Here is a 72,089-nt window from a genome sequence, read left to right as displayed (position 1 = left end):
ATTTACTCTTTTTGTTCCTTGCCCCCAAGACCCTCCCAATACACCCCACCCCGTTCAGACTCCCAACCCCCCACAAACCCCAAAGAACACCCAAACCCACCCATGTGAGGCAGAGGGACTGAAGAGTCCCTATGTGTGATGGCCAGAAAGGAATGAGTGCCATCCCGGATACCCCCCACCCACCCTTGCCTAGACAGTGAATTAAAAAAAACAAAAAAAAACTAATTAAAGAGGCACACTGTGTTAGTACTGGGTAAAAAAAAGGGAAGAACCAGAACTAGCAGAGGAGACAAACAGATAGACCAGCTGGGGCACTAATCCTTAAAGAGTCTCCAAGAATTCCTTTGCCTTTATTTCAGAAGAAAAAAATAAAGTTTTATCCTTGAAGATAACTTTAAGCTTTAAGGGGTTTAATAAAAAAAGCTTGTGCCCCTTTTCCTTGAAACGGCGAGATAAGTTGGCGCAAATGCCACCTTGATTAGACAGTAGCCTGACAGAAGTCACGGCGTACAATAATCTCACAGCCCTTAGCCTTACGCTTACGATCAGGGTGGGCCAAGTTGTAAAGCTGCTCACGAAGTAAGAAATTATTATGGCAGAGGAGTATTGCCTTGGTTTAACCTCCGTGCCCTTCTGGCCACCCCGAGCTTGGAAGGGGAATCTGTGTACCCTTTGGAGCTCACGCTCCCAGCTTCATTCTCCATACTCAGGAAATGCTTCCGAACACAAGTCAATACCAAATTGACGGATGTCTTTCCCCTCCAAACCTTCGGGGACCCCAAGTATGCGGAGACGATTTCTCCTCGCTCTATTTTCCATGTCAATCACCTTCAAGTTCGCATCGTCCCCGACTGAGTGTAGGGCAGCAACATCGGCCTTACATGCAGAGAAGTCATCTTCTATAACAGAAATTCTTCCTTCAGCCTCCCCCAATCTTACAGTGAGTTCAGAACATGTTTTCGCTACACGGCGCACAGTGTTCTGTAATTTGCGCACAGCTCCATAAATGCGTAAACCCTCAGCCTTTGTCTCCCCACGATGAAGCATAATAGCCTGGTATATCATGGACAAGGTAATGCTACTGTCAGATTCCTCACAGGGGGGTCTTTGAGTCTCTTCTTTACTGGCCTAGGATCCAATAGAGGTGAGCCATCGTTATTAGGTATATGCAGAGGCCTTGTATTGAGAGTCTCTTGTGGCTTTAACACCGTATTGTTTCCCCCTGACACTGGCGAAAAATGTTCCTCCTGCTCAATATTGGCAGAGCTGGCTAAACTTCGGTCATCTGTCCAATAAAGATCAGCACTGTCCTCCTCCTCTGATACCACCGAGACATCTGACATTGAGTAAAATTTCCCCCATGAGCCACAGGAGTCCAAATCATTCACAGTTTCTTTTTCTGACAGGGGGTTCAGCACGTTCAGCACGTCTCGTACGGGGCCACTATCAGCCCGTTCCGACCCCAGGGGCTCAGAAACAGCATTAGCCGGTAAGTTCTGGTTGTTTTCGGTGGGTAAGCTCGAAACCGCACCAAGTAACACAGGTACTGCCGCATCCGCGGTCTTAGTTACTGGGTTCACATCACAAGGGATCAGGGCTTGGTCAATTGTAACTTTAGGGGCTAAGTTTTTTTTTTAATTAAAAACTGCTGGAAATATTACTTTAGGACCTTGTATAGCAGCATTAGGGCCCATTGTCAAAAACACGGTGTTACTCTCATTACTTCTACTCTTAGGCTTACCAGCATTCCTCGCGCTTTGTGCCTTCACCACATTATCCGTACTGGTGCTGACCGTTTGTTCCTGTGAGGCGTGACCAGATGGTGCGGGGGCATTTGCAGCAGCAGCTGCCCTTGTGGTCGCCCCCTTAGATGCCGTGTTGATACTTGGATTCTTGGGAGCCATCCTAAACAAGTCGGCAATCCGCTCCGGTATTTGAGAGTGGCCCTCCAGCTGCTGCCTGGGAAATAGAGCCTCTTCCTTCTCCTGCTCCTCTTCGGCGACACAGCCCTGATTCTGCCCTCGCAATATCATTGCGAAACCTCCACAGCACTGCACCGCTGGCTCCGCTGCACTCCGTCCCACTCCGCAAAGGCTGCCAGCCAATGAAAATCCAGGATGAAAACACCAATTCCCGGCAGACGGTAAATAGTAAAATCGGCGTTTCTGATGGGACCCTCCGAGAAATTTTAGCAACGTCAGCATACCACAGCGTGCAGAGTTGTACTTGAGTCCTTTATATTTTTTATTGGATGAGACCGCTAGCACTGCATAGCCACACCGGACTGCCACTGCATTTAACAAACGGTGCAACAAACGGTGCAACCACCCGTGTTAATGGGACCAAGAGAGCCTGCACGGGTGTCAAACAGTCAATAATTCCGCCGTTTGTACCATTAGATGTGCCTCAAGATGGCAAGGGAGACTGGGAGGGAGATCGTAGGAGAGCACTTCAGCCTGGCTCACTCGGACACAGCCGTGTCCGCCATTTTGCCTCCACAACCTCCTATTTATCATCCTGATGGTGCTCCTAAAACAAGCATGGGCACCATTAACCATTTTTTGTAATATTGTGGAGAATTCCATGGAGAGCTGCTGCCCCCCGCCCCCCCCATCAACATTAAACAAAATTCATAGTAAGACTTCTTGGTCATTGAATTCTTGATCCAAGTAGAGCTTACCATATAGCTGGAGCTATATACTCTTCAGCTGCAGTACAGAGACCCCATTTGATGGGTTCTTGGGTTGCATTTTGTGCTCTGAGAAATGTTTAAAAAAGGCTCAATGGAGTGTTGATTTTTTTTCTTCAGAAACGCTTATTGAAAATATTGTATGATAATCACTTTGAATAAACATTGGAATTTGTACAATTATAAAATATGCATTTGATTATAATCATTGGTGACGTTTTGAGAAAGTCAATAGGTCTGCTTTATATTTGTTGATGTGCTGACTACTTGATATATCTAAAATGCTCGCTTTTTATCTGGTGGTCAGACCCTTTTTACTATTTGGTTGTACAATGCCATCAAAATCTAAACATTCATTTACACATTTCATAAATAAGTATATACATAATTGTTCACCTAAAAATAAATTCCATACAAAAGGAAGAAAAAGAAACATACAGCTGTTATCCTTCGCCAAGCCTAAAAACACTGGACGGAGTCCTTACACTGCCTATGGAAGGAAGTTCAAAAATCGACTGAGAAACTTTTTCAGCAAAAAGCAAGCAATGATATCCTATGGAAGGAAATGCAAGTTACTGGTAAGTATGGTTAGAATTACTTTTCAGGATAAGTACTGTGCTCAAAGATACAGCACTGAGGTCTCTCCTGATAACAGGTGAATACATTGGAATTTGTAGTTCAGCTGATTTTAGATGAATATTTTAAAGTTCCAAAACTCCACACTTAGAAGAATTTCCAAGTGAAACCAGTCAATGTTAGCCTATGGAAGTAAATTAAAGTTACTGGTAAGTACGGTTAGTATTAATTTTCAGGATCAGTACTGGGCTTAAAGATGCAGCACTGAGGTCTCTCCTGATAACGGGTAAGGAAATCGGAATTCGTACTTCACCACTGGTCAAACACACCCTGTGGCGCTTTTTAAGTTAGGGAAATAATTCCCCTTCAATCCTGAGGGTCCAACTAGCTCACTAGGTATATCCAGTAAGCATCACAGAGCTGCGTAGCAGAGAGATGTAAAAAGGGGCACAGCCTGCACCACCTCTCTGCAACACGGCTTTTGCCGATTTATTATTTTGGCCCTGGGGATCCTTGTGGGACCACCTGAGCAGGCCTTGGGGGTCAGGGTGTTTTTACCCTGCCCCCTTTTCACGTTTGAGATGACTGCCAACACTTCCTGATTTGGAGTGTTGACAGCCAATTAGAATACAGCTTATGCACGGCAGGGTGCGCTTATGGTGCGCGGATCCACCGAGGCCATAGATATATATGTACTTTTAAATGTCATTTTCTCAGGAACTACTGATCACAAAATGTATGCTAATTGGCTGTCAGTACTCCAAACCAGGAAGTGTTGGCAGCCATCATTTCCCTCTGTAGAACCGAGGCACAAGTAATCAACAAAACAAATGCGCCAAACATGAAAAGGGGGCAGGGTAGAAACACCCTGACCCCCTAGGCCTGCTTAGGGGGTTCCACAAGGACCCCCCCGGGGACCAGAAACAGCAAAATCCACAGAGGATCCGCGGATACAGACAAAAACAGAAAAAAAACAAAGCACGGACTCCCGCGCTTAGTTATTAATTGGCCCCCAGGTGGGGCCAAATCCTGGGGGAAATATATGTAATGTAATAAGGGGCCCATAGGGGGAAACCCTTCCCCGGGGATTGCCACCCCCGGGGCTTTTAAAATATATAGGTGGGGGGGCTCACAGCCCCCCTGCCCCGGTGACCACTACCCCCGGGGCTTATTAATTAGGTGTGGGGGCTCAAAGGCCCCCCAAGCCCAGGGGACCACGACCCACTGGGGCTTATCTAAAATATTTGCGGGGCTCACAGCCCCCCCTGCAGCCCCAGGGACCGCCACCTCCTGGGCTGTTTTTTTTTTTAAAACCTATGTGGGGGTCTTGAACCCCTCCACACGCCCCAGGGACTGCCACCTCCCTGGGCTCTAAACATTAAAGTTGGGGAGTCTGTGACAGACCCCCAAGCCCGTGGACCACCACCCCTTGGGGGTTGGTGAATGGTGGGAGGGGGGCAGTGCAACCTCCTCCTGGAGCCCTGTCATGGCCCTGGAGACTGCCACACCGCAGTCCCCAGGGCCGGCCCATGCAGTGTCCCATGGTGCCCGGGACACTACAGTTTGCTATGGCAGGGCAGGAGCCTCGCGGCTCCCGCCCTGCCATAGCAAACTCTGCTTTGGTATTTGGAAGAGAGAGCAGGAGACCTACTCTCTCCTCCAAATACCAAAGCAGATTGCTTTTCCACACAGGGAGCCGAATCTTAGCATCTTCCCATGTGGAAAAGCAATGCCAGCTCCCGCAGGAGGCAGGGAGCTGGCTGGGACCGTGGGGGCATTGGGGCTCCCCAATGACGTGGCCAGGCCCGGGGGATGGGGTCCCCGGGGCCAGAAATGGCCTGGGAGGGGTGTCACGTGGACCCCTCCCCAATAATAAATATTTTATTTTTTAAATAGGCAAAGGGCGGCCCCGGGGATGAGGTCCCCAGGGCCATAAATGGCCTTAGAAGGGGGGCCATGCATCCCCCCTCCAAATTAATATTTTTTTTTAATGGATGAGTCCCAGGGGACTGGAATTGGGCACGGGAGGGGGCACACGCTTCCCCCTTCCCAATAATATATATTTTTTTTACATTGGAGGTCAGGCCCTGGAGGATGGGGTCCCCAGGGCCCCCAAAAAGTAAAAATAAGGGGGCTACATAGCTCCCCTTCCAAAAAAGGCCCCACCCCTTCATGGGACCACTCTGTAAACACACCCTTTGGCGTGTTTTTAAATAAGGAATTAATTCCCCTTCAATACTGGGGGTCCCTGGGGGCCAACTAGCCCACCAGGAACCTTCAGTATGTGCACTGAGCTGCGTTGCAGAGAGGTGTTCTGAGACCACGCCCCTTTTTACACCTCTCTGCAATGCAGCTCTGTGGTGCTTAATGGAGGTACCTGGTGGGTTAGTTGCACCCCAGGGACCCCCAGTTTTGAAGGGGAATTAATTCCCTATTGCACCCCAGGGACTCTCCACAGTAAACTGCTTTGATTTTTGAAAGATAGAGCAGGAAACCTGCTCTCTCAAAAATCAAAGCGGATTGCTTTTCTGCATTGGGAGCAGCATGTTAGCTGCTCCCCATGCAGAAAAGCAATGCCGGCTCCCACAGGATGCAGGGAGCCGGCATGGACCGTGGGGGGCTTGGGGACCCCCCCACGGACCCCAACGAGGAGGTTCAGGCCCCGGGGGATGGGGTCCCCAGGGTCAGAAGTGGCCCGGAGGCACAAAAAAATAAAAAATAAATAAAAAAAAGTCAGGCCCCGGGGGATGGTGTCTATCAGACACCGCCAGCCATATTAGCATGGGCATTTTCAAATGCCTTTCCATGGCGGCAATGCCGCCATGGAAAGGCATGCGGAGACACCCTGCGGGGGCCCATTGTGGGGGTTGCACATGGGGGGTACCTATGGTACCCCCCAGCATTGCAAAGTACAATGTGGCAGGCACCGCACGGTGCCTGTCACGTTGTGCTTTGTAATGCATTACACGTATCTTAAGCATTGCGGCGGGCGGGGATTCAGCACCGCCCGCTGCAATGCTAAAGATACAGGATGCGTCCGCCACTGTGGCAGGTGCATCCTAATGCCCCCAACGGCACCCCCGACCTTATGGCGGGTGGTCCCTCCACACGACAGGATGACGGGCGGACAAAGTCCGCCCGTCATCCTAATGGGCCTCATAGTCTTTAGCAACCTGCAGACTCCAAAATACTGCAACTTTTGTGACAATACAAAATAAAGGAGACATATCCGACAAGCAAATATTCAAAAGGAAGCATGTTATTGTACCACACAATTGTGCATCTGTATTCTGGCACTGTCCATCTTGTGAGCAGAGCTCTCCTGCAGAGTAAAGTGTAATGGAGTTCAAGTTTTTTGCAAAATACCTGTTGAAGAAGGGCAAGAACTGAGAGGCAAGGGACATGTGAAGGTTTCAGAAGAATTAAAAAGATAACATGTTGATGAGCATTTGCTGGCATACTGTAAGCTTATGAGTCCCAAGCATCTAGTAGCATTTGTAACTCATAGATGGGTCTTATTCAGACTTCTCTAGTGGTGAGACACAATAGGTAGACTTTGGATCTCATTTAGAGAATGGTATGGAGGTCCTATACACTCTAAGTAAGACAGTTTTTTGTGAGAGACCTGTTGAAGGAGGAGCACAACATTTGAGAGGTAAGGTAAATGGAGATATTTCAGAGGAATCAAAGAGATAACAGATTGAGGGGAAATTGGTGGCATAGTTGTATGTCAGAATATTTTACAGAGAAATATCGTCTGACAAATATGTGTCCTAAATATTGTTGACAACAATATTGTTAGCTGATGTGTGGAATGTTCCTTGATGGGGGGATATTTTTGTGCACAATATTTAGGGCAACATATTTTGGTCATGCAATAACCTGACAATGATATTCTAGTAGCACACCTTACTTAAATTAAGGACAATCAAATACCACTCCCAGACAAATGGCAGCTCATTTTCTGCCCAAATATTAGAAAGGAAGTTTATCTAAACCCCTCATGCATCACACTAGCATTAATTACTTATTCAATATCACCTGCTTCCAAATACAGAGTGATGTGCATCTTTGTTTTCATGGTTTCCAGAAGATGTTTAAACTGGTCAGAGGACCTGATTACGAGTTTGACGGTCCCATTGCCGACATCGCGTTGGTATTGGATTCACCGCCGCAAACTAGACGATCCACCCGCCGTATTACGAAGTTGTCAGTTTTCAGAATGAAAGACCATTGTTGCACCACCAGCACAACAACCATTTAAAGACCATCTTGATGGCGATCGGGAAAAAAGCAGCTGTCATATATCAGTACAGAGAAGTTTCACCGAAGTCTGAATAACAAGTTGGCTTTCTGATGAGCCACATGTGACAGGGGAACAGCCTGCTTCGAGTCAGCGGAAATAAACGATTTGGGGTGCATACTCACCCATTTCCTTTTCTTCCCTTCAGTCTTCCACATGGATCCCTTCCTCCTCCAGGTCCCTACTTTACAGCAGCATCTTGACCCCCGAAGAAAACGACCCTTTTGCTACCAAAGTCCAGGTAAGTCCATTTTGCAGTATTTACCCATTAACTGGACTGGGCACATATGGTCCAGACTCCAACAATGGGAATTTACTGTTAGTAGGTATTTGTTCAAGTGCCATGAATATGTGTACACTGCATTCAAAAATATATTCATAAGCATCGACTTATATGAAAAATATACACCGCAATCAGAAAGACTGCACTGGGACCAGGGGGAACATTGTAATCTGCTACCACAGCAGTCTTCTTCAGACCGCACCATGGCGATACAGCAGTGGGACTGCTGAACTCGTAATCAGACCCTATGTTTTGTTACAAAAGACCTGTTGATGAGAAGGGCAAGTTTTGAAAGTCAAGGTAAGTGGGTAGGTTTCACAAGAACCAAAATGATAACAGATTTTTAAGTGTTTTCTGGCATACTGTTAATTAAAAGGCAAGTAACACTCTCAGACAAAGAGCAGGCTGTGCCCCAACCAAACATCAAAAATATGTTTAGCCAAGTCACTAGAAAGGAGCGCAAGAATTATTTTATATTTTATACCTATTGCAAATTACATGTTTACAAATTCAGAGTGGTGTGCCTCTGTTTTCCATGGCAGCCACGCATGCAGGTAAGCCATTGAAGACACCTCAGTCAGGCAATGCGATGACCAATCCTCTAGAAGCATCTTCTGATTAAGATGAAACTGGCACTGTACACTAGCAAAATGGATATTTTGAAAATGAAACCTTACAGAATGCTAACATGGTACCAGTCAAATTCCACTGTTTCGTGTCATTTGACACATCCATGTGTCGGGTGTGTTCTGTTTTTTACATTACTGCTGTACCCGCAGAAAAACAGGTGATAGAGAGGAGATCATATTTCACTCATAGGGTTGCATCATAATCACACATAGAGTGCACCCGTATATATCATTTCATGAATTAACATGAAGTGCTTGAATTGTGAAATGTACTAACATGGAGAAAACGGGATGTATTTTAGTCCATTGATAGTAACATGGAGAATCAACGTAGAAAATGAATGTAATTAGCAGAAAACAATAACATGAAGAACTTGTGTTGTGTAACTGACAATTATACATGTATTAGATGTGCATACTAATTGTTCCATTCAAAACGTAGGTAATTGCATTGGTTGGAATTGCCTTAATGTCATGTGAATTCGTAAAGCTTATATGGTGTTTCTTATATTAGCTGAAATTCATAGGCCTGAAAAATGTTAGTCCCTGAAAACTCTTGCTTTAGAATTAACAGCATAAATTTCATGTATGCCATGGAATGTGTTCTTTCTTATGTTTTGTGTTGCAGGTGAAAAAAGCGCTCTCAATAGATAGAATAATGGCTTTGTTTTACTAACTAGGCGTAGAGAGAAAAACTTACAATTGTGAGGCTTGAATCATAAATCAAAAATCATAAAAGGAAAGTCATTGTGCTTCACACAGGAGAGGGCCTAGGACCCGAGGACAAATTGTAACAAGGGAAGCTCACTATCGAAATCATGAAAAATTTCCTTCAGGACTGCACCCAGGGCAGATGGCATGACTCGTATGGCACCATGAGATATTACCTGTGGATATTTGGTCTTGAAATTAGGGATAGTGTGGCAATTCTTTCTTGCCTTTAAAGAGAGAGACAGCTATATCTTGGTAGCTTTATGCTACTTGACCCATTGCTTGTTGAGATACTTCTTTGGAAGACTCTTTTTAATCCTCATACGGGAAATGATTATTTAGGGATGTAATCTTAGTGCTAGAGCAGGGACAGATTTAATGCTTTTCACTCACCAACCCTTGATGCAGGGGAATTTAGACTCATGCTTCCTGATTTTCTGTATTTTACTTCTTGACATTCATGCTTATTCATGCTAATTCCTTTGTATTTCTACGCTCTCGTATTGAGGTGTCTTTATGTTCAGTATTTTCGGCTTTGTAATAAATGTAACTAATTTTTATTAGTTGCCCCTGGGTTATTATGCATTCAAATGAGTTATTGCCTCATTGATTGCTTCCTAATGACTATTATCCCCAGAACCCCAAAGCCCAAAACTGGAGTGCAATGATGGAGAACGGAAGGTAATAGAATCCGGTGGAGACTAACGGAGTTTGATGGTGCAGCAAGATCAGCAGCGGAAGGTGAGCGAGTATTAATAGGGCATATGTGGTATGTTAGATTGCGGGAATAATTTGATTGTGGAATGTCTTGCGGTGTTGGAGTGAGAGTCGAGTAAATGTGGTTTCGGCCCAGACGTGGTCATAAAATAGACATTTTTTCTGAGTTTTATACAGTGTGAAATTGACCCGAAGGTATCAGAGCGCTTTACATGAGCACCAGTTGCATAACAGGTGGACAAAGTTCATTTTGTTAGGCACGGGGAGATTAAGTGATTTGCCCAGAATCACAAGATGTTAAGGGTCCCTGCCGAGACAAGAACCCAGTTCCAAAGCTTTGACGTCAACCACTCTAGCCATTTAGACCACATCCTCTACCCTAATGATTTGAGTTGTAGGTCCCAAAGCGGCCTAAGATCCCGGGATATTAAAAGGTGCAGAAGAAACCAAGATTGTGATTGTCTGACCTAGGAACTGAGGAGTTGTCATGAGACGTCATCAGCAGTTCCTCCTAAGACAAGGAACTTTGTGCAAATGGGACGCATGGGAATGGTCTAGTGGACTTTGTATACAGGGATTCAATATACTGATACTGATTCGGGTGATCCAGGCTAGTTGAGGGTAACCGTATGTGAATGTTTTTGAGGGGTTGAACTCTATTGATCCATTAGATGGCAGACAATTACTGATTTAAGAAGACTGTGTGCGTGAATGTACACAAAGAAACTGTGAAAGAGGGTGAGGTGCTATGAGGAGTGAGAGTGACGTCAGAGTGTGTTGCGCTGCAATAGATTGGTTGATAGTCATCTGGAAGTTATGATTGGAAAAGAGTGTTCTGGCAAAATCTATTGAACAGTAAATTGCAATTGGAATCATGCGATGTTTTAGGGTATTGCTAGATCTCTTCAGGGGTGATGAAGGGGTTGTTACTCAAAGAGGCGCCACATGAGGATATTCCAGCACATTTTATGGTGACAAAAGTTGGGCTCCACAGTTTAAAAGAAGAAAGAATGTGATATGGAAAGAAGGCATCACGCTCCAGCCCTCTTGTACTTAAGAAAATAATAGTCCTTAACTGGTTCTGGGGCAGAGCTTCATCCTGTTGCTGTTCTGTTTTTCCAAGTTTCATCGCTAAGACAACTCTAGGCCTTCTTACGGGAATAAAGTGGGAGTGCAAGGTAATTCTGCATAAAAACCCAAATTGGACTATCCTCTTCTGGATTCTGAAGGATAATGTGGGAGGGCAAATAATCCTTCTCATCTTGTAAATCTGTATATTCATACTCATTTGATTCCTTCTTCCTCTCCAGCCACTGGTTCAATCCCGTTGCCTATGAGCCACAGAAAGTTGCCTTCCATCAAGTCCAGGGGCAACCATATCTACATCTCTGCACATGGTGCTGGTATTTGACACTGCAACTGCAGGGTGTTGGACTGTTCTGCCCTAACCACTGGATCAGAATTTTCAGTAACATAGCATGATGCAAGAAGAAATGCTAGTTCATAGAGGTAGTAGCAAGGTATACTCCCATAAGGTAATCAGAAAGAATGTCAGCTATTTTATCCTGCTTGTGGTGTCAGCCCTTTAACACACAGGGAATATGATTTCAAAGTAAATCAAAAACATGCTCAATGCACTGACTGTAAAAGATTATAGTGATCTCAAAAGTGCATGCAGTTAAGCAACATCACAGATTCTGCTCCCAAGTGACCACAAAGTGACCTGCAAGCCTGCTTCCTCAGAGACACTGTCTGCCAGCACAGAAGTGGCTTGAAACCTAAGGCATTATGGTATTATTTTTTTTAATCTAATTTCATTAACCTCCGTAGAATAAGTGTGACATGTGGAGGCTGGGTCCTATTTTCCCATATTCCAATATACTCATGAAAGAAATAGCAGGAACAAACTTGTGAAATTTGTTTTTAAAGGAGGGATGTCGCACCTAAAATTGTGAGGTATTATTTATAAAAAGATGCTTTGTTTGTGTTTGTGTGGGCGGGCTTGTGGATCTATATAATCATTACAGACATCCGCCTTGCTGAGAACAGCTGGCGCTGTGCAGTTCTAGTACAACACCGCTGCTGAGAACCGCTGGTTTTGTCCCACTAAAAGTATAACATTTGGCAAATCTATGAAAATAATGGTTGGAAAGATAACTTTTGAAAAATGTAATGTTGGATCCTGTGGCACAGAAACATTTCAAAATATTCTGATTTACATTTAAAAGCCATGGTGAGGCTAGGGTACTGGTCTAGATTAGGAACATGGTGACAGCGAGAGTTGAGACTACAGTCATGTTTAGGGCTAGTGTTTAGGGTTAGTGTTTGGAAGAGGCTTAGAGTTGGGATTGGTTTGATAATCAGGGCTTCACTACAAGTAGGGTTGCAGACATGGATAGGGTTGAGCGCACTTTTAGGGTTAGTTATAGAGTTTGAGGGTTCTTTGCAACAGTTTAGTAAGGGCAATCATACTGTGCACAGTGCAAAATCTAGGCCTTAGAGTTAGGGTTGGGGTTGCTGTTAGGGGAAGATTTGGGCTTGAGGTAAGAAGTAGAACGGGAAATGGAGTTAAGGTCAAGTTAAGTTTAGGATCAGGGCCATGATGGGGTTAGCTCTGATTTTACTGTGAACTTTTTAGCATTAATTTTAAAGTGTTTAAGGTTAAGGTTGAGTGTTTGGGTTAATGTAAGGTTGTATCTAGATGTAAATATATTGTCATATTTCGAACTTTACTTTTGGAAGTTTTAGTTAACGGAACATAAAGTATGTATACGATATTTCATTTGTCAGATACATTTTCTGAAAAAGGGCATTTTCAAAACCTTCTTTTTAGGTATCAGCCCTAGACTGCGCACATGCGCTGTCTTGAACTGAGACATGCTGTATCTACAGCTGTGTGCTTCAGCCCGCCCACAGGCTTCCCATTGGCTGGCACCATTGTCGCTCCATTTGTCTTTCTCCCTATTTGATAAAGGCATGCATGTGTCATACCTTTTACAGCGTTTAGCCGTCCCCAAGCGATTGACAGAACTTCTATTTGACAATATGCATGGCCATTTTAATGCATTGTTTCAGCACTACTTGCTTCTTGAAGCACGCTTAGTGAAGTTTCAAATGGTTGCCACTCTGTCCATATCCTGTTCCACAGTGAATCTTTGTTAATTTCAACACTTGTCATTGACTTACGCATGATCCCGTGCTCCAGTTTGCAGCCTGACAGCCGAAACAGCACGTCGGCGCACTTTGGCGGTGTGCAGCAGTTGCAGTGGAGTGTGCAGCAGTTGCAGTGGAGCTCAAGAGCAGCTCCTCCTTGCTATAGCTGCAGTGCACTGCCTCTGTTAAGTACAACAACAGTGGCTGTATAGAAGAGGCATGTGTGCAACATACGGTCACATGTGCTGCCGAGGGGGTGGAGGGAGTTTGAATATCTACCCATGTTAGAAGTCTGGCTCAATTAAAGTTGTTGTTGTTAGCTGCAATTAATATATTATGTGCAGTGTTTTACATACACTAAGTTACTGGCTAGTACAACCTTGTGGATCAAACAAAAACATGCTTATAGGTGTTATTATTTTACACTCCAACTTTTTAATGAAATGGAATTGTGGTGCACTTTTTACCACGGCACAGTGACATTTCAAAATGGCATCCACACCTGGGAGAGTCTTCTTTGATTTCAACATTTCTCATTGACTTACACATGACCCGGTGCTCCAGCTCATAGCCTGGCAGCATGGGGGCAAACTTTGGGGGTGTGAAGCAGTTGCAGTAGAGCCCAACAGCAGTTCCTCCTTGCTAATGTCACCACACACTGCCTCTGCTATGCAGGCTGCAACTTCTTCTGCAATAGAATCATGCTGGCCACCCTAAGCGGAATGCCTGTGAAGATTCACAGTATCACGGACAAAAAGGAGAGCCCAGGCATCCAAGGTACAACAGCAGTGGCTGTATAGCAGAGGCACGTGTGCAAGAGGCAGTAGCGTGTGCTGCCGATGACATGGAGGAGATTTAGGGGCATATTATCAAGGGCCATATCGCCGCTTTTTCGGCTTTAAATGCCAAGAAAACAGTGAGATTTCCATCGCACTGTAAACGAGCACACGCTTACTATTATTAGCGTTTGTGTTCATGCGATGCCTGCCGTTTTTTTATCGCCCTGCATGCCATCGCTAATGAAATGCAAAGTAGGCGTTCCTAGGTAAAACAGCATTGGTGAACTCACTAACACGGCTTCGCATGAATATTAAGCCGGCAGCAGACCTGCAAAGTGATGTTGACAATTGCGCTAGGCCCCCTTTATCGCAGGAATTGAACTCCTGCTTTAAAGTTGAAATAGCCATCTTAGTAATGGGAGATGGATTGCAAGGCTGAGACCACAGGGGCGTATTAGCAAGGTTTCCCTTGTCACCAAAAAATATTGCTGCATCTTCTGGCTATTCCCCCTTTTTGCAGCTATCGCTGGATTTCCTATCGCCTTTGAGATAAGTGTTGATAATAATGTGCTAACTCGGCGAGGAAATCCAGCGATAGAATAAAATGCGCTAAGCGCGCTCTGCGATATTTATCGCAGTTTGTTGATAATATGCCCCTTAATATCTACCCGTGTTAGAAGACTGGGCTGAGATAAGGTTGTTTTTATTAGTGGCAATAATTCATTGGCAGTGTTTTACATATCCTAAGTTTCTGGCTAGTACAAACCTCATGAAACAAACGAAAAACATGCTTATGCGTGTTATTAATAATTCACACTACAACTTTAAACGAAGCGAAATTGGGATGTTCGCATTGCTCTTCAGTTTCCTGTTTAAGTGTGTTGTTTCTGTATGTTTCTGACTCACATTACACTGTTTGACTGCCTCCAGGTGCATGTTCAGCTTCGGCGCCCATAGGTGCTTCCAAATTATTGCATGTTCCATGTTTCCCACTCGTGCTATAATGATTACCTGTCTTGTAAGTTTTATATTAAATATGTTTTTAATCATGGTGTGCCAAGAATCTGTATTTGTGGTGGAGCAGGTCTGATTTACTCCTCAAAATCTTAAACATTTTTGAGTGTTCACGCTTTGCATCATTCAACACATATTTTAAAAGCCCTTTCTTGTCTGTCTGTGTGCCAGATTTAACTGCATTGTTTTGGTAAAAAAAAAACTTTGCTCAGATTTCATTTTTTGACCGGAGCGGGCCTTAGGGTTTGTTGTGTCAAAATGTTTGTTTTGTATTGCCTAATACGGCTGCCTTGATTGTGTCTTTTTATCCCATTCTGCCCAATTTTCTTTGTTTTAAGAGTTGTCTAGATAAAAACGTCCAATAGCAACGCAATCTTTGTTGACCAGATATAAAAAAATATGTGATGCTTCTGTTCCAAATGGGGTAACGTTACACAAGTACACATCCCCAACTCCCTCAGGGTTGTGCTTCTCCTAGCCCTAGATAAATGCCCCAGCCTGCATAGTTCATATGTTGTTGAGCAGGGCAATAACTCATTATATGAATTATTCTGTTTCCATGCCAGGACATGTGCAAATTTGCTGGGGGGGCAGTGCACTGAGCTGTATTGTGGTTCAATTTAAAATTCATAATGCAGCTGCTGTCTCTGAGGGACCGGAACTCACAGCACGTTCATTTCTTTCATTTCCTTCAATGCAAAATAATTCAACTCCACACATTTGCATTCCACTCCACATATTTCAATAACAAACCACATAATTGAACTCAACAGAACAATTAAACAAGACACAACATGCATCCAGTCCACACCACCGAAATCCACATCATGCCACAAAATTGAACAGAAAAACAAAGGAAGGGAGATCCCCTGACTAATCCGATAAGGGACGGGGGGTAAATAAGCTAAAGGAAGACAAGCCCCAAAACACAAAGAACTGGATGTCCTTAAGCTAACAATAAAATGATACTCGTGCCATACTGTTCAAAAAACCACTGTGCAGAAAAAACAAATAACAAAGAGAGAACTTATTGTTGATTATATTAAAATTGTGTTGTTCATTTTATTGAGTACAATATACAGAAAATATTTTAGCTCCAACGTAATAACATACAGATAAAAATGTTATTGCTGATTAAAATCATATAATAAAAACCATCACATCGTAAAATACATTGCTTGAACAAGTTACAATATTCGAGAAAAGTAGTCGACGCAGCGTTTCGGTAGTTACAAATTCTTACACCTTCTTCAGGACAATTTCTAAACAACAGAAAACACAAAATTACTTCACTGGCCAAAGCATAAAAAAACATTAAAAAAAACATTTTGAACCATATTGTCCCAAGTGGTCAGTAGGCAAATTCTAAATTCGATCTTCATTTTATTTTGACACCTTTCTGAGTGTCATTACCTAATTGACATCGATAACTCATAGCTTTCTTTACAGAGTCTATGGGTTGCGATCATACAACTAAAGTTTACCCTTTGCTTACTCATTTGTACATTTTTGAGTAATCTATAGTTATTCTCATGGCACTCTGAACCTATATCTGTTATACTATAGATACACAGACTTATCATCGGATTTAAAGATACAAAGACTACACCAAAAGCCACCAGGAAATACCTAGGGGGTATATACAAATATATGGTCATTTGTCATCTAAATTGCCCCAAATCATTACATACCTCAAGGTAGACACCTAACAACGTGATCTTTAGGTTAGTTTCAAAGGATTTATATGATTGTGAACCATCAACTAGATGTGTGTTGGTTCTGCTATTCACTTCTGGTTTATATAACCTTGATAAAAACAGAAAGATATGCAATTATTAGAATTCTATATATCATGTAAACTTCCGCTCGTGTAAACAAGCACAAGTACCTCAGATTGTGATTATGTATCCTTTTCACATCTAGAGGAGCCACCGATAATCATGGGAGAGTGCAGAGTAAAATCTGGAAAAATAATAATATAGAAGGCAAAAATCTTAGCCCCTATTTGCTATATCAGTATAGCTGTGATTATATCCTAAGTCATACTGAATAACTTACCACATTTACATCAGACAATGGTTTCTATCGCCGCAGCCTTAAATGATATTGTGCTTATATCGACGGCATATAGTACCTGGATTATCCTCTAGTACTACAATTGAATATTGTTATCCAATCTAAAAGAGAGAGGAAAGAATACTCCGTTTAAAACACATTGTGGTCAAGTCTCTAATTGACCAATATTAAATATATTATAATAATAACCAGTCTTCATATTACTTTTTGTAGCTACTTCACTTCCTCACACTTAGGGGCTCATTAGGATGGCGGGCGGACTTTGTCCGCCCGCCACCCTAACGGAGAACGGGACCGCCCGCCATAAGGGCGGGGGTTCCATAGGGGGAATTAGGATGTGCCCGCCACTGTGGCGGGCACGTTCTCAATGTTTTGTATTGTGGCGGGCGGTGCACTCCGCAGCGCCCGCCACAATGCAAAACACTCATGAACGCATTTCGTTGTGCAAAGCGGCAGGCACCGCGCGGTGCCTGCCGGTTTGCATATGCAAATGTGGGGGGGTACCGTAGGTACCCTCCCTGTCCTCCCCCTAAACCGGCATCACCTGGGGGCCCCGCAGGGGGCCGCCACAGCAAACACCGCCTGCCTTTCCGTGGCGGCATTGCCACCGCAGAAAGGCACCTATATGTGGCCATTGTAATATGGCTGGCGGTGTCCATTGGACACCGCCACCATATTATTCCATTACCGCCCTTGCGACCGCGGCGGTAAAGCGGAGGACGGTCTTTCTGTCTGCCACGCTCCCCCCCCGCCATCCTAATACGGCAGGGGGGAATCCGGGCATAGGTGTCGGGCAGATTGACTCCGCCAGGCCGGCGGTGGCTACCGCCAGCCTGGCGGAGGCAATCCGCCCGACATCATTATGGGCCCTTAAGTCTTTTAATGGTGATCTAGAGTCCAATGTATAAATTTATAAAATGCCCATGTGTTTATTATAGTCGAGACATGTTACAAGGTTAATTATCCCTAATGCTAGCACCGTATCCTAGGGAATCGTTTAAGACCTCAGCATGGATTATGAATTTTTACTACTTCTTAAGGCAACAACTAATACAATCAAATTGCAGGCTGTAAGTATCAAAATGTTACCCGGAATTTATACCGGCTAGAACAGATACTATGCGCAGAAATCATTTGAGAGTTCGGCATGGATAATAACTGTTTCCTACTTCTTCAAACAGCCACTAATACAATCAAATTGCAAGCTGTAAAAATCAAAATGTTGCCCGGATTTCATACCGGCGAAAACAAATAAATAGTATGCGCATTTTTGTAGTATTTCCACTGTGCCTGTTCTTTTGTTTTACCCCCTCGGCCTGTCCGTTTTCCCGCTTGCACCGTCCCCCTCCTGCTGTTGCCCCCTGCGTCCCCGCCCCCTTCTCCTACTTCCCTTTGCCTTCCCCTGCAGCCTTGCCCCCGCGCCCATTGGCTGTTCCCCACCCTCCTCCCAGCTGATCCCCCCTCCCACCTCCCTACTTATGGAGGCCGCTGCGTGGCCGAGCCGCTGGCGCGTCGGAGGCTCACCAGAGGCAAGCCCATCTGCACCCGTCCATGCCTGGACCGTGCCGGGACCGCGGCCAGAGCCAGAACCCCTCGACCCTGCGAACGCTACGATGCCAGCAGCCTCCACACACTCAACGCCGTCCAAAACCACACCTGCTTCCATGCCACCCCGAAGCGGACCCACGGACCCTTCTCCTGCCGCACCTGCAGCTTCACCTGCGACAGAATCACCAAACCTCCAAGGACAAGACCCACCCACCTCCGCTGTATACTCCTCAACACCCGCTCCGCACGCAAACATGCCGTCGAGCTCTGGGATCTGCTCGACACCTCCACCCCAGACGTGGCCTTCCTGACCGAGACCTGGTGGAACGACTCCTTGGTGTCCGACATCGCCATAGCCATCCCGGAGGGATACAAGATCATCTTCAGGGATCACGCCAACGGAGGAGGAATAGCCATCATCCACAAGTCCACCCTCAAGGTCGCCACCCACGTAGATGACACCCTCAACACCGCCAAACACCTGCACTTCCGGATCCACACCGACTCCAACACCACTCTCAGAGGAACACTCAGACCCCCCGGACCCCGGGCTCAGTTCAGCGACTCCATCACCGACCTGACCAGCACCCACGCACTCTCCTCCACAGACTACATCCTCCTCGGGGACCTGAACTTCCACCTCGAGAACAGCTATGACGCCAACTCCACCACCCTGATCGACAACCTAGCCAACCTCTGCCTCAAACAACTCGTCACCGCACCCACCCACGCCGCCGGCCATACGCGGGACCCCATCTTCTCCACAGGCACCAACGTCACCTTCGACCAAACCACCGAACTCCACTGGACCGACCACCGCTGCATCCATTACTCCTTCAAGAAACCAACTACGCACAACCACACCCAACAGCTACCCCGCCGCTGCTGGATCAAAGTCACCAAAGACCAGCTGACCACCACCCTCACCCAGAACCCACCCACCGACCCCACCAACCCTGACGCTGCAGCCCGCAACCTCAGACAGTGGATCAACGACTGTGCCAACACCCTCGCTCCGCTCAAGAAACCCTCCAACAACCACGCCAGCAAGAGAGCCACCTGGTTCACCGACAAGCTCCAGACCTCCAAACGCAATGCAGGAAACTGGAGAAAATATGACTCCACAAATGCACACCGGACAACCACGCAGCCCACAAGGACGCCACCCACAGACACCACCACCTCATCAGATTAGCCAAGAGATCCTCCTTCAAAAACCGCCTGGATAACAACGCACACAACAGCAAAGAGCTCTTCAACATCGTAAAGGAACTCTCCACCCCCAGTGCCAACGCCAACGACATCCTGCCCTCACAAGAACAGTGCGGCTCACTAGCCATCTTCTTCCACTGCAAGATCGCTGACATCCACGACAGCTTCAACACCACAACCGCCCCAACCACGCCAGACTCCACCTCCCCTGCGAACACCACCAGTGCCATCTGCTTGACCTCCTGGTCCAACGTCAACGACGATGAGACATGCAAAGTAATGAACTCCATCCAATCAGGATCTCTGTCGGACCCGTGCCCGCACCACGTTTTCAACAAATCAGACGCAGCCATCGCATCCCCAACTATGGAAGGTCATCAACATCTCCTTGGAAACAGCGACATTCCCGGTAAGCTGGAAACAGGCTGAAATCAACGCCCTCCTCAAGAAGCCCAAAGCGGACCCTAAGGACCTCGAGAACTTGTGACCCATCTCCCTGCTCCTGTTCCCGGCAAAGGTCATCGAGAAAATTGTCATCGGACAATTGGCCCGCCACCTGGAAGACAACAACATCCTGGACTCGTCCCAGTCCGGATTCAGACGAAACCACAGCACCGAGACAGCCCTCATTGCAGCCACAGACGACATCAGGCGCCTACTAGACAATCGCGAAACATCAGCCCTCATCCTACTGGACCTGTCGGCCGCCTTCGACACGGTCTGTCATCGCACTCTAAAGACACGACTCATAGAAGCCGGAATCCAAGAGAAGGCCCTTGACTGGACCACGTCCTTCCTCTCTGGCAGAACCCAGAGCGTCCGCCTCCCACCCTTCTGATCCGAATCCACCGACATCATCTGCGGCATCCCCCAGGGCTCCCTCAGCCCGACGCTGTTCAACATCTACATGGCCCCCCTCGCATGAGTGGCCCACAATCACAACCTCAACATCATCTCCTACGCAGACGACACCCAGCTCATCCTCTCCCTCACCAAGGATGCACACACCGCCAAAACCAACCTCCAGGAGGGAATAAAGGACATTGCCGACTGGATGAAGAGTAGCCACCTAAAGCTGAACTCAGACAAGACGGAGATACTCATCCTCGGACCCACCCCCTCAGCCTGGGACGACTCCTGGTGGCCGACCACACTGGGAACGGCACCAACACCCACGACCATGCACGCAACATAGGATTCATTCTCGACTCCTCCCTATCCATGTCAAAACAGGTCAACGCCGTCTCCTCCTCCTGCTACCACACCCTCCGCATACTCCGCAGGATCTACAAATGTATTCCGACCAAAACAAGGAAAACGGTGACACAGGCCCTCGTCAGCAGCAGACTGGACTACGGCTACGCACTTTACGCAGGAATCCCAGCCAAACACCTACGACAACTTCAATGCATCCAAAACGCCTCTGTTTGACTGATCCTCAATGTCCCCCGCCACAGCCACATCACCCCCCACCTGAGAGACATACACTGGCTCCCCGTCGATAAGAGGATCACCTTCAAGCTCCTCACCCACGCACACAAAGCACTCCACAACGCCGGACCAGCCTACCTGAACAGCGGACTCAGCTTCTACACTCCCATCCGCCAGCTCCACTCCACCAGCATCGCCCTCGCCGCTGTCCCCTGCATCCAACGAACGACCTCCGGCGGCAGATCCTTCTCCTTCCTCGCCGCCAAGACCTGGAACACCCTCCCTACCCACATACACCAGACCCAAGACCTACTCGCCTTCAGAAGACTCCTCAAGACCTGGCTCTTCGAGCAGTAGCAGCACCCCCCTCAGCGCCTTGAGACCCTCACGGGTAAGTAGCGCGCTCTACAAGTATTCTGATTGATTGATTGAACCACATAATGAAACTACACTACATACCACTCCACAACACATAATGCCAAACCACATAATTACACTCCATAGCACACAATGCCACTTCATTGCATAATTGCTATCTACATGTCTCCACTGCAACCATGCCACATGATTGCACTACACATATCTCCACTCAACAGCACAAAATTCCACACCGAGAATTCTGAACCAGCCCACATAATTCCACTTCACACTACATACATCCACTCCATAACATATAGCTAAAGTACATTGTCATTGACAATGCCAATAGATCTCCGATTGCTGAGACTGATTGGCTTTGCCAATACTTGATTAAATGTATGTTGGTCATTTCTATTCTAGCAATAATAGCACTGTTGAGAAGTGAGTATTGTGTCTTTGAAAGTATGACAGCCGTGCTGAGGTTTTCATTGGCCAGAAATAGGTTTGAGATGTAGATTTGGCCACCGCAGTCTATTAGTGGTCTGTCACTGTTTCCTATTTGCCCCGGTCCTCTCTGGCCATTGAAGTCACCCACCTCATGGAAAGTTCCCGGAATATTTTTTTTATTTTCAAAATTGTCCCAGGTAGTGTGATTATTATGGTTCGTGTAACAGACAGCAACTTCTCTGCTCTCAAACAAGCTCTTCTCTGTGCAGTCTTTTCTTGTGCTAGAAATGTGGCAGGCGTAAGAAATACATTAGAAAAGGTTTTATCAGATCCTTTAGTGCATTTTCTCTGCACCTGTACAGAGGTTCGATGGGGCATTTAGGGGCAGATTTACGAGTCCCCTGTGCCGCCAGCACATCACTTTTTGTATAAGATGTGCATTTCAATTCTCCATATTTACAAGGAGAGGAAAAGCCACCCTGTGTGCTTTTTCTCTCCTTGTAAATATGGCCCCTTCACACGCAGCACTTAGCGTGGAAGGGGCGTTCTATGGGTGTTGCTGTGGGTTTTCCCACGCAACACCCATGGAAGGAGACACATTTCCAGATTTACGAGTAATCATAAATCTGGAAATGCGTGTCAATACTACACCTCCCCAGGGGAGATGTAGCGAGGTGCAACGTGGAGAAACTCTCATTTCTCCTTGTTTTTTCCTCTATCAAAGCATACTGCATTCTACAGCACGCAATGAAAGAGGATAATGGCTGTAGTGATTGTTTTTGTGCAGGAAGGTGCCCCTTCCTGATCAAAAACAATCTCCCATGACTCAGGCATCCTTGCACCATGGTGCAAAGGTGCCTGCGCCAGCGCATGGCTGCAGTTTGTGCCCCAGCGCAGGGGAGAGCACAGGAATGTGACATATTATTGTAAATACGTTGCATTCCTGTGCTTCGGAAGTGCCACAACGTGGTGCAAACAAAGGGTTTGCGTTGCCACGCTGCCGCACTTCCTTGTAGATCTGCACCTTAGAGTTTCCTTAGACAGTGAGCTGCTTCTCAAATGTATTTCAGGTACAAGTATTAGTAATGCATTCCTGTATCTAGTTTAAATTAAAGAAAACATAAATTTATTTAGAGCACTTTTCCTTCTGTCAAAAGGAGAACTGTTGAACTTTCGTGCTGGTAGAGTAATAAAAAAACAATAGAGAAATGTAACAGTACAATGCAGTTCTTTTCTATCATGGTCACAACTATGTTCCTCTTTACGATGTCGGTTGGAAAGCATTCCGACATTTCGGAACACCGTTCGGTCGGACTCCCATTGACTACTTGGGAGCCTGTTTTATACAAACAAAATGGTATCAGAGGAAACAATACTCAATACTTTTTTGAGAAGAGTACATTTTAAATACCCTCTCAATAAAAATCATAATTCAAAACGAATATATCTGCATCAGTCTATCGCACACATAGGACAGTGACGCCTATTCAAGGCGAAACAGTTAACATGAATCAGAATGTGTTTTTACAGTACAATACTCAAACAACATGACATAATAATGAAACAAAGAACACTAACCCTACAAAAATTGTTATTTACACAAATGTCTCCCTATACTTCTAGGAGAACCACTAGGAGGAAATCTCTGAAGTGCCACACTAAATGGCTATTCTCCCAGTTAACCTAACTATAGTGTGACACAACACAGTTCAAATTAATCACTATTATTCCAAGATTCCTCCACAGAAGTGTTGATGTGACCACGTTTCAGCCTGGTCTTCTTTGGCCTCTTCAGGACAGGGTTAAATACAATAATCTCGAGATCACACAGAGATGATCTCTCTGGTGCTGGAGAATCTCACAGCGACCCGGGTTCAATATCTCCTCTCAATCGTTAGCTACACCCGCTTGTAAACTTGCATCATGCCACAGTCCATGCCCAAGATTAAATCCACTGGATCAAAAAAGCTATAGAAGCTGCCCAAATCAGTCGTCAAATCCTCGAACCACAGGCGTCTCGGCCTCTGTTAGAGTGCGATGTAACAGTACAATGCAGTTCTTTTCTAACATGGTCACAACTATGGGCCTCATTACGATGTCGGTCGGAAAGCATTCCGACATTTCGGAACACTGTTCGGTCGGACTCCCATGGACTACTTGGGAGCCTGTGTCTCGACCGACAACACAGACTCCAACTGAAAAAAGGGGTGGTTGAGGAAAATCTTTAACCCTGTTGCACGCTCCCCCTGGTACCTAGCACCCTGTGCACGGTTGTAAGAAGGGGTCTCCTGGGAATCCACACAGGCCCCAACAAGAGGCCTTAGGGTGAAGGGGGGTGTGCTAGAGGCCCCAAAGTCAGTTTCCGACAACCGTTCCGTGTCAGACAAACCGATTTGGAAAAGCTGCCCGAATCTGCCATCGTACTAAGTCGGTCCAAAACGCGGTCCATAGAGCTGTATGATTCGTCTCCAACCGACTTGGAGTCTCCGAATGCCGGTCAGTAGAAAGTCAGAAAGACCGAACGGTTACCTTCTATCATAATAGGTTGGTCGGAAACACAGGTTTGGAATATCCGAATGCCGTGCGGAAGCCCTATGTACTGTACTTCCCCACTTTTACTGCACTATTGCTTATAACAACATTATGTAATTTCGAGTTACTCCAGTAACATTGCTTTATGAAGACATTCCTAATTTTCCCCAAGGGATTTCTCCGCTGGTGTCTAATGTTGGTGTGGTTTCGTTTCCAGTGTGCGACTGTGTGTGTATTTTTCAGAAAGTTCAAAAAACGTCAGATAATCCAATTTTCAGACCGTATGATTCCACAGTTCCCAAGAAAAACGGAGAAGCGTAATAACTTCAAGGTAGAAACGTAATGGCTTCTTCAAGTGGCATTATTTCCTGGAAGCAAAGTTGTTACGTTTGTCTCAACTTAAAGTAGGTTTTATTTTCGCCAATACATTCGAAGAACGAAGACTACGTTTTGAAAGCCTTCTTTGGACGATCCTGGAGCGCTCTCTAGTGCTAGTTAATGGAACAGCGCCTCAACGGAAAGCACTCAGTTGGATAAACGATTTAAAAACAGAATGTAATGAAAATCTGATTTAAATATAGTCAACGAAGATTAGAAGATGCTTAGTTCCGTTTCCAATCGGGGTGAAAACGGTTCAATGGATTGTGCAGATTGCGGAAAACACCCTAATAATGTTTTCACTACCAACAATCCAATGCTGTACCAAAATTACGTAATCTTCCTTTTATGATAAATTATAATGCCATAAAAGTGTACTGCGTGCAAGTTTTAATAGAGAACTGTTCTCACTTACTTTCTAAATATTTATCAGGAAGGATAACAATGAGGATAAAAGTTGTGACATTAATTACAAATGCACGGCTTTGCACTTGAAATGTTATTTGTGCTGGACCCCCTATCAGGTCACCCAAAGAAAGTCAACCAGAAGGGCATCCTGCCTGGTCTCAAGCATGAAGAGGCCTCAGATTTACACACGTGTACACTCTCCGGCTCATAGATATGCTCAAAGGGGTCATCCAAAGCTGGATGAGTTCATGAACTTTTTGGATTGCAAACGATGATATCTGCACTTACCGTCCAGGGTTGTAAGCAATATTTATTTATAGTATATTTTTCTCTAATTCCCTCCCCTACTGACTAAATGGTGTAGGAGGGCTAAACAAACCATGTATAACTGGGCCTAGTAGAAATAGCAGCTCTTCCGAGCCCGCGCTGTGCCTAGCGATCTATTGATCGCCTGAAAAATGAGTGGCCTTGGCAACAGGTCTCTCTCTGCCAGAATGCCTTGCACCATTACAGTTTCATAGTACTGCTATGATTAAAAAAAAACATTTCAAGCTTTAGAAGTCACAATAGAGAGCGCCGATCAGCTTGTAACAGATAGCGATCAAAATATCCTAGCCGCGCGTGTTAAGCAAGAAAGAAATCACACATACATTTTCCGATTTGATGTATTCCTTGGAAGATTAGTTGGAATCCTGGCAAAGTTTCCAGGAATCTCAGACTGGCAACTATGGGGCAGATTTACAAGCCCCTTGCGCCACTTTTGCGTCACTTTTCCCATCTTAAAAGTGACGCAAAAGTGGCGCAAGGGGCTTGTAAATCTGCCCCTATAAGCGCGCTACACAACCTCAGCCCCAGTCCACGAGGCCAGTAATTGCCACACCCGAAATGACAGCGCACACATGAGACCTGCTTTTACTGGGTGCAGTAACTCACCTGATAAAATCACCAGCGGGTGATTGCAGAGAGCAAATAATGAAAGCGGCCCGCACTGGACGCACACCGTCAGCAGGAAGGAGCATGAGCACCTACCCCAGCTGCTCCTGCTCTTGATCTGCATGCTCAAGCCCTCCTGACCCAACCCCCAGCCCGGACAGCCTGCCGTTGCGAAGGCACCACTCACATTGCTTAGAGTAGTTGTTATATACAAACAAGATCGTTCCTACAAGGAGGATATCCTGGAGGTTTTGACCCAGTACTTCGGCATTCACAATTAGCATATCTAGTAAAACAAAGCGTTTTTGCACGTCCAAATTACCACGAGCACCTAATCTGTCCTGTACTCCCAGAATGTTATAATCCTTCTACCAGTTCGTCATTGTATTTGTTAGAAAACCTGCAAGTGACACCAGCACGTCCTTACGTGCTGGTTGTGGTGATGGAAAATGGGCTTCTGCTTGAGTGGAGGGTTCAAATATTAACCCATCCACCTCGTTGTGTTTAATCAGAAACGGCACAATTGACACCAGTGGAAGGTTAAATTGTTAACACAACCACCTCGTTTAAAAAATATATATATATAAAAAAGACCCAGTTGACACCCGACTGGAGGGTTTAATTGTTAACCCATCCACCTTGTTTTCATCTGAAAGAACAAAACATGAGGACACATCAGGGGATTACACCCTCATCAGCTATATAAACCTTTTACTTTATGCAGAGGTGAAAAAGGAGGGGTTGTATGACGGAACAACGAGCCCCTCAACCCCTCATATCTAACCAATGCCGTCTGAATAACGGCTGCATCCTAACCACACATTGCTTTACCACGTATGCCTTTACCACAATTATTAGTGGTAAAGGGGTATGCGTGGCTAAGGTTACCACCCCCTTCCCCTGAGCCCTTAAAACGACCCTGCCCTCCCCTAATCCCTAAAAACGACCCCATCCCCCTCCCTGAGCCCTAAAAACAACCCCTAAAAAAATACTCTGAACTCCCCCGAAAACTACCTCGAACCCCGCCCGTAAAATGTACCCCAAACCCCCACCCCTAAAAACAACCCCGAACCTCCTCCCCTAAAAACTACACCGATTCCCAACCACCCCTGAAAACTTTCCCAAACCCCCACCCTAAAAACAACCCCAATCCCCCACCCCTGAAAACCACCCCAAACCCCCTGAAAACTACCCGAACCCCCACCACTCCTGAAAACTACCCCACACCCCCCTCCATCCCTGAAAACTACCCGGAACCCTCATCCCTAACAACTACCCCAAACCCCATCCCTGAAAATGACCCCAAACCCCATCCCTGAAAATGACCCCAAACCCGCACCACACCTTAAAACTACCCTGAGCCCCCACACCCCATAAAACTATCTCAAACCCCACCACCCTGGAAAACTACCACTAACCACACCCCCAGACCTGGCCCAGACAATCTTACCTGTACGTGTCCGCTTCCCTGACACTCCTCTTTCCCTGCCCATTCCGAACACTAGAGCGCATTTACCTTAACCACGCATGTGCATGGTTACGGCAAAGTCGTTATTCGGGCAAGCGTAGTCACGCTTGCGGGCTTCCGGAACTCGTGGCTCTGACATTGTTCCGGATGTTTCCCAAAAGGAGGTAATAAAGTCAATGGCATAACATAGGCATCCGCAGACCCTGCGGAGCAGGGGGTGGGCTCCAAGGGGCCACTCACCAAAGTACTCTGGCCAGAGAGTTTCTAACTGAGTCTGGAGGGGGGCCCTCCATGTAGTTTGGAGGGGGGCCCCCTGAAGTTTCATTACGCTAGTGAATAAAGTATGAATTCAGAACTGCCACATTTTCTCGATAAACTGCTTACACCATTACACAGTTTGGGGATGCAAAGAGCACGGAGGAGTGGGCTCTAAAATTCCTAAATTCTCCCAATGTAGTTATGAACCCTCGCTGTCAGTGCTAAGAGCACACACATGCCTTCATCAGTTGAGCTGAATTTCATCTGTTTGACCTCACCCTCCAGTCTCTGTGAGGATGTGGAAAATGTATATAGCCACCTTTTTTCTTTCTCTAGACGATTTCTACAGCTTTTTAGACCAGTGTCTGCAGTTGTCAGGTGCTCCATCTCTGTCCAGCAAAAGGCATCTGCTGTGAGTCCATTAATGAAACTGGGAGCCATTTTCATAGTTGCTTTTTTACATCTCAAGTTGCTACGGTGTTCCTCTACACAGAGTTTAACCTTCCTACTTGTCATCTGTAAGTATCTTAAACCGCACAAATCATGTTTCCATGTATATTGCATTTGAGGAATTGCAATTGATATGTTTACATTGTGTCCACGTCTTATCTAATCCCAAATCTGGAGTCTTTGTTGTCTTTGTCAAGTGACATACATTACACTTCCCAGATCGATAATAGGCTTTTATTGTATGGAGGCCCCATAGTTTAATCTAATGCTGGTGGCTGCATTCTGTTGGGGAGTCCTCTTATGCACTAGCCTATCTTTATTACTGCATGCTCCTTTCTTGGCAAAGAGGGTTTTTTAAAACTCCAAACTACCAGTGTTCAGGATGCGCCAGTGTTGTTTTTTTATTTTGCTTAATTGACTATTACAGAAAAAGTTTTTTCACACACCATCCTCTCATTCTGACCTGGTTAAGGATTGTCTTCCATAAGAGCCTCTCTAATATTATTTGTGGCTCTTTTTTAGACTTCTGGATGATCTCCTTGGGCTTGTCTATTTATTAACAGGCTCGTCTATTAAAAATGCTACCTTAATGCAATTATGAGCAATCAAAATAATTGTCCCACCAGCAGCTTTTCTCGTTATGGTCCAGAATGGAAGCTATCCAACCTTAATAGGCCATTCTTGTCATCGAGTTTTGATGAGTGTCTCTCAGGAGGGTCCCCTTTTCATGGAAATATCTAGCATCAAGAAAGGTTAGGGTATTAGGGCTCATGGAATAGGTGAACGTTCTCTGATCAATGATACTGTCCAGGAACTATGTTGCGCTATGCAGGTCACTCTTCCATAGTACGGAAATATAATTTATAAACATTTTCCGAAGGCTAATATGATTCCTAAACAGATTAGGTTCCGTCATAATGTTAGATTTCTCAAATTGGTGAACATACAGGCAGGCTATGCTGGGCACAAAAGTGCTTCCCATTGAAGTTCTGCGTACCTGTCGGTACACAATACCTTCAAAGTTAAAGAAGTTCTTAGTCAAAACAACCCATATGTGTTGCAGTACAAAATGTCTTGGTGTGTTATAGGGTCACTCTTCCCAGAATAAGAGGTCCTCCGTAACCCTCAATGTTTACTCCTGGGGTAGGCTGGTATACAGACTTTCAAGGTTCAGACTGACAAATAAATGCTCTGTCAAGTTGTACTGAATATCCTTGATCAGTGCCAATAAGCCTTTTATGTCTCACACATATGATGGGATGCTTTCAACAATTGGACAGAAGAAATGAGCACTAAATTTGGAAAGGAGTTTATCTATCATTTTGTAATTCCGCTGGTCACCAATGATATGAATGCACTTCTTTCTATAGTCAATAATATTTTGTATGAATATTACCCCTACATTGGCAGCTGGTTTTATTATCATCTCTTTGTCTGATTGCAAATTTCTTAATACCTCTTTTACCCCCTGTATCATGTTCTGGTAGCTATGCTCATTCCTAAAATCAATTGCTTCCATAGCCTTGACCAACGCTTGTTTAAAAGCCAGTTTTTCTACTGGCACAGCACATACTGGGGCAACAAAAGTGGATTTTCTCTTTAAACTTAAATCAGTATTTCTATCATGTTCTTTGTCTTCAAAAAAGGCCTTCAGTCTTGGTACAATTTATGGCAGAGGTTCCAAAATACCTTGCAAGCTTCCACAATGGCTACATTCTATATTATGAATCTATGACAAAATATCGAATACAAAAATATCTACCTACAAAAATATCGCAACAAAAATATCGATTACAATAATATCGACATCCTATCTCTAACAAGGTAAGTAAAAATATATCGGAAAAAAAATATAGATGTCACAAATATCGGTTTTTTAAAAATATCGTTTTTTTATATTAAATTTTTTTAATGTTAACAAAATAATACCTATAAATGTAGTTAAAATATATATTATAATATTTAAAATTAATAAATAATGTAATAAAACAAATAATAATAAAGATATAATACATAGTATATACTTCATTAATAATAACTCAAAAAAATATATTAATAACTTATAAATAAATGAAAATATAATAAATTTGCAAATACATTTATATACATAAAATAATAATATAAATACCAATCAATAAAAATGTAAAACAAATTAAAACAAGCATTTACAATGCAACGGTTTCGCCTTTGGAAAAGTTAGAGCTATTGGCAATGTAAAGGACAATGCCATTTATTTATCTGTTTTCAAAACAAACACATAAATACAAATGTTGTCATTTACAATGCCAATAGCTCAAACTTTTCCAAAGGCGAAACCGTTGCATTGTAAATGCTTGTTGCACACTGTAAACCATTTATTTTAACATACCGAACTTGTCTTTCCTTAATGTACGAGGCCCATAATTTCCCACCCATACACTTTGTATTAGTCAGCGACTGCCAGGCAGGGTGTCCCCTCGTGCGATGCGCTCGCCGCAGGCCTTGCAGACGGAGATCCAAAAGCCTTTAAAGTCTGGGTAATAAAAAAAGGTCAACACTTAAAGGAAAACCATAAAAGCACGCATGTCAGAGCATAAAAATAGAAATTTGGGAAACGAGAGCAGGTCATGGGATGAACAGGAGCGAAATGCAGCTGGAGGAGAGCAAGGGAAGGAGGGACGAAAGGAGGGGGAGAGGGTGAAAGGAGAAGGAGGAGAGGGTGAAAGGAGGAGGGGAAGAGAGGGTGAAAGGAGGAGTGGAAGAGAGGGTGAAAGGAAGAAGGAAGGTGGGACGAAAGGAAGAGGGGAGGGACGAAAGGAGGAGAGGGCTAAAGGAAGAGAGAAGGAGCGGGCAAAAGGAGGAGGGAAAGTGGGCGAAAGGAGGGGAGGAGAGGGCGCAAGAAAGAGGGTGAAAGGAAGAGGGGCGGGGAGGGACGAAAGGAGGAGGAGAGGGCAAAAGGAAGAGGGAAAATGAGGACGAAAGGAAGAGGGAAAGCAGAAGGATAGGTGCAGGCCTGTTTGACATCTGAGCTGCCAAAATCCAGATGTAGAAATGACCCGTCCAAGGGCTTACGTCAGAGGGCAGCTAGGATTTGAATTTACGAAGTGCCTTTCCAGTACCTAGGGTCTGACACATGCCTCTAGCCTGCTTCTGCTTAGAAGCGGGTAGCAGATTGGTTGTATTGGAGGCGAAGGGGGGGCGGGTGAGGCCCCCGTGTGTACACTGTACACGGAAAGCAGTAGAGCGCCGGCAGGGTGTCCCCTCGTGCGATGCGCTCGCCGCAGGCCTTGCAGACGGAGATCCAAAAGCCTTTAAAGTCTGGGTAATAAAAAAGGTCAACACTTAAAGGAAAACCATAAAAGCACGCATGTCAGAGCATAAAAATAGAAATTTGGGAAACGAGAGCAGGTCATGGGATGAACAGGAGCGAAATGCAGCTGGAGGAGAGCAAGGGAAGGAGGGACGAAAGGAGGAGGAGAGGGTGAAAGGAGAAGGAGGAGAGGGTGAAAGGAGGAGGGGAAGAGAGGGTGAAAGGAAGAAGGAAGGTGGGACGAAAGGAAGAGGGGAGGAGAGGACGAAAGGAAGAGGGGAGGGACGAAAGGAGGAGAGGGCCAAAGGAAGAGAGAAGGAGCGGGCAAAAGGAGGAGGGAAAGTGGGCGAAAGGAGGGGAGGAGAGGGCGCAAGAAAGAGGGTGAAAGGAGGAGGGGAAGAGGGCGAAAGGAGGAGGGGCGGGGAGGGACGAAAGGAGGAGGAGAGGGCAAAAGGAAGAGGGAAAATGAGGACGAAAGGAAGAGGGAAAGAGGGCGAAAGGAGGAGGGTGAAAGGAGGAGGGGAGGAGAGGGCAAAAGGAGGAGGGTAGGAGAGGAAGAGGGAAGGAGAGAAAAAGAGAAGAGGGCGAAAGGAGGGGGGAGGGTGAGAGGAAGCGAGAGGAGAGGAGAAGAAGGGACACAGCGTCCAGCAGCGGGGTGTGTTTAGTCCGAGCAGAGAAGACCCTGGATTGTCCCGAAGCTTATTCTCCGCTTGCACAACCAGCCTGAGGAGTTTGCTGGGTACAGTTGGCGGTTTGATGTGGCACCGTCAGGGAGAAGCTGGCACTGGCGGGCAGTGTGGAAAGAGTGGGGCTGGCAGGCAGAGGCACTCTGAGGAAGGAGAGCCGCTGAGGGCAGAGGGAGAAGCCCGCAGCGCTTCGTTTGTGAAATAACAAGTGCTGGGGACTAAAGCGCTGCTCAGACACCTGCGTTTGGCGCTATAAAATGTCAGCCTGTCGAATACCAAGGGTGCGGAGCCTTAAATCCACCGCTGCCCTCTTTAATTCGCTGCCAGTCACTCCCTGCCCCCTTATCTCAGTTTTACAGGTTCCTGCTTTCTCCGTTTATGGCGGGGTTTCCGTCTTTCTCTTCCCCCGTCTTTCTGTTTTGTGTTCGTTTCCTTCTCTTGCTCTCGGAAAAAGTCTAATGAGGAGAATTAATTGTTGGTGCCCACACAGGCTCAAATTAAGAACTAGAAGCATGTACCAGTGATCAGTGCTTTAAGTGGCACCAGCGGACAGTGTAAGAAGCATCTACTAGTGAACAAGCGCATAACTACCGAGCGGGGGTGGGGGGGGAAGGCTTCCTCCGTTGGCGGTGGGGGGGGGGGGGGGGGGGGGGGGGGAGGGGGGTCGGGAAGGCTTCCTCCGTTGGCGGTGGAGGGGGGGGGGAGCGGGATGTAAACAAAAGCAGACAGAAAAAATACATGAAGAGCGAAAACGTGCGGGAGCGGGATGTAAATTCCTCCGTTACCTTCTTCATGTTCTGTGCCATGTCATCGTATCTCTCGGCCTGTTCTGCCAGTTGGCTTTCTGCACCAGCTTGTTTTTATCCATTACTGCACATTGTTGGTGCCCACACAGGCTCAAATTAAGCACTAGAAGCATACAAACGCCCCGTCAGGGGTAGTAAGAGTTATATAAAAATGTAATCTAAACAAAATATACAAAACTATTAAAAAAAAAAAACACACACACAACATAAAACGCCGTGACGGCCAATGCAAACGATATGTCTGCTAATTATGTTCTGAATCTCTGCAATGACGTAGCCGGTGTACCATAGGGTTCAAACAAACACGTTAAACACAAGTATAATTGGAGGTACGGGGGGGGGGGGGCTATTGCACCCTGGACCACTGCAACTGATACATTGTTATTAGCTTCGCCCTTATTTCCCAAGTCAACATATAAATACGTAGGAACTGACTGTAGAACGCTCAAGTTACTAGCACAGTGCATGCGTAACTTCAGTGCAGGAATTAAAACTGAATTCTGGGATTGGAAGTCCTGGTTGTATAATGGGTTTTACAAGACTACAGATCAAAACGTGCTACTAAAAAACTTGAACTGGATGAGCTACTCACGCATGGAACTGGACACTCTGACAGCCTACAGCTGCCGGTAATGCCTTCTTATCCGTATCCTTGCCGCATATCTTCTGAAAAGACAGCGACATCAACGCTTCACATACCCAAACGCTTGCCTTGATTTCAAAGGCTTCTGATTTCCAGAGCCTCTCGTTTTTTTCCCTCGCGAAATTGTGTGAAGTTGCTTATGTGCACGTTATGCATGGGAGAAAGCTGAACAAAGAGACTTCTGTGTTGTGGAGGAAAATAAGAAAAGCAAACAAACTGTGACTGCATGAAATGGAATTAGCATCCCCAATTCCACTGCTGATGCCTGTGAAATCTCAGTGACACGCACAGTCAGCTTCAATGAACCGAGTAGCACGAGCCCCTGAAGCACGAAACCCACCTGCGTCTCGTCGAGTCCTGCTCTGGAAGACGGGGGCGGCTGCTCTGCAGAGGAGGTGAACAGCCCCGCACAGCAGCAGGAAGAGGCCGAAGGCGCGTAGGGGCGTAGCTAGAGCTTGTGGCGCCCGGGGCTACCCCTCAGATTGCCGCCCCTGGGGGGGGTGGGGGGAACGGGGAAAGGACGGTGAGCACTTGAAAGATGTCTTTAAGAAATTCATGACAATGCATGTGTTTTCCAGGTCTCCAAATCCCCACCCTACCACGCTCTGTGTTTCTCTTAGCTCGCTTTCTGCTCTCTCCTATATAATTCCCCCACGCTCAGTTTTGCTCTCTCACGCCTATGCTAATCATTCCCAATGTTATCCCTTCTCCCCCCACTCAACCCTGGGGGGGGGGGGGTGCTGGGGAAAAAGGACGGGAAGCACTTGAAAGATGTCTTTAAGAAATCCATGACAGTGCATGTGTTTTCCAGGTCTCCAAATCCCCACCCTCCCACGCTCTGTGTTTCTCGTAGCTCGCTTTCTGCTCTCTCCTGTATGCTTCTCTCCTATCAAATTCCCCCACGCTCAGTTTTGCTCTCTCACGCCTATGCTAATCATTCCCAATGTTATCCCTTCTCCCCCCACTCAACCCTAGTTTCATTTTTATTAGTTCATTCCCGTGACATCCTCTCGTACGCCTCTGTTGCTTGGCCGACCCTCGCAGTTCTTCAACTTGTAATTTTTCTAAATATGTCTTGAAGGGGACGGCAGCTTTGCATTTTTGCCAGCCTGCACCATTTGCTGAAATGTGGTTTAGCACAATCCAAAATGTATTGTTTTATTTATTATACCAAGTGACGTCCTCCATCTTGGATCAGAAAAAAAAGTGTTGCTCCTAACAAGAATTTTGATCCCCAGCACTTATTGATTTATTTATTTCTTTTTACAATTTCAGTATTGTGTAAACCATTCTTGCAGTTCCCTCCCTTCATCGCATTAGTATTCCTTCCTGCCCTCCTCTCTTGTACTGTTAAGATAAGCCAAACTGTCACATTATGAGTGCGGATTCGACGCCCCCCTTGGCTCAGCCCGACTACCATTTTCAATCCGATTCCGATTTTTTAAAATCGCTATTCTATTCTTACTCTTTGACCTAGAAATTGCCCTTTAACTGCCTACCCCCTGAGCATCTCAGATATCCCCAACAGGTACACTACTTTGATGATGATCAGGCCAGCAATCATCCTAGTCAGTCTTTCTTACATTAGGCCTCATGTATGACCCTATCACATTAGCTTCTTAGCACCAGCACATCGAGGCATGCAAATGTGCTCAGCTCAGACCCTCTTATTCCAATGTACAAGCTGACATAGCTGCCCCTGCGTGACTATTAGTCATTTGAAAGACTTCACGTCATCAGATAACGGCTTCTGCTAAAAGATTAGGGAAACTGTCTGCTTTCACCGAAACCCTCGCGGAGACCCCTTAAAACCTCGCTGCTTCACAGAGAGAGCCTGATTTCACTTTATTGACAAGTTTCCCTGAAGAATGAGCATCCTCACTGAATTCACAGAAGGCCAGCCGCCAGGCCTAGAATGAGATGGATCTAACGGTTACGGGCCGGCAGAGTGCAAAACGAAACGAGTCTGGGTGCGCCGGTGCGTGCGTGCTTGTTGTTGGAATTTATTATGGAAATAAGACTCTGACTAAGAGTGTAACTTGGTGCCCTCGTGCAAATCATTGTAATTGGGCCACCACCACGGACGGATTCTTTCTTTCTCTGTCTGTCTCACCTTGAATTAAGCTGCACACTGCCAGCGAGTCACACTACAGAATGGTGGTCTCCGAGTCCACGTCCACGCACTTCGACTCCGGCGAGGGGCGAGGCCGGGGCGTCACACTGCTTAGGTGCGGCGAGGGGGCTGAGCAAAAATGTCCTACAGCAGGGCTGTCATTGGGCGCCGCGCATGCAACCACTGATTGACGGCCCTGGAACTAGTGTGAGCGAGGCTGGGGAGGGGGGCCAACAACGGTCGGGTCGTTCACTTAAGATTATTTGTGATGTTAACCGATTGTTATACTATTTATTCCATTGCGCCTTCAATCGATGTAGATTGATATAACGCTAGAAATTGTCTACTCTGTGCTGACTCACTTGTAACGGCCGGCCGGGTTTATTATCAAAGTGAATGCCGGCCCGTGCGGCCGCGGCCGCCTCAAAAAAGGTGCCGCCTGGGGCGGACCGCCCCCCCCCTAGCTACGCGGCTGGCGTAGGCCCAGAAACCTGCTGCGCAAGGGGCGAGCGGGGCTCATGGCTTCTCCTGGTCCTCGGTGAAAGAGTAGCGGCTAGCGCACACACCTTTTCTCTTTCGTAAGATGGCTGCCTGAGAGCGAAGCCCGGCCACACCCTCCTATCTCGTTTGCTGCGGGAACGTTGAGAGAGTAAAGAAAAGCCGCATCATGTGAGGAGCTTTTGACCTCCCTCACGCCCAAATTAAAGAATGAATGTGTCCTTCCCAGTGTGTAGTTGAGGCATTTTTTTTCACGGAATTCCTCTGGGGGCAAAAAGAGAACAAGTCAGGTCCCGGGCCGCGCTGTGATTGGCTGACGTCACGGGGGTGTCCCGGGCCGGCAGCCAATCACAGCGCGGCCCGGGAATGACGTCACGGGGGTGTCCCGGGCCGGCAGCCAATCGCAGCGCGGCCCGGGACAAAGGGGCGGGGCTTAAAAAAAGCACCAGAAACGCCCCCGAATCGCGTTTTCGTGAGAAAGCGCGATTGACAGCCTCTGCCTCCCAATGGCTAGCCTCCATTTATGGAGCTAGCCAATTGGAAACAGAGGCTGTCCTAACCTCACTATTAGAAACAACAGATTTCGATCTGGGAGTGGCTTCGCCCCTCGCCAGGTTACGAAACCTAAAAAGTAAGTAAATGTTGGCTAGCCTACGGGTAAAAATTACTATTCCCACTCCAGAGAGAGCAACAGTAGGGAAAGTGTTGGATAGCGTAGGTGTAAAAATTACTATTCCAACTCCAAAGAGTGCAACAGTAGGGAAAGTGTTGGATAGCATAGGTGTAAAAATTACTATTCCCACTCCAGAGAGTGCAACAGTAGGGAAAGTGTTGGATAGCGTAGAGGTAAAAATTACTATTCCAAATCCAGAGAGTGCAACAGTAGGGAAAGTGTTGGATAGCGTACGGGTATAAATTACTATTCCCACTCCTGAGAGTGCAACAGTAGAGAAAGTGTTGGATAGCGTAGGGGTAAAAATTACTATTCCCACTCCAGAGAGTGCAACAGTAGGGAAAGTGTTGGATAGCGTAGGTGTAAAAATTACTATTCCAACTCCAGAGAGTGCAACAGTAGGGAAAGTGTTGGATAGCGTAGGGGTAACAATTACTATTCCAACACCAGAGAGTGCAATAGTAGGGAAAGTGTTGGATAGCGTAGGGGTAACAATTACTAGTCCAAATGAAGGGAGTGCAACAGTAGGGAAAGTGTTGGATAGCGTAGGGGTAAAAATTACTATTCCAACTCCAGAGAGTGCAACAGTAGGGAAAGTGTTGGATAGCGTAGGGGTAAAAATTACTATTCCCACTCCAGAGAGTGCAACAGTAGGGAAAGTGTTGGATAGCATAGGGGTAAAAATTACTATTCCCACTCCAGAGAGTGCAACCGTAGGGAAAGTGTTGGATAGCGTAGGGGTAAAAATAAACATACTTATGAATACATTTATTTTTTAAATAATAAAAAACTTAACTATTAAATAAATATAAACCATTTACAAATACCAATACATAATTATTAAAAACATAATAAGCAATAAATAATTAACTAAAAAAAATACCATTTAATAATATTTAATTAGCAATTAATAATTAATTGACAATTATATAATTAACAAAACAATTAATTAAAAAACTTAATTACTTAATTAAATTTAAATTCCCACCCTATTCCCCTATAAACCTACAACTTGCTACAGAACATAATTATCAATTAATCAATTAATAAAAATTAATGACCAATTAATTTAAATTAATAACCAATTATTTAAAATTAATTTATAATTCCTACTAATTAATAATTAATTTAGTATAATTAAATTACTTCCCATCCTATTCCCCTATAAACCCACAACCCGCTACAGAACATATTTATCAATTATTCAATTAATACAAATTAATTACCAATTAATTAAAATTAATTACCAATTAATTACAATTAATTTATAATTCCTACTAATTAATAATTAATTTAGTATAATTAAATTACTTCCCACCCTATTCCCCTATAAACCCACAACCCGCTACAGAACATAATTATCAATTATTCAATTAATACAAATTAATTACCAATTAATTAAAATTAATTACCAATTAATTACAATTAATTTATAGTTCATACTAATTAATAATTAAGTTAGTATAATTAAATTACTTCCCACCCTATTCCTCTATAAACCCACAACCCGCTACAGTACTAAAATACAAAATTTAATTAAATTACATAAAAATAAATTAAAAACATAATGAATACATAATAATATACAAAAAATTAATTGAAAAATCGATATTAGTAACATCGAAATTATTAACATCGATATTACTAACATCGATATTTAAAACATCGATATTACTAATATCGATATTAAAATCTATCAATATTACTTCCCTTCTATATTATGGCCCTTCGATATTTAAACTTCGATATTATTGTATATCGATATTAAAATATCGATATTTTGTCTGCATACCCTATATTATAGTAAGGAGGATGAGGATTCTGGGACCCCACCCAAGGGGGAGGAGAGAAAGGATATTCAGACAGAGGGTGACTTAGTTTGAACACACTAATGAAGAGGTTTATGTCAGAGACAGGTTTACAAAACAAATATTTTTTTCTTTAAATAACGCGAAAGGTCCTGTATTAACCAGGCCTACTCAATGCAGTGTAGCAATACATACACCCATACAGGTTTTGTGCAGTTTTCATCAATTAGCTTCTAGTAGCTACCAATGCACTGTGGCAGGTGGAATTTCACAAAGTGCATTATGTACGGGTTTCTATAATTTTATATGGGCAATGTAGGCTAGAATAAATTCCCAAATTATATACATGGGACAGGGCCACATGGACCACTGTCAGGCATAAGCACTTTTAGAACTAGAACTTGGTAGAATTAGCACTTGTAGGAATAATAATTAGCACATAGGACATATAACTGTAGCATAAAATAGAAAATAGAGCACACAACCAGTAACCACTGGTAAGAGGTAAGTACCACCTACGCAATCCTAACTGCCTTAGGAAAATATCACGCAGGGAACCATGAACACACTAGTATAGCCCATACTAGTTAAAACAACCTCCTAAGCACCACAATACATTCAGAGGTATAGGCACAAAGACATTATACATGATGCAGAAATCATATTAGGCAGGTAAATCACAATTGCGCAAAAGATCACATAGGGCATAAACACGTACCCCACGCAAGGGCACAACACATGAAACTGTCCCCAGGCCAACTGGCCTCTCAGGGGCTGGAACACCCTGTGTCCAAAATGTCAGGGCCGGCTGCGCAGGCAGCCAAAGGAGAAATGCGCAAAAGAACCAGGCCTAAACGTAGCAGCTGCCCACTAAGTGCTGGGCAGCTGGGGATCTCCTCTGGGGCTTAAAACAAACAGCTGTGCCCCCAGGAACCTCGTTGGCTCTAAATGATCACTGGGGCCTTAGGAGCCCCGCAGGCTCTAAATAAACAACTGCCACTACACTGGGGGGAGCGGCCCGCTGCCAACCGGGGCCGCTCTGCCCTCCAAAATGCCCCGTGGATGTTGGAGCCTCTCGAGCCTGAAATATAAATGCTCCCAATGTGTAGGAGTCCCGCTCGGGAGACTCGGAAGACACTGGCCCTCAGACGTGGGCTCTTACTTCAAAAATGCCCCAGGAGCCTTCTAGGCTCCAAACATAATGCCCCCAATGCGCGTGGGAGTTCCGTGGGAGCCTCGCAGGCTCTAACTAACCTAAAGGCCCCCGGCACTTGTAGAAATGGAGCCCCACTCACCGGGACTCCTGTACGCTGCCGGTCTTCCTCTGGTGCCGCCTTTGGTCTCCGCGCAACGTTGTGGAGCCCCCCCTTCACAGGGGCTCCTCTTCCTGTGCCGCAGGCAGGGCGCTGGTCCGGTCCACGGGCGGGGCTTGCTGAAGTCGGTTGCCTCACCCGGGAGAGGACTCGAACTCGCGGAGGCGGGGTGGGCTCCCGTCCTCTCCGCACGGCAATCTTCCTCTCATGGGGCTTCCTTCTTCTGTCTTGAGAGCCCCGCCTCCCCGCACACCACCTCGCCTGCCTTCCGGGTCGAGCTACGGAGGGCAGCCAATGGCAGTGCGGCCCCTTGGATGAGCCTCTAGACTCCGGGGCTCTCTTGGCAAGAGTACGGGGTAGGCTCTCGTTTTAGAATGAGATAAGCGGTGTGGCACCCGTGTAGGGTACAAATCACTACAAATTGCGGCAACTCTGCAGGGTGGGCACCTGCTTTGGAAAGACAGCAACAAAGGGGGGATCCCCACGCCGGGAAATCCCTCGAGGTCGGGATCTCCGCGCCAGCGCCGCAACGCGCTCTTTTGGAGGGGGAGGTCAGCACTCCCCAGGCGCCGCAGGTCAAAGGAGTCCCAAAAGCCCCGGGACAAGGTCTAGAAAGGAAATGGAGGCGGGGGGGGGCAAAGGCTGGGCCCAGGGGCCAGCTCACAGGACCCTCCAGGCAGGGAGGCAGTCCCCAGTGACGGTCCTCCTGGCGCCCAGCAGCAGCAGGCCCCCCTCAAGTTAGGATCAGGTAGAGAACATTTTGTAAGGGGTCACAGCCCCTTTTTATACACTAAATCCCTTTGTCTGTGTCTGAATGGGTGGGGGAAAAACCAGTCACAGGTGGTTTTGGAGCACTCTGATGTCCTCCCATTCACCACCGGGGCAGACCTATCCTGACTCCTGGAGCCAGGCTCACCAGCCAGCTCCAGACAATCATAAGCAAGACAGCCATTTCACATAAATTACACAGACATGCCAAATTCTAGAAATGGCATTTCCACACTAGACACATTTATGCCGCACACATCATCGCGCAGCATTCAATCACACGAGTCCACACACATACCAAACTCGAGCCTGCACTTCCCACACATCAGGAACAAAATGGACACATACATTCTCCATGCATTCCCATGGGAGGGCAGGCAAACCTTACCACACACACGCACTTTACGCTGGGACACAGTGGTAAAGTGCACAGAAACCAAAAATCACCATCACCAGGTCACAATTATAAAGCAGAAAGTTTAGGGGTGAACCTGCCAGAAGGGCGAAGTCCAACATGCACGATACCCTGGGAGTGCTCATGACTTCTACATATTTAAACACTGTGGACCGTTTGAGCAGATATCCAGAGGAGATTTTGGAGATGGCTTCCTCTTGGGTAATTACTATTCTCAAAGTCTACATACATTCTTCAATTTAATACAGCATAAACACTAAACCATCCTTGTTCCAGTACTTGGTACCAGTATTTGGTCATATATTAGAACGTAGGGTGGCCCTTCCTTGTCCTTCCTCACTCTGGCCTCTGTTGCACCTAGGCGTAGCAGGCACACCAACTGGTATACTTCTCACACTTGAGCCCTACTCAGTTTCCCCTACTGATCTAGGTGACCTATTTACTTTATTAGCAGTTTGCATTTTCACAAGCATATCAGTCATCTGTGCAAGGGTCTTTGCCACACCACCTCTGTGGTGTACTCATTTAACATGCATGTTAGTTGCTCTCCTCCACATATTTGATGTCACTGTAGCCAACCTTTCCAAAGAATGTCCAAAGGTTTGCAGCCGAGTGTTCTTGTATATGTTGGTGCCTGTATGATGCTGCATCCTGGGCCATTTGTGTGGCCAGATCTTTAATAGTCAGTGGTTAAGTCCTCAAAGCCTGGTTTCATAACCTCATTGCCTTTATGAATTGTTCTCTCTTCAATCTTTCTACCCTTCTACCTAATTCGGTTTGTGCACTGTGCTGCTTGCATTGTATTCTGAGCATGGATTTCACCAATACATGAAATTGTGCAGGAACAGGTGGTGACTCAAGGATATTTCACATCACATTTCTTCCAGCCTGGCTTAAAGGCCTTCTCACTCTATGCACAACAGGTACTGATGGAATGCCTAGATCTTCATTTTCAGCTGAAGTGTCAATATGTGTAGCCTGATTAAAGGATTAGTGCTGACTGCTTGTTCCACTTTCTGAGTCTGTTAAAATGCTTCTGCGTGTTAAACTTCAGTTTGACATGATATCTCACCCATATTGTCAGTTTCAGGTTGTGTATTATTAGCAGGATAAGCTGAAGCAAGTAAAATGATGTTTATTTATGATGGTTTAAACGTGTAAAAAAGTAGCAATGGGCATAAAGCATTACTATATGTTTTCTTTTAAATGTTAGGCGGAACTTAAACAATTGTATTCTATTTAATAATGTAAATAGTAAACAACTAACCTTGATGAACTGATGAAGGGGCATAAGTATCAATAGTAGATGCTCCCGAGTTGGCTTCTGACTGCATAGTGGATTCGATCATCTCATCCATAGGGGTGTGTGGTGATTAATTAATTTAGACTCTTCAAGTAGCTGGTGCCTCTTCCTTATGCTTGCTAACTTGTCCTTCATACAGGATTGCAGGTCACCTCTTGAGGATTTATTTTTGTCACTCCTATGGTATTTATTTGTTGCTGTATTCTGGTCCATATCTGTTATTTGGTGGACCCCGGATCAGAAATGGAAGTCTTTTCAAATAGGTGATCATACTCACCCACAAACTCTTTAACCAGAATTTGCAGCTCAGCATCAGAAACTGTTATTTTCTGCTTTATCTCCACCTCCTTCTGTGGCTTCTGGCTTGTATGTATGTATGTATGTATGTATAGCATACTTATATAGCGCGTACTGTCACCCAGAGGGTATCCTGGCGCTTGACTCCAAATTACGGCACATACAGGGGAGGATCACACAGCCCTGGGAAAAAGGTTGGACTTTAGACCCTTTTTAAAAAGAGACAAATCATTCAGCTTCCTTAAAGAAAGTGGGAGAGCATTCCATAACTTAGCAGCAGTAAAACTGAAGGAACGACCACCCATCCGTGTCCGTAGAATTCGAGGAACTGCCACCAGAAAAGCAGAGGAAGAACGTAGGGGTCTAGCTGCTGAGTACCATATAAACAAATTCTGAAGTGCAATGGGCCCCAGTCCATGAAGTGCTCTGAAAACAATGCAGGAGGCCTTAAAGAAAATCCGCTGATTTATAGGCAGCCAATGAAGGTCCCTGAGTGCCAAGGATGAGGAAGCGGAGCGCACGCGTGACAGGGCCAACTTGGCTGCCATATTCTGGATCCGCTGCGGTTGTTTAATCAGAGAGCTGGGGCCACCTAGAAGCAGTGCGTTACAGTAGTCAAGTCTACTTAGTATGATACTACGCACTACCTCAGGTCTGGCTGGAGCAGGCCACATGGGGAGGATTTTGCGCAGCATTCTTAGCAGCAGCATGCATGTGCTAATGGTCTTGTTCACATAGGCGTCCAGTTGTAAATGAGGACCAAAAATAACTCCCAAATTGCGAGCAGCGTCCGCCGCCTCCACAGTAGCCGTGGTGGTAGGGGGCCAGAAATCAATCGGCAAAGGGCGCGGAATTTTATCAAGTGAACAGTGCAGTACCTCTGTCTTTGACCCATTAAACTGAAGGGAATTATCCCTCAGCCAGCCCACCGTGGCTATCATACAACGATGGAAGGTCTCTGTAGGGACAGCATCCTTACCCTCAAAGGAGAAGATAAGTTGCGTGTCATCAGCATAGTTTATTGCTGTAATGCCAAAGGATTTATTCAACTTGATCAGGGGGCTGAGATAAAGGTTGAACAGAATGGGGCTAATTACTGACCCCTGGGGGACACTTGGCCCCACCAATCTAGTATTGGACATGAAAGGAGGCAAAGTCACTACTTGATGTCTATTGTGGAGATAGGATACTAGCCAGTCCCGGGCCAGACTGGTCACCCCATTATCTTCCAGTCTCCTGATCAGTGTAGAATGGTTCACAGTATCGAACGCGGCCGACATGTCGAGCAGCACCAAAACTGCTGCTCGCCCACTGTCGACACGCAACCGTAAGTTGTCCAAGACAACTACCAATGCTGATTCTGTGCCATGAGCTGGCCGAAAACCGAACTGGGCCACATCTAAGCAGGCATTCGCCTCTATAATGTGTGATATCGATTTGGTGACAAATTTTTCCAAGATTTTAATTGGAAAAGGCAGTAAAGAAATGGGCCTATAGTTCGCAGGGCAAAGGGGATCCAGTGTGGCTTTCTTTAACAAAGGGGATACTACCGCCAGTTTCCAACTGTCAGGGACAGTGGCAGTACTAAGAGACTGACAGCAAATCGAATATAAAAAAGTGAAGAGCTTAGTTTGGAACAACTTCCAGAACATGTGTGGCAATAGGTCCAATGGAGAACCCGATGATACACTATTGGCCAAGATACAAAAGTCCTCATATGAAGGAGGGGTGAAACTGGACAACACCGCATGAACCATACAGTCCCTTGTGACAGCTGGAGTCTGTGTCGGTAGCGGCTCGACTGTATTGTAGGTATTGAGGTCATTTGAAAAAGAAAGTCCAGTCAAAATGGCAGCAATCTTGTCCTCAAAAGCAGAGGCTAAAGAGTCGCATAGTGCCTGAGAGGCCGGAATGCTATTGGTGGCGCAGGCAGGGTTAGAAAGATTATTAATTTTAAAGAGGGTTTGTGATTTATTGGCTGTGTGTGCCAACACATCCTCTAAATATTTGGCTTTAGCACTTTTTATCTGTGCTTTGTAGCCCTGGAGTAACTGCTTTAGAAGGATTGTATCAGACTCCATATAATACTGCTTCCTCCAAGTTCTCTCAGCTTGTCTACAACGCTGTTTCAGCTGACAGAGGTCTTTGGAGTACCAACGGGCGGCGCGTTTAGATCTATCCTTTACTTTCCTTAAAGGAATCGCTACATCCAAAGATTCTGTTATCCGTGAACAAAGGCTCTGATAGTGCTCTTCTACTCCTTTCTCCAGCGCGAAACCGCTTGGCAACAGACTGGGTAGTGCAGAAGAGTTCAAGAACTTAGACCACTGCCGACTAGATTTGATATTAACTAAACTATTTTCGGTATGAAGGCCATTAGGGAGCTGCAGCGAGAACTGAATGAGGGCATGGTCTGTCCAGCATTGTGCGGTTATGTCCTTAATTTTAACCCGGGTTTCGTCTCCAAAGACAGGATCAAGGACATGACCCCTCGAATGGGTTGAGGAAAGCACCAACAGCTGGAGATGATGGTTGCTACAGGCCTGACATAGTTCTTTATAAGCTGAGTCTAGAGGTCCATTCAGCCAGAGATTAAAGTCCCCTAAAATCACAAGCCTAGCATGAGTATTCGATTCGATAGATCATAAATAAGATCCACCAGGTCTTGCTATCTTCAAAGGAGAAGCCGCTAGACTTGGAGGCAAACTCTTTCCGTGCTCTGTTGCTGTATGTAAATGCAAGCCATAAAATGAGTTTGGTCCAAATTAGCTCCCGGTGGAAGAATTGCCCATTGTCATTCATACCAAATTGCAATTTGCGATTCTGTATTTAAATTCTGCAGATAGTTTCAAATCACGTCAACCTTGATTCGATATGAATCGCAATTTAGGAATTGAAAAATGTGTTTTTTGTAGATCATGCCCCCTGTCTTAAAACTGCTTGAGCCAGTGGAGTGATAGTAGTAGGAAAATCAATAATTCTAGTGTTAATATCTGCCTGAGCAGTTTCCAAACAACATGTGATTGGGCCTATGTACTGCTTGACAGAAGCTTGGGTTGGGATGGACTGCAGACGTTCACTTGGGTGTGCACTTTAAGTAACACCAATCATATACTTTCATAATATATCTTAGTACTATTGCTAAACGTTCTTTCAAATATAAAGATTTTCTTTAAATCTAATCATGGGCTGGCTTGTCCAGGAATAAGGTTAAAAAACACAGTGCCAACCAAGGAGGAAAGGATGAGATAAGCAAAAAACGAACATGGATTTGCTCTCACCGCCTTTTTCTCCTGGGTCTCTGTGGGTCATATTTATGTTCAGGTTGCGTTGCTTTTGCCCCATGCAATGGGGTGCATGCACAACGCAACACTAAAATGTGATTTATCAAGCCACACAAGGCCACCTTGCTTAACGTTAAGTGGATTGAAAACTTAAGAGTAACACAACATAGCACAAATAGCTGAGTTGCATACTCTGTCCAAGCAGGTCTTCCATGCATGGTGCCTGGGTGCTCCCACACAAACCCATGGATTATGATGCATTCCCAGACTTACCATCACTGGTACACCATGGAATACTCCAAAATGCTATGCCTTCCCAGGGGAAGCGTAACTGAGGAGCAATATCTTTATTTCTCCTTGTGTTTTCCTCTTTCTATGTGTGTTGCATTTTGCAGCACACTAAAAAGAGGAAAATGCCTCAGTGGATTGTTTTTGTGCAGGAAAGTGTTCCTTCTTGCACAAAATCAACCCTGCTCACAATGCAGGTGCTTTTTCACCATGGTGCAGGAGTGCCTGCATTGGCAATAGGCAGCACATTGTGCACCAGCACCGGGAAAAGGCAGGAATGCACTGTATTGTGTTAAATATGGCGCATTCCTGCCCTTTCCCTGTCATGCAGTGCAGCACAGCAAGGGGACTTGCTGCTCTGCCTGGCTTATACATAAATGTGCCACTATGTTCTGAAACAATATGTAAGGGCGTTAAATATGGAGATTTACCAGCTAAAGATTGCCAAGAAATCACAAATATGACTGCTTTTTAAAGCTTTCTCCGTAACCATTTTCTTTGCATCAACACCAAAGGATCATCTTATAACACACAAAATGGTGACATTTTCCATTTAAAGTGTTGCAACCAGGTTCAATGTAGTGATGCCATAATAATGTAGCGATTAGAAACAAGTAAACTTTATAGTTTTATCATTCTATGAGGGCACCATCCCAATGGTCAGTAGACTCTTTTCCTTTAGTGAATAGTTACACAGCAGGAGACAAGATATTCCAGAACAAGGAAGAAAGTGTCAAAGCTAACACATGTATATGTAAATGTAGGTGTACTTATATAGCGCAAACCTGTCACCCAAAGGGCATCCTGGCGCTTGCTTAGGGAACCCGTCCTGGTATTCCCCTGTGAGAAACCCCGGCAGGGTGTCCACAAGGTGAAAGCCAGGCATCCCGCCGCAAGGGGCCGTAGTGGAGATTAAGCAAGCTATTGCCCAGAGTTGCAGAGTGTGACCCCGTGATTCGAGTAGGCACCGGAGCGAGAAGTGTCGAGTCCGTGGAATTTTTGAGCCCGAGACCCGCCGAGGCGGGGAATCGAACCCTGGTCCACGGTCGATCTCAGCTTCCGGGTCTGCCGCCTCTAACCACTGAGCCACGCTTCATGTATAGCACTCTTGAAGTCAGCAAAGTGCGCTAATAAAAATATAGCATGATCATAATCTTCGGAGATGCCTGGATGGGAAACTACTCTCATATGTGCTTACACAGTTTCTTTAATGCATGACAAATATGTATAATTAATCTGATATGTCAACTCTGATATGACCTTGATGATTTTCAAACATGAAGAATAACATCATATTAGTGCATAATGTCTTAAAGCTAACTTGAAATATATATATATAATGGAGAATTGACAAGCCGGATGTGTGAGTGGAGGCCCATTGGTGGGCTTGAAATATCTCAGACAGCGGCACATAACTGAGGCACACACTACAGGACCCACAAACCAACGAGGACTCATTCAAGTCGCCCATTGGAGGGCTCATATTTTTGAGTGGGAGGTGTGGCCTCTATGCTAAAATTACTGTCGCGCCGCTGAAGAGTGCAATGAGCACGAAACACGTCCGGCGTGAATCGATAGGCATGGTGTAAACTGGATCCGCCCGCCGATCCGGCTTTTACCTCATGAAGGTTGCTGCAGTGGATGTCAGAGTGCATCTCCAACAGGGGGGAGCCTTGGAGCTTTGATCTATATATATATATTCCAAAGGTCTGCAAAGTAAAGCGCGCTCTCAGAAGTTGTTGAAAAGCAGTTTTATTTTCTCAATGTTACACGTTTGGAAAGATAGATCTACAAGTTTGGGGATCCAGAACTGGGGCACGTTAATCATGAAGGAATGACAGGAATTCAAGAATTGTTTTTTTACCTTTACTTTTTCTTCTGTCCTTTTTCCTGTGTAACAAACAACGTTACTTAACTCATGTATAAGGTATTGGAAATGGTATTATTTGTTTATTTATTTATTATCCTTGGGATTGTGCTTATCGAAATACAATGTGTATTGCAATATTGTATGAGCTAGCCATGCAATCATTTACAACCCAGCATTAGTGTATGAACTTTGCGGTATGTATTACAATGACACTCCAATGTGGCCACCAAAAATGTAAGGCAGTGAACATTGACCTTTATTGTAAGTCCAATTTCTATATCGAGTACTCAGAGTATGTATTGCACCGTGTCACAACGCTCAGTGTGTGATCAAGAAAGTTTATCTTTCCAAAAGCTTACGTAACATTGAGAAAATAAAGCTGCTTTTCAACAACTTCTGAGAGCGTGCTTTACTTTGCGGACCTTTGGAACATTAAATCGCCGGTCTTGAACTCTGCCTGCTCAGCGCGCCAGCAAACAATGGGCGGATTTCCCGTGAGGGGCTTTCCAGTTTCAAGTATACATATATATTCACTTAAAAAACACAGGTTTCAGGGGTGTTATAGTTAGTTGGACATTTCAGTCGTACAAAACCATTGAAATTCACCCATTATAGTAAATTGTACTAACTATAACTCACGCACCCGCAATCCACTGCTGATGATGTCACATATTACATCATTCATGACATGGTCAGTGACATCACTGATGACATCACTAATGACATCTCAAATGACATCACTGATGACATCACTGATGACATCATCCAGTGAATGTGGTTTGCTTTGTTATTTAAATAAGTATTATATATATATAGCAATCTGCCTTGAAGTCTGAGTTGATGTATAAGTGTCTGAATGGAGGATTTAGTAGCAGAGTGAATGACTATCAAAGTGACCAATTTAAAGTGTCTCACTAAATATTTGAGATAGTGATTAAACTTTGTGAATAACTGTATCACTCTATCTCTTGATGTGTAAAGTACTACATAAGTTGGTTACTAGCTATGTGAGAGTGCATATTAGTTATTAATTAGTTAAGTGAGTATTTGTATGTGATAGTTAATGAATGTGTGTGTGGTTGGCTGGAAGGTGTGTGACGGTCCAAAGATGTGTAAATAGTTGATTTAGTAGGTATATGAGGTTAAGTCTGTATGTGGAAACAGTTGTTTGGGTGAGTGAATCTCTTTATAGGTGTGATGATGAGTAAATATATTTCTCAATGATACATGTCAAACAAACAAGAAATACAAAAGGCAGTGTATGTGACAGTTGTTGTATGTAAATAAGTATACATAAGAGTCAGTGATTGTATGAGTGAATGTATAGATAACTGTATTCTTGTAATAGTGTTTTTATAACACACCAAGTATGAGTTACTATCTACATGAATAAATAAAGTGGTCTTTGTGTAAGTGTGATCAATTGTTTGCATAAGTGAGTAGGATGACTGCATAAGTGTATATGATGTGAGCTGGTGTGTAATGTTGATGTAGGTGTATAAGTATATTTAATAGTGTTGTATTGATTTTTGTTAGCATGTATAAGTGAATCTATAGGTAAGTGTTTAGATGTGTGTGTACATCTAGGAATTACTAGGTGGCTTTTTAGAAACTTGTATTGGTGTATCAATGCTTTCAAGTATGGTACTTCATATTTTATAATGAGTGTTAAAAAGTTATATTAGTGAATGATAAGATGTATCAGATTGTCACGTGGATGATGTTTTCAGTGATGTCATCAGTGATGTCATTTGAGATGTCATCAAAGATGAAATCAGTGATGTCACTGACCATGTCATGAATAATGTAATATGTGACATCATCAGCAGTGGATTGCGGGTGCGTGAGTTATAGTTAGTACAACTAACTATAACGGGGGAATTTCAATGGTTTTGTATGAGTGAAATGTCCAACTAACTATAACACCCCTGAAACCTGTGTTTTTTTCTGTGAATTTCTGAGGTTTTTTAAATGCTAATTCCTAACTATAAAATGTCTGAAACCTATGGTTTTTTTCAGTGAATTTCAAAGGTTTTTTAAATGCTAATTCCTAACTATAACATGTCTGAAACCTATGGTTTTTTCAATGAATTTTAAAGGTTTTGCTAATGACTATTTTTAAATATATTTATTCTTATATATTTTTTTATACTGATTTACTAATTTTTTTTTAAACTATTTATTTTTAGATATTTTATTTTTTAAATTACATTACATTGTGTGGCCCCCCTTCCTTTTACTTTTTTTGGGCCCTGGGGACCCCATCCCCTAGAGCCTGACCCGCAAATCTAACTTTATTCATTTTTTTTTATTGGAAGGGGATTTCTATAGAAAGAAATACAAGTTACTTGTATAAATATGCTTAGAACTACTTTTCAGGGTCAGTGTTGGGCTAAAAGATGCAGCACTGGGTTATCTCCTGATAACAGGTGAGTAAATCGGGTTTTCTTAGTTCGGCTGATTTTAGGTGAATATTTTAAAGTTCCAAAACTCCACACTTAGAAGAATTTGAAAGTGAAACCACTCAATGTTAGTCTATGAAAGAAAATTCACTTAGCCGGTAATTAGCGTTATCATTACCTTTTCTTACTCAGGGGTAGATCCTGGATCCAGCACTTGTGCATCTCCTCTAAACAGTTGAAAGAATGCAAATTACCAAAGATGCGCGGAAGCCCACGTTTCTTTTTTTAAAAAAATATCGCTAGAATGCGCGAATCATATGCGTACCCCGTGATTTTACCAACAAAAAAAGAACAATTGGGGCTCTGGGGGTCCTTGTGGGAGCCCCTGAGCAGACCTAGAGGATCAGGGTGTGTTTACCCTCCCCCTTTTCATGTTTTAAACACACATTTCACACACTTCTTCAGCCTTCCTTCTACCGAGGCATAAAATGGCTGCCAACAGTTTCTAGTTTTGAATGTTGGCAACCGCTTGTCAGCCAATTAGCATTCAGCGCATGATCGAAAGTTTACCCTTATGGTACGATGACAATAAACAGAGTAAATGCATTAATTTTTTTTATGGGAAGGGGCCACATGGCCCCTCTCACGTAGCCAATTCCGGGCACCGGGGTCCCCATCCCCCGGGGCATGGCTAATTATACATTTTTACTTTATGGAGGAGGGCTACATAGCTCCCGTCCTGAAGCCATTTCAAGGTCCCGAGAACACATTCCCCGGAAACTGCCTTTTTAAAAAATGTCTTTTGGCTGTCAACGTTGAGGACCGTGGGAGGGTCTCCAATTCCCCCACTGTCCCGCCGGCTCCCCGCCTCTTGCAGGAGCCGGTGTTCAAATGACATTCAAACTCCATCTGTGTATTTACCCCCTAGGAGTTACCTTCACTTTACGCATGCATGTTTGTGGTAGCGTATGCGTGTTAATGTTACGCATGCGCACAATACGTCCTACCGTCTGGCTAACTACCCCTAACGTATTTCATTTTATTTGTGCATGCTCAATTACAACATGCCCAATCACAGCTCTCACATCCAGTGACATCATGCTCAACCGATTATCGTTCTGCAAAGCATTTATAACCTGCCTACCTTCTCGAACTTTTACTATTCCGCAATCACAGCCATTGATACTGTTCGTATTCACTTCTTCGTAGGTGAGCACTTTTTTTAAGAGTAATTAAACTAATTAATCTGAATGATCTTTAAATACCACGTAAATGCAAATTTTTGTTCAATTTGACAATGTTGTTTTTAAGCACGCTTTCCTGCTTTTTTTATATCATTAAAGTAGACTTCGTAACTTTTGTTTCTTTGCAAATCACTTAATCCTGCTGCTTTTCTTTAATTTGCCAAGCGCCACGTGACCGTTCCCGCACTAGTGTGCTACGTGCTGGTAAACTTAATGCGATGTACTTTTTCTCGTGTAAGTAGTGCGTCACGAGCCCCATGCATTGCAAAAGTAATGTTTTCGGCAATAGTGTATTTTAGCACGGTTTTCAGCTCTTGTATATCGAATAATTTACCTTGGTAGCCGTTGTTTCTGGGCAAATAACTTAATCCTGCCGCCTTTAATTTTTTAAGTAGTGAGCCACGTGCTGCTTCCTCCCCATGCACTGAACATGTAATCGATTGACCAATGTTGTATTTTAGCATGCTCTCCATGTTTTTTAATAACGTTAAACTTGATTTCTTATCCTTTCTTCTGTGCAAATCACTTAATCCTACCACGTTTCTTTAATTTGCCAAGTGCCACGTGGCCATTCCCGCAGCAGTGTGCTACATGCTGTTCAAGGTAATGCGATGTAGTTTTTCTCATGTAATGCACATGTAATCGATTGGCCAATATTTTATTTTAGCACGCTCTCCATGTTTTTTAATAACGTTAAACTTGATTTGCCCCCTGTTCTAGCTCATTATACAGATGTCTCAACCATGGGACGTATTGGTCGCCACAAACTGTTTATTCCTGCCCATGCACTATCCCAGGTTGTGGTCAACAACCCGACACACCAGATCCACTGACAACTCTCCATATGCTATCAGCCAAAAATTGCAATGGACCTAATGGAATTATCAGGTTAGACTTAAACATTTCATGATAGAAAAGCATTCTGAGATGAGCATTTGTGTATTTCATGTGTTTGCAGACAGATAACTACAATTGTGGTGTCTTTTGCATGCTGGTAATGATACTTCTAAAAACATAAATTTGTGGAAGATACATTACTTTATGTTATTTTATGTTAATAACTGTTTTTGTTAGAATAGTAGTAAAGAGGAAAGAGGGCTCTTGGAGATGACACTGACGAACGCCTATGGAGCGCGTCCATAGTGCCCCTTGAAAGCATATTGGTATTCGCATATGATTTTGTCTAACCACTCGTAGGGTCCTAACGTGGTTGGTTTGAAACCTCTGATGATTGCTTTTCAACCCCAATCGTATTGAGAACAATTGTTTTTATGTACATTAAAATTAAGCTTGAACATATGTACAACATAAACATTTTTAACTCTTCTTTTCATTTTTCAGAATATCCTCCTGTTCTAGTTCCTTACACCGATGTCACAAATAGGGCATGAACTGTTTGTGAGAAGCCAAAAACATTAACACATTTTTAACAGATAACGTTATGGTAAATACTCTCAATATGACTAGTCGACAAAGTTAAAAAGTAAAGGATATAAGTACTTGAGGGGTTTTTGGTGGCAGATAATCTCCAATTCACCCTTGTATGGATGGGTCTGATACAGGGTGGATCTCTGTATAACTAATGGATGATTAGGTATTAGGAAGGCATACAGAGCTCCCAACCTTCTTACTTTTTCTCTTAAAGGGTTCCAAATTTGGGTGAATATTAGGCTGTGCAGTAGAGGTTGACGGTATTGCTCCACTGGTTCTTGGGCCTTTTCATGAAGCAGGAGGAGCCTCTCTCAATCTTCTTAACTCTTCCCTTGCAAAGTTGACTTGATGCTTGATCTGCAAGTACTTCCACATACTTGCAGTTCCACACCAGTACTTTTTATTGGGGTCTCCTCTTGAAAGCAGTCTTGCATATGCGGCAAGGAACTTTTTTTGCATTCGCCTTTTTTAAGACTTATGGAAATTCATTTCGAAACATTCATTTTGGTGGACCAAAGTCTGTATGTACAATGGCCAGTGGAAGCATTTTGAGAGCCGGTACACCCAAGATCAAGTGAAGAGATTTGATTGATAAGGCATAGCAAAGGAGGTGGCAACAACGGGGAGAAAGGTCCATGGGTGGTGGAGACTGGGTTTGTAAATCTGCCCCATCTATAACTTTCTCTCTCTCACAGTTTTAATGTCATTTTCTATATCTTTCTCTCTCTCTCACTCTCTCTCACATCGTTTCTCTTTCTCTTTTAAAGTTATGGACGCTGCTGTCAACTCTGACGTGTAGAACCAAAGCTCAGTTGAAGTTGTGAACTCTGTTGGTCACTGTGTTTACACAAAGTAAGCAGAATGGCCTAGGTATACAATACCTCCGATTAAATGTATTAGAAACAAAGGAGCTTATTTACAAACCCCTTGCGACACCTTTGCGTCACTTTCAACATGAGAAAAGCAACACAAAACTGGTGCAAGAGTCTTGTAAATAAGCCCTAAAGAAAATTGTCCTGCATAATGACTGGATCTCTCATCTAATTCTGTCTCATCTCTGAATCATTTTAAAGACCTGTTGATCTGTAATGTAAATATGACGCAGTAGGCAATTCTATAAAGACACCGCTTGAACACAAGCCTATAAGACAAGTGAAATGTATTAGGCACGCTACACACATGAAAAAAAACGTAAATATCGTCAAGTGTTACTTTGACTTGTAATGTTTCACCTCATTTAGTCACATTGATCTAATTTTAAACACTAATTTTCTTTTTTGTTTTTCAGATTACCTACCGCACTACTATTGGAGTCCTTATCACATGTTGTTTATTATATTGTTTTGTTAAAGTTATGGTTGTAGTTATTTATTGTATTGTTATCTTTTAGTTATGTTTCTAGTTATTTACTGTTTTAATAAAAGATCATTTAAAAAAAGTATACACATCTCTTTTTTTGTGGGGGTAGCAGTCCCCAATAGAAATGATATTTACAATTTGAAATATAATTCTGAGGCTAACTCTTTACCAGATCTTTACCAGAGTCTATTGCTACAACTAACGGTTCCTATGAAAAAGTTTTAAAACTGCAACACCATTAGCAACATAGTGTGGTGAACTTCTAACTTCTGTGCTCACTTAAGTGTTCCATGAACTGTTACTATAGTAACAGGCAGTAAGCAGTTTGGGAGTAGGGTTGAAAGGTTCTGGCTGTACAGAAACCATTATATTTACCCAGGATCCTCTACATGACAGAAAGGAAAGCAAACAAAACAAAACACTCTGTACCAGATTTACAACCCCCTTGCACCACTTTCGCGTCCATCCCCCCTAGAAGATTAGGAGTGTGTGTGCCTCACCGACTCCCCTCAAGTCCCAGGAACCACCAACCCCGGGAATTTGTGTATTACGGGAGGCACACTGCGCGACCCTCCGGCTGGTGCCCTCGAGGGCGCTGGGTACCGCCACGCCCGATGGCCGGCTCCTGCAGTGTCCCAGGGTGCCTACCTATGACTCCCGCCCTCCCATAGAAAAACTTAGTTTGCATTTTAACAGACAGAGCAGTGAACTTTGTTCTAACTTTCAAAATCCAAAGCAGATTGCATTTCCAAATACAAATTAGCATCTCCCCATGTGAAAAAGCAATGCCGGCTCACGAACAATGCAAAAGTTCATCACACAATGTTGCTAAATAAAACAGCAAGTGTGCTTGACTTGTCATAATAATAAGCATAATGAAGGGAGGTGGGATGCACTCAGATGGTCTCTGTAAATGAAGTGGCAGTTTGAAAACTAAGATTTTTCTAAAATGTGGATAAGGTGCAGTGTTGAAAAAAGAAAAGAAATGATTGGTTGTTTGACAACATTCTACTCTGAAAACTAGCAAGATGCTTAGAGTGTGGATTGTAGGACACAGCTTTATTTTCTGGAGCCAAAGGTACGCAGAACACAAAGGAATTCACAAACACCTAGGTTTAACAAATGTAGTCATTAAATGGATTGGACAGAGAGGGTTTAAGTGGCACCAATTGATGCCATTGGGTAAATCCTTTTGCATCTCCAACACCCTGACCTCATAATTGTGCACTGTGGTGGCAATGACCTAGGCACTTTCACTGGGGTAGGTCTGGAAATGCTTATGAAGGACACTTTTGGAGAACTGATGTCACTTTTCCCACAAACTGCCTTTGTTTATTCTAACATATGCCAAAGGAAGAAATGGATCTGGTCCAATCAATTTTGTCCACAGATTGAGAAAGCTAGGAAACATTTGAAGAAATCTGATTCTGCTTTTCTCCGAGACTATAGAATGGGGTCCATATACCACAACAATCTGCGTTTCAATATGCATGGCAATTATAGGAGAGATGGTGTACATTTTACAGATGAAGGGAACTGAGTCTTCCTCATGAACTTTAGACTCTGCATCGGTACGTACTTGTAGGTACTAAAATCTCTCAATAAACACAAGAGCTCTTTTTAGAGCCACCCAAGATCTAAACACATAAGCTTTATGTATATCTCAAAAATACATGCTTTGGTCTTTTCGGGGGCGAAATGGGCAGATCCTACGCGCACCCCATGACTTTTTTTTTTCCATCCTTTTTTTGCCCTACGGGTCCTTATGTGACCCCCTGAGCAGGCACTGGGGGGTCAGGGTGTGTCTACCCTGTCCCTTTTTCATGTTTTGCACACATATTTTACAGACTTCTTCACCCTCGCTTCTACCGAGGCACAAAATGGCTGCCAACAGTTCCTGGTTTTGAATGTTTACACCCTTTTTTCTCAGCCACTGCTGAACCAATCACCCCCAAACTTCCAGGGAAGGAGCGGAACTGAGCTGGCCAACAGTTTGGCAAATTTCAAGAAGATTAATTAATTAACGCCAAAGTTATTGCCAATAGAATGTTGTGGATTTCCTATGGATCATAGGTCCTAAATATAACTATCTACTGGCGACCGCCAGTATATAATATATATATATATATATATATATATATATATATATTCACTGAAAAAACCATAGGTTATAGACCATATATAGTTAGGAATTAGCATTTAAAAAACCTTATTTTACTCACACAAAACCATTGAAATTCCATATATAGTTAGTTGTACTAACTATATATCGCGCACCCGCAATCCACTGCTGATCATGTCACATATTACATCATTCATGACATGGTCAGTGACATCACTGATGACATCACTGATGACATCTCAAATGACATCACTGATGACATCACTGATGACATCACTGATGACATCTCAAATGACATCACTGATGACATCACTGATGACATCATCCAGTGACTGTGTGTTTCTGTAAAGTTTAAATATGTTTTACATATTGAAGAATGAGTAGATGTAGAAGTGTCTGGATGAAGGATTTAGTAGGTGCGTGACTGACTGTATGAGTGAGTGATTAAATGTGTCTCACTGAATGCATGGGTTAGTGACTAAACTGTCTTAATTTGTGCATCATTATGTCTGTTGTTCTGTAAACTGCTGCATGTGTTGATCAGTAGCTATATGAGTAACTATATGGGTTATTGATTGGTTGCCCAAGCATTTGTATGGGAGACTGAGTGTGTGTGTGGGTGGCTGGGAGGTGTATGACTCTGTGCATATATGTGTGAGCAGTTGATTCACTAGATGTATGGGTTCAAAAGTGCATGTGGAAACAGCTGTATGGGCAGTTGACTGTGTGCATGAGTGTATTGGTGAGTGAATGGATATCTCAGTGCTACATGTCAAAGTAAGTACATATGTAAAATACAGTACATGTGAGAGTTGACATATATAAATAACTGTGCATAGGAGCCAGTGAATGTGTGAGTGGCTGTATGCATCATTGTGAACTTGTATCCAGGATTGTATAAGAGAGTAAATATGTTTTAGTATATGTTTGAATAAGTAAGGTGTGTATAACTGTATAGTTGAGAAAATGGAGGTGTGATTGATTCTTTGCATGACTGACTAGGTGTCTGAGTAACTCCATGGATGAGTGACAGTCTGTGAGTGTATGTTTACACTGAATGTATCTAAGGTTATATTAGAGTCTGAAGAGGTTCATCGTATTATCACATGAATGATGTCATCAGTGATGTGATCAGTAATGTCAAATGAGATGTCATCAGTGATGTCATCAGTGATGTCATTTGAGATGTCATCAGTGATGTCATCAGTGATGTCATTTGAGATGTCATCAGTGATGTCATCAGTGATGTCATTTGAGATGTCATCAGTGATGTCATCAGTGATGTCACTGACCATGTCATGAATGATGTAATATGTGACATGATCAGCAGTGGATTGCGGGTGCGCGATATATAGTTAGTACAACTAACTATATATGGAATTTCAATGGTTTTGTGTGAGTAAAATAAGGTTTTTTAAATGCTAATTCCTAACTATATATGGTCTATAACCTATGGTTTTTTCAGTGAATTTTCAAGGTTTTGTAAATGCTAATTCCTAACTATATATGGTCTATAACCTATGGTTTTTTCAGTGAATTTCATTGGTTTTTTAAAAGCTAATATCTATAGCTGTAAAGTGTATTCTTCTTTAAATCCCAAAATATATTTTATATGTTTATTAATAAATTTTTTTAAATATTTTTTTTGTTTCGCTCCCGGTCCGCGAACCGGGAAGCTTCCCGTTAGCTCAATTTAATTCCGCGACCCGGTCGACCTCTCTAAATACCCTGAGGTAAATTACTTCACAAAACACATCTGAAGTGTTAGAATTGACAACCAATTAAAATGTTACTTTCATTTTCTACTTTTTTTACCTGACATTTCATTGGTTATATACCTGAATATATATAAAGGAAGAGAAGAAAACACAGCCATTTTGACTACTACTTCTTGCTGTACATTTCAATAGTATTTTCACTAATTCCTTCAACTTCTTTCTAAAGGTAAGTTTTTATTTTTAAAACTGAAGTATATTGTGCACTATAAGTTAATATGGTAAACTTTTTCTGATAGATATATACTATCCCTCTGTAGTAGTTATAGATTTAGAGAGACTTCTCTGTTATAGTTATGGATGGAGTTAGGCTTCTCTTGTATAATTATGAATTTACTTACGTTAAATCACATACACTTTTTTATATTCCTACTTCCACTCTGATACTATACACTGCCCAAAGATAAATTCACTGATAAAAAATGCCTATCTAAAATTATTCCCAACATTGCCCTATCTCTACTAATATATATTTTTTTAATCCAAATTTCAGGCAAAATGGAAGGCGAAAACCAAGTTTCTTTTGAAATGGACCTGCAAGAGAGCAGCCAAGAATTGATTGATACAATTGATCAAATTGACATTGAATTTTTCGATGAAACTTGGGACAATGAACTACTGCAATGTGTACAAGCAGTAGATAACCTCCTTGCAAATGAGGACATTTTACACCCTCAGAGACTACAATGTATATTCCATGATAATTATGAAATTTCTGACAATGAAATGTTAGAAAGTTTAATAAATTATGAAACACAATCACAATAAAAAAAAATGCTTAAAAAATAAAGAAAATAAAAAATAATCAACAAAAACAACAATCAATTAACATACAGCATTTGAAAAGTCTATCATTCATTTTTCATTGCAGTACGCTGCCCAGAACGCTTCCCGGTTCGCGGACCGGGCGCTCCCCACGCAAAAAAAAAAAAAATTTTTTTTTTGTTTTTTTTGCCCCGCGGGGCCCTTTTAAAACCTCCACATTAACCCTAGGGGGTCAGGGAGGATCTAGTATGCCCCCTTATGGTCATTTTCGCCTTTGTTTTGGCCTCCTCTTGTCTCTCAATCCTACCGAGAGACAAGATGGCGGCCGCTCCGGACTGTTTAGAATGTTGACAGACACCGGAGAGCCAATCAGCTTAGCTACGCGAAGTTCCGGTACGCTTAAGGTCCGCGGACCGGAGCGCTGCCCGGAGCGCGCTTACAGATATATATCTTTTTTTAAACGTTAATTTCTCAAAATCCACTGGAGCACATATATTGAGACCTAGAAAAGGCACATCGGGCTACCAGTCCCTACAATTTTGCCAAGTTTCATGGAAATCCATTCAGCCGTTCGGGCTAAAAGTGAGGCCAACCGCCCTATGGAAAACTCAATGTTAAAAACACGTTTTGGGACCCCCCTTTTTTCTCGGCCCCCCCTTGACGAAACCCCCCCAAATTTCCAAGGGCTGCTCAGAAACAAAATGTTCCATTTTCCAGAAAATTTCAGCCAATTCCGTCCACAAACGCCAAAGTTATTAGACATAGAATTTTCAAAAATCCCATAGGGAAAAAATCCTAACTATATATACCTACTGGCGACCGCCAGTAGGTAATATATATATATATATATATATATATATATATATATATATATATATATATATATATATATATATATATATATATATATATATATATATATATATATATATATATATATATATATATATATATATATATATATATATATATATATATTTATATTCACTGAAAAAACATAGGTTTCCGACATGTTATAGTTAGGAATTACCATTTAAAAAACCTTAGAAATTCAGTGAAAAAAAATAGGTTTTAGGGGTGTTATAGTTAGCTGGACATTTCACTCGTACAAAACCATTGAAATTCCTCCGTTATAGTTAGTTATGCTAACTATAACTCGGGCGCTCGCAATCCACTGCTGATAATGTCACATATTACATCATTCATGACATGGTCACCCCGAGTGGGATGGGAATGCTAGGCGTGAGTCCCATGCTCTCCACACCACTGGAGTCAAGCTATCCTGGCTGAAGACGGCTGATAGTCAGAAACCGGTCCTAGGATGCTTGATTCCGGTCCAGAAAAGACATGGCTTGGCAGTTCGGGCTGGACTGTTCCCATGAGGCACAGGGTCAAGGCTGATTTGCATATGGTCATGTCTGAACTGGGGTGGTGTGGAGTGCAAAAATACGATGGATTTAGGCCCAGATCTCTGTACTGGGGTGAATGTATGACATTGTTCTGCATTCTGTCCATCAACTGTTGTTTTGCATTTGTCACCCCGAGTGGGATGGGAATGCTCAGACGTGAGTCCCATGCTCTCCACACCACTGGAGTCAAGCTATCCTGGCTGAAGACGGCTGATAGCCAGAAACCGGTCCTAGGATGCTTGATTCCGGTCCAGGAAAGACATGGCTTGGCAGTTCGGGCTGGACTGTTCCCATGAGGCACAGGGTCAAGGCTGATTTGCATATGGCCATGTCTGAACTGGGGTAGTGTGGAGTGCAAAAAAACGATGGATTTAGGCCCAGATCTCTGTACTGTGATGAATGTATGACATTGTTCTGCATCCTGTCCATCAACTGTTGTTTTGCATTTGTCACCCCGAGTGGGATGGGAATGCTCAGACGTGAGTCCCATGCTCTCCACACCACTGGAGTCAAGCTATCCTGGCTGAAGATCTACACACAGATTTAATCACTTACCTATAGATTCACTCATACATGCTGTCAATGATCAATAGAACACTATCAAATATACTTATACACCTATATTTACATTACAGACCAGCAAACATCCTATTCACTTATGCAGTCATCCTACTCACTTATGCAAACAATGGATCATACTTACATTTACTCAGCTGCACACTTACTTCAGAGGTTATTTTCAATGGCAATTTTTAAATGTATTAATTGTTATATTTAATTTTTGATACTGATTTACTAAATTTTTTTAACTATTTATCTTTAGATATTTTATTTTTTTAAATTACATTATAATTACATTATACATTACATTACAAAATATACTTTCTCAGAATAAATTACTTTAGTTTAAATAATTTGCAAATAGGCAATAGACTTTTAAGTACAGTAGTTACAGTTGTTGCAATGGGCAACACAATTTCAAACACAATGCAACATTGAGCTGAATGTGACTTTCTAGTTAAATGCAATTAGTTACTTTATGGATTACTTTTCTAACCACAGGCCTGGATTCTAGATTCAGTCCTGGGACATCTCCTGTAAACAGTTGAGTAAAAGTGTTTTGGTTACAGTAGTGATTTTTAAGGAATATTATTGTATTTTAAAAGTTGACACTTTGACATTTTTTCACACAGAATCACCAATGTTATCCTATGGGAGGAAATTCACTTAGCAGGTAAGTAGTGTTATCGTTACTTTTTCTTACTCTGTGGAGGATCAAACAGTTGAAAGAATGCATTTAAGTCATACAGGCGATTTTTAAGGAATATTTGTAGTTTGGAAAATTGACACGGAAACTTTTCTGGTGGAAACCAGACAATGGATTCCTATGGAAGAAAATACAAGTTATTAGTAAGTACGGTTAGAATTACTTTTCAGGGTCAGTGCTGGGCTACAAAATGCAGCACTGGGTTCTCTCCTGATAACAGGTGAGTATGTTGGAATTCGTTGCTTGGATGATTTTAGGTGAATATTTTAAAGCTCCAAAACTCCACGCTTAGAAGAATTTCCAAGTGAAATCAGTCAATGTTAGCCTATGGAAGGAAAATCAAGTTACTGGTAATTATGGTTAGATTTACTTTTCAGGATCAGTACTAGGCTCAAAGATGCTTCACTGAGGCCTCTCCTGATAACAGGTGAGTAAATTGCAATTCGTAGTTCAGCTGATTTTAAAGGAATATTTGTAAGTTTCAAAAATCAACACTTGGAAACATTTTCAGCAAAAAGCAGGCAATGGTATCCTATGGAAGGGAATTCAAGTTACTAGTAAGTACGGTTAGAATTACTTTTCAGGATCAGTACTGGGCTCAAAGAAACAGCACTGAGGTCTCTCCTTATAAAAGGTGAGTAAATCGGAATTCGTGGTTCTGTTGATTTTATAGGAATATTTTAAAGTTCCAAAACTCCACACTTAGAAGAATTTCCAAGTGAAACCAGTCAATATTAGCCTATGGAAGGAATTTCAAGTTACTGGTTAAGACGGTTAGAATTACTTTTCAGGGTCAGTGCTGGGTTAAAAGATGCAGCACCTTGGTCTCTCCTGATAACAGGTGAGTACCTGGTGGGCTCCTTGGCCCCCATGGTCCCTCAGGATTGAAGTGGAATTTTTTCCCCAACTTAAAACGCGCCACAGGGCGTGTTTGCACACATCACCTCAGGCCCCGTCCCCTTCCTTCACCACTGTGTTAACGCGCCCTATGGCCGTTCTAAGTTGAGAGATTAAGTCCCCTACAATCCTAAGGGTCCCCAAGGTCAAACTAGCCCACTAGGTACCTCCAATAAGCACCACAGAGCTGTGTTGCTGAGAGGTGTAAAAAGGGGTGTGGCCTCTAAACACCTGTTTGCAACTCAGCTCCCTTGTGCATACTGGAGATACCAGTTGAGCTACAGCCAATTAGAATACAGCTCATGCATGGCAGGGTGCACTGATCCACAGAGGCCATAGATATATATGTACATTTAATAGTAATTTTCTCAGGAACTACTGAACGGATTTACACCATTTAAGCAAAAGGCACAAGTCTGAACTGAGTACTACCACTTTGCCAAATTTGGTGTAATTCCGTTCATGATTTCAGGCTGTATTCGCGATGAACTGTTCCTATGGAAAATTGCATGGGGAAAACAAGTTTTGGGAACCCCCTCTTTTCTCATCCCCCACTTCACGAAGTGCCCCACCAGTTTTGAAAATTTCACGAAGATTCGTCAACCGGCATCAAAGTTATTCCAAATAGAATGTTGCGGATTTCCTATGGAAAATAAGTCCTAACTATAATTACCTACTGGCGACCCCCAGTAGGTGATATATATATATATATATATATATATATATATAATATATATATTACCTACTGGCGGTCGCCAGTAGGTATATATAGTTAGGATTTTTTCTCTATGGGTTTTTTGAAAATTCTCTGTCTAATAACTTTGGCGTTTGTGGACGGAATTGGCTGAAATTTTCAGGAAAATGGCACATTTTGTTTCTGAGCAGCCCTTGAAAATTTGGGGGGGGTTCGTCCAGTGGGGGCCGAGAAAAAAGGGGGGTCCCAAAACGTGTTTTTAACATTGAGTTTTCCATAGGGCGGTTGGCCTCACTTTTAGCCCGAACGGCTGAATGGATTTGCACGAAACTTGGCAAAATTGTAGGGACTGGTAGCCCGATGTGCCTTTTGTAGGTCTCAACTGGTAGCCCGATGTGCCTTTTGTAGGTCTCAATATATGTGCTCCAGTGGATTTTGAGAAATTAACGTTTAAAAAAAGATATATATCTGTAACAGCGGACCGGGCAGCGCACTGGTTTGCGGACTTTTCGCGCAACGGAGCTTTGTGAAGCGAAGCTGATTGGTTCTCCGGCGTCTGTCAACATTCCAAACAGTCCGTAGCGGCCGCCATCTTGTCTCTCGGTAGGATCGAGAGACAAGAGGAGGTCAAAACAAAGGGGGAAATAACTATAAGGGGGCATAGTAGATCCTCGCTGACCCCCTAGGTTTGATGTGGAGGTTTTAAAAGGGCCCCGCGGGGCAAAAAAAAATAATAATAATAATAATTGAACGGCTGAATGGATTTGCACGAAACTTGGCAAAATATTAGGGACTGGTAGCCCCGATGTGCCTTTGCTAGGTCTCAATATATGTGCTCCAAGAATATATCAACAGCGCTCCGCTTCGCGTAACGGAGGTTTGCGAAGCTGATTGGTCATTCTGTCACTGGGCTATAGTTGGGCTACATCTGGCTGATATTTGGGCTACATTTGTTTTTTGTGTGTCTGGCGGCCATCTTTGGGCTACATTGGGCTACATTGGGCTTCATTGGGCTACATTCGGCTAATTAGCAAATAGCTCATCGCAAACTAGGAATGGTAAAGAATCGCTATTTATTCCTTAAAGTTCGCTATTTAGGAAATGCAAATAACTTTGATGATACATATGGCGGTTCATCTCTAACAAGATAAGAAGCATAGGGATACATTTATGATGACTGGCGCATCACCAGGGATGTGTTAGTCATTTTGTGCCGCTGTTCCGTCACCTATGGTGTGCTGCATTTACAATGCGGCGCATCATGGGGCAAAAACAGCACAGATGCGTGATGTATCTGTGCCGTAAAGGTGGCGCATTGCTGGAGTTGTATCGCAAGTGTGATGAAGCTCCAGCAAGGGTCGGGGGTGCCCCTGTCGCAGGGTTTCTGTTCTCACACAGAACTGTGGACAGAGGATTGGAACCTCGGCGAATTAGGGTGTCCCAAAACTCACGTTAGTAATCAAAAACTCCTTAGCAAGCTAGGTACAGTGTCACATTGGATATAACAAACTCTCAATGTTTAGACAATCCAGAATATGAACTTATAGTACCTCAGGATACGTGGAACTCATGAACAGTCGGTCGTTATAGATTTCTTAGAAACCAGAACATGGAGTTAAGAAGAACAGATGTGTATTTGAAATGTTTATTTACTAATGCCGTCTTCTCAGGCGTAGTACCTTAGATAATAAAAGTACACATATTATCAGTAGCAAAATTACCAGCATAGTTACTAGTACATAAAAAGTGAATGGTGATAGTATGTTAACATGCTGTAAATGAATAAGAGTTAGCAACACTTATAAGCAGCCGCGGGCCGTGGAGGGAGTTACGGTGAGGCAGGGAGGCGGGGAGGGGGAGAAGCAGGGTGGAGAATACAAGTACACATATTATCAGTAGCAAAATTACCAGCATAGTTACTAGTACATAAAAAGCGAATGGTGACAGTATGTTAACATGCTGTAAATGAATAAGAGTTAGCAACACTCATAAGCAGCCGCGGGCCGTGGAGGGAGTTACGGTGGGGCAGGGAGGCGGGGAGGGGGAGGGGCAAGGTAGAGAGGGCTCCACCCTGCTTCTCCCCCTCCCCGCCTCCCTGCCCCATCGTAACTCCCTCCACGGCCCGCGGCTGCTTATATCTCACCCTCCCTAATACACATATTATATTATTTGCTAAGAAGGTCTCTTTGTGTTGGTTTAGGGCGTGCCCATACTTTAGTGTCTTAGATTTGAAGGAATCACATCAGCATACACCAGCTCTCTCTTCATGTGAACCGCATCAACTGTTGTGTATGTGTGTTCGGCAAAGCAATATAAAACCCGCCTCATGCCCAGAATTGGCAGAAGTTGCACTTATGTTATGAGTATGAAGTCGTGGAGATCAGACCTCATAACAATTCTGTATCGTGTTGTTCTTGAAACTTTAGCACTCGCTGTACAGATATAGTTTAACAAGTAAAGCAGATAGTAGACCAATAACATATTATTCTCATGTAAACCACGATGAACTACTAGGTGGAAAGCTAAAGCAACAACTAAGTGTCGTGTGCAGAAGTTGCAAAAAAGGAAAAATGGCGTTTAAACCGGTAATGAGCCCATGCTAACTTAACACGGTGTAAAGATATCCAGGACCTAGATGACACCTCCTCATGATCCGGAAACGAACTGAATAAGATAATAGAAGTGCCATCTCATGAGAGCAGATTGCAAGTTTATATGTGGACGGTCCGCAAGGTAAAGCATTAAAAACTAGGAAAATTTAATGCTAAAGAAAAATAAAACAGCCAAGTACTTTATCGAGTCTTAAGACAATAGGCAAGGTAAATAATAAAAACTTGACAAATAAGTCAATGAATTGTCAATGAAATGCTAGTACTCAGCATATCAAACATGAAAAAGGTCTATGACATAACTGTGTATGCAAAATAAGCTGCAACAGCCTCCAATAGGAAGTCACCGTCTTCATCCGAAAACAGTTCAGCCATCCAATTTAAAAGCGGAAAAGAACATACGTGCTCTCCCAGCACCGGATCCTCTATCACCATCAGAGGACAGCTCGGTGGGTTTTCAAGAAAGCTCTGTTCCAAGAAAGACTGTGCTGCCGCCAGTAAATTCCAGGGACCAAGTAGTCCATGCATCAATGCCACAGCCATAATCCTTTCGCCAGGACAAACCAACTCGTGAGTAATGATAGGAGTCATCAGCTGATTAAAGTCGACGTCAGGAGAAACCGGTCCGCAGAGACACAAATCAATGGCCCAATCGAAATCACAGGTCAGGCAGTGAAATACAGGCTGGACACAGGTGAAGTAGGAGAACCGAAAAGATAATCCATATGCCTTGCTTAATATCGCCAACGGCATTGTGCCATAATATTCTAGCATGCGATTGCGGAACAGTGTCAGCAGCTGCAGGGTCGGAGGTTGCATAGGAGGGACATCCATATTTAAAAATGTAAAAAAGCACAAGAGCGTCCGCTGGTAATGCAAGTAAAAATGCCAATCTACGAACCAGAGTGCAGAAAATACAATGAAAGGAAGCAGGGATGACTCCAAAGATTTTCTCAAATGAAGTCACGAGACCACTGGTAACAACTTTAAAAAAGTGTGCCAGGGACTTTGTGGAGGATGCGTTAAAGATAGTCGGAAACATGTTGCTGAAATTGAAAGGCAAATCTTAATTGAAAAGGGTGTGCACCTCTGTATGGGTGTTCGCTATGTGAAGTACGAAAGTTTCACGGGCCGAACTCAAGGCCACCTCTCTCTGAGACAAAAGAGCTCTTATTCTTGCCATGCCGTTGAAACGTGTCCCAAGGTTGGTATTTGTGGCCAGATTGAAAACTCCCTATGTTCATGTGTGGGAGGAAATAGAACATTTCTGCAGCAAATAACCCGTTCACTTACTGTTACGATAAAAGGAATACTTTTAATTAACTCAGAACAATCTTCATTATTGAGCATCAAATAACTACCATTTTCCAACAACTTGAACGTGGGGATGATAGCAGGAACTGGCGTGCCTTGCAACACGCAAGCCATATTTGGTCGGTGTTTGTTGCATGAACCGTGTAACTGTATGTGCCTACACATTAGTGAATGATCTGGCGTCTCAGTGCATTCCTCTCCATTCAGATAAACTTCTTGATCATCTTTGAAACATCTGTATGTGTATGGAAGCGCCCAGACCTCATGAAGAAAAGCACTACCTAAAGGTTCATAACGACCTATTGGTATATATTTCATACAATTTGAAAACTTATATAAAGCAAAAGGCAGCGTTATTAAACCGTGGATAAGGCATGTTGCCAAAAAACCCGCAATCCTCTGCTGATGATGTCACTGAGCATGTCATGAATGATGTAATATGTGACATCATCAGCAGTGGATTACGGGTAATGGTATCCCTAGTTTACTCCCTTATAGCTGTGTTTCTTTTAACATAAGTGTCTGTTTCCTTCCCTTATACTTACTGTTTTTGGTTCGCTTCCGGTTCGCGTACCAGCGAGCGAACTAGGAAGCGAACTAAGAGAAATAGAGGTTGGCACAATTCCAAATATTGTACCAATTTTTTAATAACGGGGAGGTAGTTCTGAAAAGAACTTTTTTTTTTATTTTTCTGAACATTTTTTTACTGTTTTTGAATTTTTCGGAACAGTTTTATATTTTTTTGGGTTTTTCTTGGAGGGGGCAATGAAAACGATTCATTGTAAAGGGCTCAACAGGAGCAACAAAACAAAAAAAAGAAGTATTTATTATTTTGGGCGTTTCGGACAAACTTGCATATGATAGTCAATAGCTCTGTTGATCAGAGTGATGCTTTTTTCTCCGTAGGAAATGAATCCATCGCAAAATGCGCAGATGTGTTTTACATCACCAAATCTCATTTGTATATTTGGCACCATCTCCCTGCCCTCTGGTCCCGTTACTTCCGGTACAACAGATCTTCTGGCCATAATAGGGAGATTATCTAGGTCGTTCCGAAACTGTGCAGCACTGTAGTTGTTAGGATGCCACCTAGTCATATGGCGATGCATTGTGTAGTTTCCGAAACTGTATTTTTTGTCGGTCCCTCTGGACAGTCTATCTTGACATATAAGGCAAGTTACGTATCTTGCATTTACTTTTTTCTGACCTTTGGGAATTTTAAAAAATTGCCAAATGAAGTTTTCTTTCCGGTGAGACGTCCTGGGCTGCTCAGGCAAAAACTGCCTCTCTTCGTGCTCGTCCTCCTGTTCCTCTTCTTCTTCTTCTTGTTGAATTAGAACTTGAGCAGGTGGTCCACTCTTCCTTGGATGTGGTGGAGGTGGTGGGGAAGCACCAGCTGAAGCTACTAAAGAAGCCATTGCTCAGTGATCACAAAGGGTCTTTCTCTCACAATGATGAAAGTCAGAGTGAGGAAAGAAGGAGGGATTTTCATCATTTGGGAAAAACAAGAGTTCTCAACCAATCAAAAGTGTTCATTTTAGATTATATGACCTAGTCTTACATCATTAGGAAACCAAAAGTGAAATGAACCAATGAAAAGTGTTAATACCAAGTCACATGACTTGCTGTGTTTACGTTAAGCGCTTTGCAGGGCCTCCCGGTTTGCTTCCAGAAACCTGCGCTTTGCGACTCGCTTCGCGTACCAGTTCGCTAACGTAGCACGTCATATGACGTATCACGCGACAACGTGAAACGTCATGCGGACGGGAGGCGTCACGATGTTGTTTTCTAACGCGGCACTTGCGGTAAAGAAACGTTTACCGGCTCGCGGTCTATTTCGCGGCATCAAGGTCAGCTAACGGGAAGCTTCCCGATTCGCGAAGCGGGAACGAAGAAAAAAAAATATTTTAAAAAAAAATTATTCATAAACATATAAAATATATTTTTGGATTTAAAGAAGAATACATTTTACAGCTACAGATATTAGCTGTTAAAAAACCAATGAAATTCACAGAAAAAACCATAGGTTATAGACCATATATAGTTAGGAATTAGCATTTACAAAACCTTGAAAATTCACTGAAAAAACCATAGGTTATAGACCATATATAGTTAGGAATTAGCATTTAGAAAACCTTATTTTACTCACACAAAACCATTGAAATTCCATATATAGTTAGTTGCACTAACTATATATTGCGCACCCGCAATCCACTGCTGATGATGTCACATATTACATCATTGATGACATGGTCAGTGACATCACTGATGACATCACTGATGACATCTCAAATGACATCACTGATGACATCACTGATGACGTCTCATTTGGCATCATTCTTGTGCTAATACGATAAACCTCTTCAGACTCTAATATAACCTTAGATACACTCAGTGTATACAGACACTCACACACTGCCACTCATCCATGGAGTTACTCACACACCCAGTCAGTCATGCAAAGAAACAATCTCACCTCCATTTCTTCAACTATACAGTTATACACACCTTACTTATTGAAACATATACTAACACATATTTACTCTCTTATACAATCCCTGATACAAGTTCACAATGATCGATACAACCACTCACTCAGTGGCTCTCATGCACAGTTATTTATATATGCCAACTCTCACATGTACTGTGTTTTACATATGTACTTACTATGACATGTAGCATTGAGATATCCATTCACTCATCAATACACTCATGCACACAGTCAACTGCCCATGTAGCTGTTTCCACATGCACTCTTGAACTCATACACCTAGTGAATAAACTGCTCACACATCTATGCACAGAGTCACACACCTTCCAGCCACCCCCACACAAACTCAATCTCCCATAGAAATACTTGGGCAACCAATTAATAACACATATAGCCTCTCGTATAGCTAATGATCAACACATGCAGCAGTTTACATCACAACAGACATAATGATGCACAAATTAAGACAGTTTAGTCACTAACCCATGCATTCAGTGAGACACATTTAATCACTCACTCATACAGTCAGTCACGCACCTACTAAATCCTTCATCCAGACACTTATACATCCACTCATTCTTCAATATCTAAGACATATTTTAACTTTACAGAAACATACAGTCACTGGATGTTGTCATCAGTGATGTCATTTGAGATGTCATCAGTGATGTCATCAGTGATGTCACTGACCATGTCATGAATGATGTAATATGTGACATCATCAGCAGTGGATTGCGGGTGCGCAATATATAGTTAGTGCAACTAACTATATATGGAATTTCAATGGTTTTGTGTGAGTAAAATAAGGTTTTCTAAATGCTAATTCCTAACTATATATGGTCTATAACCTATGGTTTTTTCAGTGAATTTTCAAGGTTTTGTAAATGCTAATTCCTAACTATATATGGTCTATAACCTATGGTTTTTTCTGTGATATATATATATATATATATATATATATATATATATATATATATATATATATATATACAGCCGAACACGCAGAGGGTGCCTCCATAGATGCAAGGTGAGTTTGTCTTGTCTTGTAACAACCACAAATTTTCGGAGCACTATCAGGGTCAACAAATAATTTATTTAAAAGCAAACGCATTTCGGCATCATTGCCTTCATCAGTGCCTTAAATCATTGTAAGTCTCGCACAGCATCCAGTCACTTAAATAGTGTAATGTTCACTTCCTTTGTAGGGCTGCGGCCAATCAGGAAAAAGCGAGTGTTACTCGCGTCGGCATTCATGTCTAATGAGAGGGGCCTCGATCTCCCATAATGCAGCATCTGTGATGGATTCAAAAGCACTCTGTTAGTTCCTCCTGCAATGCGGCCACATCTCATAAGTACATTATATTCTGGGCATTTCCAGCGGGCAGCTACTTCCCACTGGATATTGCTGTGCTCTCCTCCCTCGCTTACCGCTGATAAAATTCACGGAGTTACTGTAGGTGTCCCTCCTATGGCTGGGACACCACAGACTTGTATAGTCTGCATCCTTGGTAGGGCAGCAGACTTCGGTAGTGGTGGTTCAAGTTTGCCAAACAATTCCACCATGCGCTTCACATGGGCAGCCAAACACGCAGCGGGTGCCTCCGTAGACGCAAATTTTCTGAGCACTCTGGCGGTCAACTAATGATTCATATATATATATAGATATATATATATATATCTATATATATATATATATATACATATATATATATATATATATATATATATATATATATATATATATATATATATATATATATATATATATATATATATATATATATATATATATATATGTATATAATCACCACCGCGTCAAGACAACAGGAATCCTCCTTGCCTCAGGAACAACGGACACGGACCAGAAGTTAGTGCATTTCAATTTATTCCATATATGTCGT

The sequence above is a fragment of the Lissotriton helveticus genome, chromosome 10 (genome assembly GCF_964261635.1).
Source record: "Lissotriton helveticus chromosome 10, aLisHel1.1, whole genome shotgun sequence".
Lineage (NCBI taxonomy): Eukaryota > Metazoa > Chordata > Amphibia > Caudata > Salamandridae > Lissotriton > Lissotriton helveticus.
This window is presented reverse-complemented; position numbering follows the sequence as displayed.